General features: G+C 40.5%; 1 protein-coding gene and 2 long non-coding RNA genes across 3 annotated transcripts; all 3 read left to right on the top strand.

Moving 5' to 3' along the window:
* The first annotated feature begins 11,104 nt into the window (after positions 1 to 11,104).
* LOC143902157 (uncharacterized) lies at positions 11,105 to 12,299 on the top strand. The gene is made up of 3 exons (XR_013258274.1): positions 11,105 to 11,146; positions 11,221 to 11,873; positions 12,096 to 12,299. It is a non-coding gene; the product is annotated as an uncharacterized LOC143902157 (long non-coding RNA).
* Positions 12,300 to 22,375: 10,076 nt separating this feature from the next.
* LOC143902156 (uncharacterized) lies at positions 22,376 to 54,783 on the top strand. The gene is made up of 8 exons (XR_013258273.1): positions 22,376 to 23,422; positions 25,024 to 26,533; positions 26,717 to 26,816; positions 26,882 to 26,959; positions 27,160 to 27,341; positions 38,149 to 38,227; positions 39,399 to 39,589; positions 54,304 to 54,783. It is a non-coding gene; the product is annotated as an uncharacterized LOC143902156 (long non-coding RNA).
* A 971-nt stretch (positions 54,784 to 55,754) lies between these two features.
* LOC143902151 (uncharacterized) lies at positions 55,755 to 60,992 on the top strand. The gene is made up of 8 exons (XM_077414853.1): positions 55,755 to 55,826; positions 55,907 to 56,221; positions 56,316 to 56,378; positions 56,616 to 56,796; positions 57,767 to 57,870; positions 58,114 to 58,327; positions 59,118 to 59,258; positions 59,929 to 60,992. Exons 1-8 carry the CDS (start codon positions 55,776 to 55,778, stop codon positions 60,069 to 60,071), a joined length of 1,212 nt encoding a protein of 403 aa, XP_077270979.1. The 5' UTR covers positions 55,755 to 55,775; the 3' UTR covers positions 60,072 to 60,992.
* The last annotated feature ends 11,097 nt before the right edge of the window (positions 60,993 to 72,089 follow it).

The following is a 72,089-nucleotide window of genomic DNA, read 5'->3' as shown; positions in this document are numbered from 1 at the left end:
CAGAAGGTTTCAAATTTAGCCTTCCGATGGACGGACTTATTTACAAAACGGTTATCACCGATGGAGATAGTAACGTATATCACTCCATCATTAATAATAAACCGTACCAGGAACAGATGATAACGGTGAAAAAAATAGAATGCACTAATCATCTACTGCGTAATCTTTGTAAAAAACTGAAAGCCGTTGCTGAAACGACTCAGCCAAAAAGAATGCATGGTTTTATTGACATGCGAAAAGTTGTAGACAATAGCGTTTTAAAAATACGGAGAGAAGTGTTGCGACTAGCTTCTGAACGACAAAAACAAGACCAACCTCATCATTGTAAGGCTTAGGAACTACAGAAAGACATATTAAATATTGTTAGTCACATATTTGGTGAACATAAACGATGTGAGGAACGCGGTCAAAAGTGCGAAATTGACGGAAATAAAAATTACGTACCACGTTTGAAACTGCATGGTCTATATGAAAGAATAGAAAATGCTTTTATTTATCTCGGTGCTTATTCTGACAGCTTGCTCTTAAATTTAACCAATAATCCTGCAGAATTGTTTAATTCGATAATCTGCAAAGAAATTGGTGGAAAACGCATTCATTTTGGCAAACGAGGTTCGTACAATGCTAGAATTACGGGAGCAGTTCTGCAACATAATACGCAGCAAGTCCTCACGGAAGTTTATAAAGGCATGTCTAAAACTGTTCCTCCTACTGTCAAACAACTTGAAGAGCAACGACAAAAAAAAATTGCGAGAACCAGAGAATCTCGACAAAAGGATGGCAAACAAAAGAAATTTAAACGAGAATCAGGAACAGATAAATATTATGGCCCACAATCGCAAAAGCCAGATCTTCCATCTGATGTATTTGAACAAAATCGACAAAGGCATATGGAAAACTTGTTCGAGTATGGGAAAAATTGGGAACAAACTGAACGCGATACGAGACAACAAAGTGATTCCGAGCTGTGGTGTTCATTGAGACGTGTCATGTTGACAGCGTCCAATTTTGGAATGGTTTGTCGCATGAGAGCAACAACGTCTTGTGTAACAACAGTGAAGAATATTTTATATTCTTCGCCTGTTGATACCGCCGCCATGGCATATGGTCGCGTTCACGAACCAATAGCAAAAAAAGTTTTAGCCGCAAAACTTAACAAAGACATCAAACCTTGCGGCTTATTTATTGATCGCAAATATCCATTACTGGGTGCTTCTCCTGATAGACTCATTGATGACAATGGCTTAGTGGAGATTAAATGTCCTCATTCGGCCGAACATTTAGCAATAGAAAAAGCCATTAAAACATTACCCGCCTTGAAAAACATCTTTGATGCAAAAGACCCAGGTAAATTAAATGAAAATCATCGGTTCTTTTATCAAATTCAAGGCCAATTAAACATAACGCAACGACAGTATTGCATTTTTGCCATATGGACACCGAAAAGCATGAAAATAGTGCACGTAGATAGAGACAATGCTTTTTGGGACAAGCATATGCTGCCTTGTCTAATACGCTTCTATAACGAATGCATGCTTCCGGAAATCTTGGACAGTCGCCACAACAGGCACATGGAAATAAGGGATCCGAGTTATATTAAAGAAGCACAGAAAGCAAGTAAAAAATTAAGTAGTCGAAAAACTATTGAGCAAAATGCAGTAAAGAGCGAAAATATCATTAATGAAATTAACGAAACGTTAAAATGTGACATTTCGCCGATGAAAACAGCAATTACCACTGCTATGATTGCTCAAGAGGATGATGATTGTACATATATTGGTACAAGCTACAAGCGAGATATAACCGAAGAGGATAAGGCAAGACAAATGATAAATTTAAATGAAGTTATTATACCTATTTCTATTGTGAGACAAAATGTCTTGTCCGGAGACGAACTAACGGACGAATCAATAGATGAATTTTTACGCATTGTGAGACAAAGTACTCTTTTTGAAACGCAAAGTGTACAGTATCAAGGATTGCCTGATTATATTGACGCTAGTAAGAGCGATTTAAACTTACAAATAATTGGAGGAAAAAATCAATACTTTGCAGAGGGAATTCAACACTGGCAATGTATATTTTGTGATGGCACTAAACTGTTCGTATATGACAGTATACCTGGCTGTACATACGACAGATTGGTGCTCAAGGAAAGAGAATATATAAAGCGTCGATATCCAAAAATAAGGCAAAATGATATTATTTTTGAGAAAGTCGATGCACAACCAGACGGTACAAGTTGCGGAATTTACGCCGCAGCTTTTGCCACAACTGTAGCCTTAGGAGGCAATCCTTGTGATGAAAAATATTCCAAGGACGTAAAGTGCATGAGACAACACTTTATGAAAATTGTAGAGGGAGATGAACTGTTGCCTTTCACAAGATAAAAACATACGATTTAATATTATTTAGAAAGTTACGTACACTGTAATAATATTTAAAAAGATATTTGAATATCAAAAACATTTGGGTAAAAAAGTAAAAATAAAATAAAAATAAATGTCAGAAGCGTCTATTCGGACGGTACTGATTATAATAAAAATCAGATTCGTTTATTCTGACGGTACTGACAAAATTAATGCCAGAAGCGTCTGTTGTGACGTTATTGATTTTTACAAATGTATCATTTGTAAATAAAAATCGGAGAGACGAAAAAAAGATATTGGTTGCGTTCTCACGGAAATGGGCGTTGGAGGGGCCCATTTTATATTCTTATAATATTTAAAATCACAATTTATAAATATACATAGATATGTATTTGTAAGAAATAAGTTTGTACATATATATATATATATATATATATATATATATATGTATGTATGTATGTATATGTAAAACATATAATTATTGTGTAGCACGTAATGCAATAATTAATATCTCGCGTCGCGGGGCAGAGCGACACTTTTTTCTGCCAGATTCTTTCGTTTCATGCAAAAACGCGTCGAATGAACCTAAGTTCATCGTTTTTTGTGCTGCTGTAGCTAAACTGAAGAATTACCTAAATAATTTATTTCAAACAAATAATTTGTAAAATAAGTAATTTATCTAAGATTATTGTTTATTATTGAAAAATTCGTGATTATTTTCTATTAATTATTAATTTTGAAATAAGTAGTAATTAATTTTTTACAAAATACTTATTATTTTTACAATAAAAAATTTATTTCTATTTTTTAATAAAAATTAATTTATTTCTTTCACGTAACTAATCTCATTTTTTTTTTTGAAAAGACAAAAGAGAGAAAAGGGAGAGAGCCGAGAAGAAGAAAAGAAGCCTATGGAGAAGAGCGACAGTAAAGGCAGAAAGAAAGATCAGTGATCCTGACGAATAGGAAGCTCTGGATAGATGGGAAGAAGGTGAAATGGGATGAGGAGAGAGGTACATGAAGGAGGATCTGAAGGCTTTTTACGAGAAAGAGATATTATTGAATATAAATATTATGAATGTTATTGAATTGTTGTAACTACTTTCTACAAATCCATATATTTTATTTTTGCATCGTATTATTGATTTTATTGTTAATAATACAAATATTATCAATGTATGTATATCCATATAAATATATATATACATATATATATATATATAAGCAATTCTTAATATTTTGTATGCACAACAATAAATAAATTACACTCGTACAAAAAAATAGGGAACACTTCATGAACCCTAAAAATTAGGCTATTTTCAAACTGCTGTAAGTCGGCGAAAAATTGTCGTAAAAAAAAAATTAAAAAAAGCATTTTGAAGCTTGAAGTTTCAACTTTAACGTACTTTCGGTAAATTTTTAAATTTTTTTTATTTTCTCTGTTGTACGCCTTAAAAAAGAACACATTGTTTTGTTCCTTAAAATTAACTTATGTTTGACTATTTAAAACTCAATTAAAAAATTTGTTTTCAAAAAATTCAATTAACGTTTCACAAACTACATAATTTTACGTACAAAATGTTTTTTTTTAAATTTTCCTACGATTTTTTTTGACTGATTTACACGACTTTGAAGCAAACCCTGTATTTTTGAGAAAAAATGACGTAACTTGATGAAAAATCATCGTAGAACAAACAAAAAAAAAAGCATTTTAAAGCTCAAAATGTCAGCTTTAACGTGGTATCGGTGACTATAAAAATTTTTTCTGTCTTCCTTGTTTGGTGCTAAAATTAAAAATGTTGATTTATTCCTTAAAATTACACATATTTAACACTCTGCAGTTTGATAAAAAAATTTTTTTCATAAAATTCAATACAAATACCACAAACTGTAACATTTTACCTACAAAATGCTTGTTTTTAAATCTTCCTACGATTTTTTTTTACCGATTTACACAATGTTGAAGTTAACTCTTTTTTTCTTGAAAAAATGACATTTACCGCCGACATTAGCATTAACCAATGTGCACCACGTGGAGGTTGTCGGTCGGATTTTGCACATCGTGTGTGTGTGTGTGTGTGTGTGTGTGTGCGTGTGTGTGTGCGTGTGCGTGTGCGTGTGCGTGTGCGTGTGCGTGTGCGTGTGCGTGTGCGTGCGCGTGCGCGTGCGCGTGCGCGTGCGCGTGCGTGTGCGTGCGTGCGTGCGTGTGTGTGTGTGTGTGTGTGTGTGTGTGTGTGTGTGTGTGTGTGTGTGTGTGTGTGTATGTGTGTCACAGCAGAGATAAGGACTCCGCAGCTCGTCATTTCTGCAGTATTTAAATGACTCCAAACCCTTTCTGCTGTGTGTGTGTGTACGTGCGAGCGCGTGCCTTTAAAATTGTGTGTTACCTCCTCTTTGATTGATTACTGCTTGCAATCGCTCTCGCATGTTTATGCACCTTTCAATTGCGCTTTGTGGAACTTCGCGCCAAATTTGCCTAAGCGCTTCTCCCAATTGGTTGAGATTATACGGCTGCTCCTCTCGACGCCTTAAGTGTCGCCCTATTTCGTAACAAATGTGTTCAATAGGATTTAAATCCGGACTATTGGCGGGATGTGGTAATAATGCAATATTATGCTCTTCGAAAAAGCGCCGAGTTACGTTGGCCGTGTGAGGACGAGCGTTGTCTTGCATAAACACAAAATTTCGGTGTATTTGACGCAAAGGCAAAATGTGAGGTCAAAGAATGTCACTCACATAACGCGCACTTGTCATCGCAGGAGGTGGTAAAATCACTAAATCGGTTCGGCTTCTCACGGAAATGCATCCCCACACCATCACGGAACCGCCGTTATGAGCTCGTACTGGCATAACGCAACGGCGATTGTAACGTTTATTTCGCCGACGCCAAGTACGTACACGACTATCATTGCCGTAGAGACAGAAACGCGATTCGTCGGAAAAATACACATTTCTCCATTGCCTCACGGTCCAGTTTATGTGATTCTGCGAAAATTGCAGACGAGCACGACGATGCGTTAATGTAAGTATTGGCACTCGCGCACGAGAATGAGAAGCAAGACCAACTTCTCTCAAACGATTACGAATAGTTTCTTCGCTAATGTTGCGTAAGAGAATAATTTCATTGCGAATATTCCTTGCGGTAATCGTTCGTCTTTGTAAAACTTGACGAACAATATGACGATCTTGTCGGATCGTAGTTATTCGAGGACGACCACTGTCTTCACGTCTCGCATAATGTCCAGTTTCTTGATATCTGGCCCAAGTTCTACTCACTACGGAAACGGATACGTCAACACGTTGCGCTACGTACCGCATGGAAAAACCTTCTTCCAGAAGTGCAATTATCCGTGCAACTTCTATTGCCGGTAAATGTCTACGCATCATTTCGAAAATTTTCTTTCGCTTGTTACGCTGCGAGACTTATCAAAATTTTGTTCTGTTTTTTACACTACAAAAATCGGCTGTGTACTGTGCTTATAAACTTTTTGTACGCATATCTCTAAAAATCAACGTCTTGCTGCAAACTTCGCGCCGTATGCAATCACGTGACTCGTGACAGAATCCCGCCAATATTTAAATCCCAAATGTGTTTAATGGGGAACACATTTTGCCTTTGCGTCAAATACACCGAAATTTTGTGTTTATGCAAGACAACGCTCGTCCTCACACGGCCAACGTAACTCGGCGCTTTTTCGAAGAGCATAATATTGCATTATTGCCACATCCCGCCAATAGTCCGGATTTAAATCCTATTGAACACATTTGGGACGAAATAGGGCGACGATTAAGACATCGCGAGGAGCAGCCGTATAATCTCAACCAATTGGGAGAAGCGCTTAGGCAAATTTGGCGCGAAGTTCCACAAAGCGCAATTGAAAGGTGCATAAACATGCGAGAGCGATTGCAAGCAGTAATCAATCAAAGAGGAGGTAACACACAATTTTAAAGGCACGCGCTCGCACGTACACACACACACAGCAGAAAGGGTTTGGAGTCATTTAAATACTGCAGAAATGACGAGCTGCGGAGTCCTTATCTCTGCTGTGACACACACGCACGCACGCACGCACGCACGCACGCACGCACGCACGCACGCACGCACGCACGCACGCACGCACGCACGCACGCACGCACGCACGCACGCACGCACGCACGCACGCACGCACGCACACACGCACGCACGCACGCACGCACGCACGCACGCACGCACGCACGCACGCACGCACGCACGCACGCACGCACGCACGCACGCACGCACGCACGCACGCACGCACGCACGCACGCACGCACGCACGCACGCACGCACGCACGCACGCACGCACGCACGCACGCACGCACGCACGCACGCACGCACGCACGCACGCACGCACGCACGCACGCACGCACGCACGCACGCACGCACGCACGCACGCACGCACGCACGCACGCACGCACGCACGCACGCACGCACGCACGCACGCACGCACGCACGCACGCACGCACGCACGCACGCACGCACGCACGCACGCACGCACGCACGCACGCACGCACGCACGCACGCACGCACGCACGCACGCACGCACGCACGCACGCACGCACGCACGCACGCACGCACGCACGCACGCACGCACGCACGCACGCACGCACGCACGCACGCACGCACGCACGCACGCACGCACGCACGCACGCACGCACGCACGCACGCACGCACGCACGCACGCACGCACGCACGCACGCACGCACGCACGCACGCACGCACGCACGCACGCACGCACGCACGCACGCACGCACGCACGCACGCACGCACGCACGCACGCACGCACGCACGCACGCACGCACGCACGCACGCACGCACGCACGCACGCACGCACGCACGCACGCACGCACGCACGCACGCACGCACGCACGCACGCACGCACGCACGCACGCACGCACGCACGCACGCACGCACGCACGCACGCACGCACGCACGCACGCACGCACGCACGCACGCACGCACGCACGCACGCACGCACGCACGCACGCACGCACGCACGCACGCACGCACGCACAATGTGCAAAATCCGACCGACAACCTCCACGTGGTGCACATTGGTTAATGCTAATGTCGGCGGTAAATGTCATTTTTCAAGAAAAAAAGGGTTAACTTCAACATTGTGTAAATCGGTAAAAAAAAATCGTAGGAAGATTAAAAAAAAAGCATTTTGTAGGTAAAATGTTACAGTTTGTGGTATTTGTATTGAATTTTATGAAAAAAATTTTTTATCAAACTGCAGAGTGTTAAATATGTGTAATTTTAAAGAATAAATCAACATTTTTAATTTTAGCACCAAACAAGGAAGACAGAAAAAATTTTTATAGTCACCGATACCACGTTAAAGCTGACATTTTGAGCTTTAAAATGCTTTTTTTTGTTTGTTCTACGATGATTTTTCATCAAGTTACGTCATTTTTTCTCAAAAATACAGGGTTTGTTTCAAAGTCGTGTAAATCAGTCAAAAAAAATCGTAAAAAAATTTTAAAAAAAGCATTTTGTAGGTAAAATTATGTAGTTTGTGAGACGTTAATTGAATTTTTTGAAAACAAATTTTTTAATTGAGTTTCAAGTAGTCAAACATAAGTTAATTTTAAGGAACAAAACAATGTGTTCTTTTTTAAAGCGTACAACAGAAAAAATAAAAAAATTTTTAAAATTCACCAAAAGTACGTTAAAGTTGAAACTTCAAGCTTCAAAATGCTTTTTTTAATTTTTTTTTACGACAATTTTTCGCCGACTTACAGCAGTTTGAAAATAGCCTAATTTTTAGGGTTCATGAAGTGTTCCCTATTTTTTTTGTACGAGTGTAAATAAGAAATAGCTTGATCGAAATATGTTGATATTTATTGTAATATAATTACTTATTTCTGAAAATAAATATTATTTCTATGAGAGTCGTAAATATTATTTTTATTTCTCAAGATATTGTTTGTACGTGTGGTGTATGTGTGTGTGTGTATGTGTGTATGTGTGTGTATGTGTGTGTGTATGTGTGTGTGTGATAGATTTCTTTCTATAGACGGCATAAAAAAATCAAATAATATTATGAGCACAAAAAAATATACACGAAGAATTTATTTTGAGAATCAGAAATATTAAAAAAACGCGACAAAGTTTTTTTCCCTCCGGATGAAATTCCAACGTGCGCTTCTAAGGTCAACGCGCATTCTTTGCTAAACTAATGAATTCATACACGTTTTGCTGCCAGATTTTTATTGACGTGATACAGACGGGTGTGCATCTGAGCCTCAATAAAGCGCGAGTTTAATCGTAAATCAATTATGCGAAAGATCTTAGATCTTATATTCGTCAATAAAGTTATAAAATCTGCAAACAATGCAAAAATTTGCGCATAGTCCCTCGTGATCGAATATAAATGCATCGCGTCGCTTCGCTAATGATCGGATAAAAACTTTCTCGAAAACGCAACAAAATATTTGCTCCACGAAATAAGCTCGCACAAATCGCATGTGACAAAACTGAAATTTAGCAATTATATGTAAAATCAAAAGTTATAAATTAGTTTTTTGTTTTGAACAAGAGAAGTTGAGACACGTAGCGATAAAATTGAATGAATTCCCAACACGATAAAGATAAGTTTAATAATTTTCTTCTACGGCTTTCGTTTCTTTTTTAAGAAATAAAGATGTTAAAAAAAATCAATATAAAGTAATATGTAACAAAAGTTTCTCTTGGTGTAAATTTTCAAAAGGAGGAAAGCAAGTTTGAAAGAATAATATGATAAATCAACATTCTCTGAATACATATTAGAAACCATTTCAGTTTTTCCCTACGCGTTGTGGGAAATATGACGGCTCCGTATAATTGTTAATTACCGCGAGACATATGCTAACGAACCGTCGTAAGCAAATTCCTCGAAACGTTCGCTACAAAAGAAAACGAAAACAATTTTGGGACAAAAACGGAAGCGTTCGTTTGATCGTCATCGTCGTCATCGTCTTCGTTTCCGAAAAGATGTACGTACTCCACTAAGTAAGATAAATCATAATTATTCTTGATATCAGCATTTGCGGCATCCTAAAGTCCCGCTGGATAAAAACTAGATACTTCTAGCATCCGAGTTTGATTTAGTCGGGCAACGTGAATAACACAGTTTCACGTTTGCTCGTCTCTGTGAAAAAAAACGCGACGATTACCTTTTTCCTTTCTTTTCAAGTCCTATGTATACTTGTAAACTTATAAATGTATAAAAACAATTAGACATTAACAGAATACAATTTCTTTATGATTCTCAAAATAATCTTTTTAGATTTCTAAGCACAAGGAAAGACATCTCTTTTGCTTATGTATTATTTGACAAATCATGCAATGATACCCTTCATAGAGTGCAGTAACGGCTGTCGCATACTGGCAATGGAAACGAAGACGAGGGCGAAAACAGATAAAAGATTGAAGCGCACTCGGAAGGGAAATGAAAACACCGCGAGCTTCCTCTTCTCGACGGTCCTTCGACTTTATTCGCGAGGCAACGATACTTTACGCAAATATCCAGTATTGTGTATACAATCATAATTAGCTAATCATCCGTCGACGAAACATATCGCTCGCGAACAGCCACTTCGGCGTAAACTGCACGTTATGCGCGTTCTCGCGTATCTCAATCATTATGACAAGCAAATATATATGAAAAAAAAACATTCTTTTTGAAACAGAAATTGAAATTAAAAAAGACATCTTTTGCGAGATTGCTATTATATGCTTGAAAAATACATATGATATAAAAGCATAAAATAAAAAAAATATGCAAAATTATTCTTATTGTTAGTACAAAGTAATTGGAGCATGATCATGGAGACGTCCCATGTCCGTGATATCGTCATCGTGGACGAGGCCTGGAGCCCACAGAAAAAATAATTAAAATAATTTGTATGAGCGTATGCATATGTATGTGCGATTGCGTATGCGTGTGCGTGTGTATGTATATCTATGTTGAATCGCAGTACTGGTTTTATGTAATATTATTTACTTTCGACAATAACAATAAAAAAATAATACATATATCATAATATATTTCATTTATATATATATTTTCGTTTATATTTCCCAACATTTTATCAACGAAATATAATAAATAGAGTTTCTTGTCCTAAATAACATTACCGTTTTTCGAGCGAGAGAGAAAGAGAAAGAGAGAGAGAGAGAGATATGATATGATATGATTTATTTATGCCCAAGCATAGGCTAAAGGGCAAATACAGAATAATACAAATAACAAAATTATACATGCTCTCTCTAGCACATGTGAGTTCACAAAGCATGATAAGTGAGACATAATCAAACATAACAGCGCAACTTAAGTAAGCGCGCAACTTAAAATAAAAATATGTACATTATACTAAAACTAACTTACTACTAACGCAACTAAGAACTAGCGCAACTTAAATCTAACAGAATAACGCAACGTAAACAAAAATACTAGAAGAAAAAGAATACCAAAGAAATACAAAAATAGGAAGTACGCAAAAACCAAAGAAGGAAAGAAGGAAGGAACAAAGACACGTCACTCCGATTCAGTTAAAAGCAAAAACATGCGAAGTAAGCTCTTAAATGATGTGAGAGACGAAGCTGATGTAACTGAGTTAGGAAGAGAATGCCAGAAGTAAATGGAAGAAAGCTGAAAAGAATTTCTGTAGGTGACGGTTCTATGAGCAGGAATGTGGAAAGTTAGAGTAGATGATGAAGCGAGCCGGTTAGACTTCCTTAGAGTAGGATCAGGGGAGGTAAAAAGTTCACGCAGGTAAAATGGTGAGCTCATATGCAGGATACGATATATCTGGCATCCAAGAAAGTAGTATCGTCTGTTTTCAACAGAAAGCCACTTCAACCTACGTCTATATGGGGTGATATGTTCATCACACTTAAGGTCATAGATAAACCGAATACAACAATTGACAAGTCTCTGTAACTTGGTATTTAGTTCCTTGGTCAAACCATGGTATACGAGGCAACAGTAATCAATATGCGGCAAAATCAAGGTTGTAACGAGCTTAATCCTGAGATTGGTGGAAAGAGAGTTTTTGTTATATTTAAAATTGTATAGCGCATGATGGACCTTCTGCGAAACCAACGAAATATGCTTCGTCCAGGATAAGTTGGACATGAAGATGACACCCAAATTCCGTACCTCACTCACAAATAGTAAAGGCGTATTGTTTACAACAATAGGTGGTATACTGCCAAGATCAATGTCATTCACATATGCTTGACTGCCAAATATGATGACCTTAGATTTGGCAGGATTTAGCTTAAGTCCGTACATATTAGCATAATCAAAAATAGCATTAGCATCCTTAGTGATTAATTCTAGAGCCTGAAGAATATTAGCAGGTGAACACAAACGATAAATCTGAATATCATCAGCGAAAATCATATGAAACACATAACGTAAAATTTTATATATATCGTTAATATACAAAGAAAACAGCAGAGGACCAAGCACCGAACCCTGAGGGACACCAGAAGAAGTAAATATCCAGTCGGAAAGATTGCCAGCGTCGTCTATGACCGCCTGAGAACGGCCAGTTAGATAAGAGAAAATCCAGTTTAGAACGGCATCTGAGAAACCGATCTCTTTAAGTTTGATAAGCAATAGTAAATGGGGAACGGTGTCGAATGCTTTGCTAAAATCAAAAAGTATCATAATAGTGATAAGCCCTTCATCAATCCCCTGTTTTATATCATTACAGATACGTAGAAGTGCTGACTGCGTGTTATACCCCGGGCGATATGCAGACTGTCTTGGATTTAAGATGTCATGTTTATTTAGATAGTCAACAATCTGTGAAGCAACTATCCTCTCTAATAGTTTAGACAGTTCCGGTAAATTCGCTATTGGTCTTGTATCCGACGGGGATAGTGGTGTACGAATTTTAGAGAGTGGGCGAATATATGCTCTCTTCCACTCAGACGGAAACAGAGATGCATCTAGCGATCGATTAAACAAAGAAGTGATGCATGTCGAGATAACGGGCCATGAGATACGCAGAACATAAAGCGGAATGCCATCGGAACCAGAGGCATAAGAGTGAGTAGATTCAGAAGTAATAAGCTTAGAAACAGATCGAGGTTAGATAGAGGAAAAAACGAACTCTGGATAAGATGGACGATTAACTGAAGCAATAGCAGCGATGAAGTCAGAATATAAGCATGGAGAATGAGCATTGGAAACCGAAGCATAGTATAGGTTGAGCTGATTCGGTGTGAAGAAGTGTAGAGGAGAAGTAAGAGACGACTTGACAAGTCCAAGTCGAGCCAGTTCTCTCCACAGTTTTGCTGAATTCGTAATCTTAGCAAGAGAATTGTAATGAAATTCGCTCTTGGCTCGCTTGATGTGAGAATTTAGCTGATTACCGAAAAGTCTGTAAGTAGCATAGCTTAAAAGACATTTAGAGCGTTAGCACGTTTATATAGCTGATTGCGAGTGTGTAATCGAGCAACCAAATCCGCCGTAAGCCATTGAACCGGGGGCTTATTGACAACAAACACACGTGTGGGAGCGAATGCGTCTAGTGCCGCCAACAAATTACGAGACAGCACCCCGCAGAATCCGTCAACATCAGCGATGTCAGACAATGCATCAATCTCGGCCCGCACGTCGCCAGCAATAGATTCAAGATGTTCAACGAACCGAGAACAATCGATACGTTTGTAGTTTCGCCGAGAAATAAAGCGGTCAGAATTAGGATTAGCTATAAGTGACATAGACAACTCTAAGAGATCGTGGCCGGCAATGAAGGGACTCTGAGACTTGGTAAATGATAAAACCTTATCAAGCTCATCTACGACCAAAACGTCCAACCATGAGTCTGAGGTCGCTGTATGATGAGTCGGTTCGGATCTGACTATGTGTAACGATAAGCTAGATACAAGCTCACGCAAGTAATTCGCCTCAAAATTGGTCGATGATAGATCGCAGTTTAAGTCCCCTCCAATAATTATGTTTTTATACAGATGCGAGTATCTATTTAGTGACTCAACGAAGTCATGCAGGAGGAAACCTCTAGGTCTTCTATAAATGGACGCAAATAGTACAGATTCATCATTTGGCAAACGTAATTCAATAAGAAGATATTCAGGCGCATTATCACAAAGATTACTGGAGATAGCTAAGATTTTGACTTTGTGCAATTTATGTATATAGCACGCCACCCCTCCGCCCATTCGTCCCACTCTGTCATGACGTATTAAAAAATAATCATCTAGAGCCACCAGCTCATCTGATACACTCGCATTGAGCCACGTTTCGGAAACAGAAATAATGTGGTGAAGACTAGTGCTGAAATGCAGCCTGATGAAGTCTATATGTCCCCGAAGAAAATTCGCATTAAACTGAGCTATTCGAAACGACGTAAAATTGCGTATTGAATTATGCCGACCTATGGAAGACAAGGGGCACGCAGGTTGGACAAGTCAGACGAGCTTAGTAAGATCAGTGTCCGAGTTAATATTAATCACCGGCTCACCATCTGTACGCCTAACATGTATCTGGCCGTCCCTAACCCAGACATACTTGTATGACTTGTCCTTCGCAATGCGTTTCACCTGTTGCATCAAATTAAAAGTGCTTTTTGGCAACAGCTTATTTACATATACGTTACGATGTGAGCTGCCACCACACACATCGCTCTGTCTGATAGGAGAGGTTAGGAACATCCAATGCCGCAAAAACATTTTTTGCAATCTCAGATGGAGTTGCAGACAAAGTAGAAGGCAAACCTGATACGATCAACTCGCCACCGCTCTGAGTCACCTGAGTCGACCAAGCAGACCTCAAGTCTCGGACCTCGCGAACTAGATTAGCATTTTCTTGCTCCAGTTTGATAATGCGTTGACTGTTCTGAGAAACAGTATCGTTAAGACGATCTAAGAGACTTAGCTTGACGCTAATTTCTTCATTGGTACGCTGTTGACTATCAATAAATGCAGAGATTTTCGCATCCGTACTCTTGATCTGCTCGATCAGGCCGCGCAAAAGAGAGTCAGTGGACTCATGCCTTATGTCCTGCGTACACGCAATGGAGAGAGAGAGAGAGAGAGAGAGAGAGAGAGAGAGAGAGAGAGAGAGAGAGAGAGAGAGAGAGAGAGAGAGAGAGAGAGAGAGAGAGAGAGAGAGAGAGAGAGAGAGAGAGAGAGAGAGAGAGAGAGAGAGAGAGAGAGAGAGGAATAAATGGGTGCATGCAAATTACATACTGTTACGCTCGCCGGGCGTTAGCCACTCTCTCGCTCTTGCACACACTCGCGACGCGCACTCCGGCACTCACTCAATAAATAAGGCTCGTTATTATATAAAAAGGAACTCGTTTAATGTAGATTCGTTTGTACACGGAGCTCGGGTTAACACGTCCGATCGTGACGGACACCCGGAGCGTAATCTGACAGTCGTAATTATCAATAACACAGCCGTCGCTAAGGACGATTTGCGACTTCTCGCTACGGGGCGACCCGCATGAGCGCACGGAACGGGCGTACAGCACGGGCGTAACACTACCCCCCCCCTCTTCCAAGATTGTCGCCCGGACAATCCGAGAGGGTAGTTTCCTGCAGTACAGCTTTATCGTGAGCCCCAGGGCACCGAACAGTTAACTTGTCCTCCTCGGGCTGTTGCCCCGAGTTACCGGACCCTGTCCCTCTTGGTCCCCGGTAGCTGCACACCAGACTTCGTCCGAACCTGTTCTGGGGAGAGCTGGCCAGGCTCCCCCCTCTCCGACGGCCTCAAGACGACTCCGAAAGCTCCGCTTCCCCGGTGCTCTCCCTCCGCCGCCGGCCTCCCGCGTCGTCGTCTCGCTAAATCTTCGGACAAGGGGGGGGGGAAACTCGCGTGGACCCAACGCCTTTACAGGCTTCCCAAGTCCCTGCCTCAGCATTTGCTCAACGTCCTACGGGAAAACCACAGCTCAAAAACCGTGGGCGAGGCAGTCTTCCTTAAAACAGAACTTTCCCAAGAAGAAGTCTTCGGCCGATGTTCTGCCACAGTACTTCCTCAACTCCTTACGTACTCCGACTTCCTCTAGGGAAAAACAAACATTGCGCACAGTAAAAGAGAACAAAATATTAAATAACAAATCTAAACCAAAACTCATTATCTTATTCAGTATTTATCAATTCAGAATACATCAAGAATTCCAGTCATTGTTACAAATTTTCTCCCGGGCTCCGATCTACTCTAACCCTTCAACCCAATTTCCTTTCAGCATAAATAGCTAATCTATCCGAATGAACAACTTTATTCTTATGTCGAGATGATTTCCGAATACAGTATACAACATCACTAAGCTTCTTTATTATGAAGAAGGGACCTTCCCAATTGCTCTGCAATTTTGGAGCATTTCCTTTAACTCTTCGGGGATTATATAACCAGACTCTCTGCCCCTCCTGAAAAAGAACTTTCCTAACTCCACGATCGTATCGACCCTTCATTCGAGAAGATTTCATATTCATCTGCTTTCGTGCGGCTGAATGAATTTCTTCCAATTTCCCTTTCAAATTCCTGACAAAATTTCCAACCAGAGGAGGCTCCTCTCCAAGAGACTTCGAAGGACTCCCCCGCAAGAGATCTGAAGGTAACCTGAGATCACGAGCGAAATATAATTCCGCAGGGGAAACTCCAGTTGTCTCATGTTTTGCGGATCTATATGCCAGGAGAAACATAGGGATCCATTGATCTCAATCTTTTTGATTCTCAGAGACATATTTCGCCAGATAATTGGTTATAGTTTGATGCTGACGTTCCACTTGCCCGTCTGACTGTGGATGTAAAGCAGTAGTCCTGGTCTTCCTTATGTCAAATAGTCTCATCAACTCTGCAAAAAGCTTCGACTCAAAATTTTTCCCTTGGTCGGTATGAACCTCCAAAGGCACTCCATGTCTGGAAACAAACTGGCTTACGAAAATCTCCGCAACCGTCTTTGCTCTCATATTTCTTAATGGAAAAGCTTCCACCCATTTCGTGAAACAATCTACTACGACGAGAAGAAATCTGTTTCCGGATTTTGTTACCGGAAGAGAGCCTAGGATATCCATCTGAACTCTTTCTAACGGAGTTCCAACGTTATAAACTTGTAGAGGAGATTTTCCCTTCCCCGGGGGACCTTTTCTGGCAACACAGACTTTACATGTCTTGCACCAATCCTCTACGTCCTGCTTACAAGTAGCCCAAAAATAGCGTTTCCGAACCTTCTCCAAAGTCTTATTTACCCCAAAATGTCCTCCTGATGGAGAGTCATGCATTTCCTCTAAAATCCCTTTGACTAGTCTCCGAAGAACAATAAGCTGAAGAAAACTGGATTTAAGATTCGGAGCTTCCCACTTTCTGTAAAGTATTCCCTCTTTCAGGACTAAAGCATCTCAGTATGCCCAATAGACCTGAGCAGAAACGTCTTCCGCAGCAATCTCAGTGCGAGAAGGGCGAACCCCAGCTTCTTTTCCACGAAGTATGATCGAGATGCTCGGATCTACTCTCTGCTCTTCTCGCCACTCTTTCAAATTTTCCGCCTCTAAAACGATGCGAGCGACTTCCTTTTCCGAACTTTCAGAACTTCTTCTCTCCACTTTAGCACAATATCCACAGCCAAACGACTCGCAAGTCCGTCTTGACAATCCGTCAGCGTTTTTATGAGAAAGCCCTTTCCTGTAAGAAACAACAAATTGATATTGCTGGAGTCTCTCCAGCCAACGAGCCAATCTTTAAAAGACATAAGCCGTCGTAGAAAAACGTGATCCGTGCGGATCAAAAACTCACGTCCCAAAAGGTAATGGCGAAAAAATTTAATTGATTCTACAATCGCCAAAAGTTCTCGCCGAGTTACACAATAATTTCGCTTGGCTTTATTAATAACACGACTAAAATATGCAATGACCTTCTCCTCCCCCTCCTGTTTTTGTGATAAAACCGCGCCAATTCCAATATTGGAGGCATCAGTGTCGAGAATAAATTTGCTCTCCTCTTTCGGAAAAGAAAGCACTAGAAGAGAGGACAGTACCCGCTTTAATTCATCAAAAGAGTTCTGATGAACCTTGTTTCAGATAAACTTAACCTGGTTCCCCGTTAATTCGTAAAGGGGTTTAGCAATCGAAGAAAATCCTTTTATAAATTTACGATAGTACGAACAAAATCCGAGAAAACTTCGCAATAAAATTCTCGTGTGAGGAACCGGCCATCTCTCTACGGCAGCAACCTTTTCGGGGTCTGAAGAAATACCCTCTGCCGAAATTACATGCCCCAAATACTTTACTTTCTTTCCGAATAAAACACATTTCTTAGGATTTATCTTTAAATTTACTTCCTGTAACCGCAAAAGTACTTTTCCCAGATTTTCTAACATCTCCGCAAAACTTTTTCCAAAATCTATTATATCATCCAAATAGACTAAGCAAATTTTAGATAGTAAATCTTGCAAAACTTTCTCCATGAGGCGTTTAAAGGTTGCAGGGGCGTTACACAAACCAAAAGGCATTACCGTAAATTGCCAGAGCCCTCTACCGAACGAGAAAGCCGTTTTCTCTCTATCCTCGGGTCGAATTTTTATCTGCCAATACCCACTTTTTAGATCTAATGTACAAAACCAAGCGTTACCTGATAGCTGTTCAAATATGTCATCAATTCTGAGGAGGGGATGTGAATCTTTTTCCGTTATTGCGTTCACCATTCAAAAAATCACACAAAATCTAATTGTTCCATCTTTCTTTATTACTAAAACCACAGGAGAAACCCAAGGGCTTTTTGATTCTTTAATTACTCCACAAGCTTTCATTTCCTCCATAACTTTTTCCACCTCCCCTCTCATTTGAAAAGGAATTCGTCGAGGTACCTGTTTTATGGGGAGAGAGTCTTTCACATTTATAACATGTTGAATAACATTACAGTTTCCCGCAACAATGTTTTCGGAAAATACATTTTGAAATTTCACAAGAAATTCGGCAAAAAGTTCCTTCTCAGTCAAATTAAGATTCTGAGAATTATTTTCGAAGAGTTCTTTCAAGGAAACAGGGACTTTATTAGAAACATCCTTAATTCGAGCTAATTGCGTTTCCGATTTTGAAATTCTGAAAGCAGTATCAAAGATTTCTTCTAAGTTCACGATTTTAAGAAAATCTACTCCTAGGATACAATCATCATTAATATCAGCTACTAGCAAAGGAATTACCACAGAATGATTTCTTATTTCTACCTTAGCTTCCACTTTAAATTCAATAAAAACTTTTTCACCAGTAGGATATCTTAAATTTATTTCCTCCAATGGAAGCTTTTCCTTTCCTACCTTCACGAATTTCTTACTAAGAATGGACACATCGGAGCCCGTATCAACCTTGAAAGAACACTTTCTTCCGTCAACTTTCCCATCATAACAAAAATAATAACAACTCGACTTAATTCTATTTCTTTTTAAAACGGTTTTATTATTTTCGTTGAACACAACATTTTCATAAATAAAATTCGGGGTATTAATAACACGAGCCAAACCTCCCCCGCTAAGTTTGACTAAGCCGCGTTTCCCTTTTCTTCAGGACATTCAGAACGGAAATGTCCGGATTTTCCACATGTCCAACATTCCCCCCGGCTGGCGCCAAATTTGCTGCTACGACCATTCCCTTATTGAAAATTCCCTTTTTGGAAGTTCTTCTTCCCCTCCTCTTTCTGCTCCTTATCGCCCTCTCCCTTCCCATGATTCGCGTCCTCCTTCAGTCCCTCTTTCGGAGTGTTTCGATTAAATTTCTCGCGGGCGAAACCCTCTCCTTGAATAATTTTCAATGCCTTCGCCCTTTCAACCGCCTGATATAAAGAGGTTATCCCCTCCATTTGTAACGTCCGCCGGATAAAATGGTCCGAAACGGCCGTCACAAACTGCGAACAGGCAATCTTTTCGCGATTTTCAAGGGGGCACTCGGGGTATGCGAGGCGCGACAATCTTTCGATATCAGAGCCGGGAGCGGCCAGATCTTTCCCGAATCTTTGTCTGCGGTTTGTGAGGGCAGAATAATAGTTTTGCGTCAAACGCCCCTCGCCGAAACGCAATTCGAGCTTCGATTTTAGTTCCAAAAAATTAAGACACTCAATGTCTTGTATCGTTTCGAGAATCGTGCGCGCCTTCCCTCTCAAGCTCGAAGCCAGCGCGACGGTTTTCGTCGCGTCGTCCCAGAAATTCGCTCGCGCAATCAAGTTAAATTGTGAAAAATATTCTTGAAGGGGAACCGTCCCGTCGTAAGTATCGGGCTTTAATTTGTAACCGAGCCCGACGTTTGTTCCTATGGCGGCGTCTCCCGCAGTTCGATTCGCGACATTGGACACGTATGTACTCCCCACTCTCGGATTCCCGACATAATCACACGCAGCACTCGCGGTCGTGTTTCTCTCGATCGGGCGTGCATCATTATCACTCGCGACGTCCGCGACCGTGTTTCTTTCGATCGGGCGTACGCCTCTCTCACTCGCGCCGCCCGCGATCGCGCTCCCCTCGCGCGCGACCCGCGTCCCTTCGGCGTTCGCGCTTCGCGTCCCCATGTCCCCGCACGCTCTAATTAAGGAAGGACTTAGCTGGGAAACGTTGGCGTTCGTCCCTCGGAGTCGACGGAGCTCCTCCTCCTGTCGGCGGATCGTTGCCGCATTCTCTTCGTCCCTTCGGGCCTGCTCCTGAAGACGTGCCACCGCAGCGTCGCGTTCCTTCAGCCGAGCCTCCATATCGTTGCGAAAACGCTGTTGCTCCTCCTGTTCTAGCCGCCGCTCCTGGCGCAACTTTTGAAGTTCCGAGTAGACGGCTTCGAAAGCGCTCGTCTCTGCCACCGTCACCCCCGCATCCAGCGGATGGGTCGCGCCCGCCTCCGTTCCTGCCGACGTCGCGGCCTGCGAACGGGTCCTCGGCGGAGTGTGCGTGGTCGTCATCCTGTTCGAGACACTGCGCTTGTCGCGTTTTGATCCCGGACGAGCCCCCAAAATGTTACGCTCGCCGGGCGTTAACCACTCTCTCGTTCTTGCACACACTCGCGACGCGCACTCCGGCTCTCACTCAATAAATAAGGCTCGTTATTATATAAAAAAAAGGAACTTGTTTAATGTAGATTCGTTTGTACACGGAGCTCGGGTTAACACGTCCGATCGTGACGGACACCCGGAGCGTAATCTGACAGTCGTAATTATCAATAACACAGCCGTCGCTAAGGACGATTCGCGACTTCTTGCTACGGGGCGACCCGCATGAGCGCACGGAACGGGCGTACAGCACGGGCGTAACAATACATAGGAGAGAAAAGAATAATACGAGAGATATCTGTCCTTGTCTAACGAGGCATCTATACGACATATATCTGTCAAAGTTCGTTCTTTGAAACGGCTTTATAAATCGCAAAATTTTTTTACAGGAGTAAAGTATAGGTACTAATGAAGAGTTGTTCTTTCCATGTGCTCCCTAAATTACATAACAGTTACAAACTGGTTTACTGGGATTATGTTATAATAATTAAGATTTTTATTCAGTTTTGTTATCTATACTGTTCATCAGCTGCCGTTACCCTCTACTCTGATGCTAAGACTGAGGTATATTTTTCTATATAAAAACAGAATAAAATTAGTTATATATAAATCAATACTATATATTTAATATTTATTGCATTTGTGTTATAAAAGTTATTATTTTACCCCATCAAGAATGGATAGATCCTTTGAAAGAGTTTTACATCATTCATTTACATTACAAGAAAAAAATTATTAGAGATGCAAGAGATGCAGTAAATTGCCAAGTCTAATAAGTACCCGCGTCAATACATACATACTATGTATACTAATTCACATTCTCAATTATGCTACTGTTATTATTTGTCATCAGACAATTATAAACATACACATAATAATTAGATACATATTATATATATATTATATACGCACATGTGTGCATAAGAATATATATAATTTATAAAAAGCGGGTGCTTATCAGCCTTGATACGTTACTGCCTTCTGCTACAGACGGCCAGAAAGCATTTTCATTTTCAGGCCGTATTGCTAAAGAATCCAGGCGTTGCCGCGTTTATAGCATATGTCTCTCTACCGTGCGTCCGTGTGAGCAATTCAGTGGTGTGTGTACGTGTACGGACATACACCACTTCATAAAATCTGAAATAAGTTGGTAACACTGAAACCGGAGTTTCGCGTTTTCACCACGCGAGGTATCCAATATCAGTTCGGCCTTTGCTTTAGTTGACAGAGTTGACATTACCGACGTCGAGGAAGTTCGGCCTTAGCTTTAGCATCACCTTAAGTAATATCTTAAGATACTAATACGGCTCTGTGATTGGTTAATGGTGATTGCTGAGCGCTATGATATGCGTTAGAATATGAAAGGAAGCAAGCAGAAAATGTAAAACGGAAGACAAAGGAAAAAGAAACTAAAAAGCGTTTACCGTAAAAAAAATTTTAAAGATGTATATTTGTTGTTTTTGTATAAATATCGTTATAAAAAATTATTCTCTGTATAGGAACCCTGCCAAAAATGACCGATTAAATCCGATTAAAAATTTTGAATCCGCATGAATCTGGATTCTTGATCCGGAAATCACGGATTTATAACGATTACACCGATCAAAACCGATTGAAACAGATTGGTATTCAACAATGTAATTTCAATCGGTTCCTATCGGTTTGAATCGTTACACACAGAAAATTTTTCTGGAAAATACCAGTATACACGAACAAAGTAAATACCATACTAATCTTGCACGGCTAAAATATAGTCATAATATGCAAAAAATTTCAAGAAAATATAGGAAATTTAGAAAGCAAAGAATAAAAATATGGCTGATGGACAGAAAACGAGATGTCTGTTGCAGTCATGGCAAAAACACAAGTTGCTGTTATAGGCTGTGGCGGTCAGCTGTCTGCCACGAGCGAACTTGAGAACGCTGTAGAAACCCTGCCGAGCTACCCTACCCTGTTGCAAAAGACCGATAGAAACTTTTAGACAGCGATAGAAATTCTATCAGATTCTATCTGGTTTATCAGTACAACAAAATTGAGACTTTGACAATTGATTTGGATTTATCGGAATCTATGAGCACGCGGTCACTATGAGGATAATCTGTTACGGAATGTATCCGATTCTATTGTTTTCATGTGCATGATGGATTATATTAAGATTTACGAATGTGCGATTTATTGGATTCAAACAGCATCGACACACTGATCGACAGCTGTGTATACTTATATGCAGTTATCGATTTTATTTGAATATTTTTCTATACGTATTTACATATGTTGTAAATTGATAGGTTTTGAACATACTTGACTGTTTGGAAGCGAATGCGCATTAATACGAAAAGTCCACAATTTGTTTCCATCAGATCTTAGTGGCAAAAGCTTATCCATAATGAAAGTACATTTATATCGTCTTATGAGTAAATACAGATATGTAAAGGACTAATTTTTTATAAAAGTGAATCTGGCAATCCAAGGACAAAAACACACAGTTTTCTGATAGAAATTTACTCTTTTAATATGAATCAAACAGATTTTCCAGATAGGTCTGCAGCAATTGGCATTTACTAGTTGATATTTAATGTGGCATTGCAGACACAATATAAAATATTTATAAGATTCTATCGGGATTTTCAAATTTTGAGATTTTTAAGTATGACGTTGGATATATCAGTCATTTCTGATACGTTTATAATATACCTTTAGATGTTATTAAAAGCATTTGCTGAAACGAATTTTGACTTTAACATATCATTTTGTAACAAATTGTTCTTATTAGATTTTATATGCATTCTCTAAGTATACTATTCATTGTATTCAATAGGATGATCTAATGATTTCTTTTTATTGGAATCTATGAGATAATTCCGATTGAGTGAAAAGATATCTTGTCTTGTGTTTATTGGTTTTTCTCATAATTATCTACTTGATAAGATGCTAAAGAGCAATGTATTTCGAACGAATTCAGCGCTTGTGCTCATAATCTTAATCGATTGCTATTGGTTGCTATATGGCAGTATTCGTATTTGCAAAAGTACTTTCTATCTGCATGAATCGGTGAGTATCCAAACATACGCTAGTCTGTTTTTATGTGCTGTTGCTAAGCAATATTTTATTTATTAGACTGTCGGATTTTTTACGTATGTCGTCCGGTGAGAAAAAAAATATATTCAGTTGAAGTTTGAAGCGCAGTTTCTCAGGAAAAAGTAAAATAAGTGCGTGTGTGAGGTGCGCGTATTGTGTGTGACTCCACGGTGGGCTACCGCACGGCCGGCGAAGTTTGCGGCACTTTGGCGCCGACGGAATCGCGATTTGTCGTCGTCGCTGCGAAATTAGAAAAAGGTAAGCATCTTTTTACATATCATTATTTGCTTTCTCTACTTTCTCTCTCGCGCGCGCGCACGATCTCGCGCTCTGTAGTTTTTCTTGCTCTCTCGCTTTCTTGCTCTATCGTCGTCTCACTCTCACGTGTACGCAAACATTATCCTCAATTGCGAACAGATATCGTCAGACTCCGATACGGACAGATAGAAACAGATAGGTTCGTACTTAAAGAATTTGAAAAACTGGTGTCATCTTTTTATATTACGAGTCATTAAAATTAAGAAAATTTAATATAAGATTGCTTTCTTAACTTAGGTTTTCTCATAGAAAATGCTTTGCGTGTACGAAAACATTATCCGCAATTGCGAATAGATACCATCAGCATCCGATGCGGACAGATAGAAACAGATAGGTACTGATTGAGCATCCGATGCGGACAGATAGAAACAGATAGGTACTGATTGAGAGGTAAAAGAAAATATGTTGTGTAAGATAGGATCCTATCTGTATAGAAATTGCATATTAGTTTCGATCGTGCCGGGCGGCGCGGGCGCGGCGGGCTACCATGACCGGTGACGTTTGCGGCACTTTGGCGCTGACGGGACCGCGATTCGTCGTCATCGTCGTCGCTGCGAAACGGCGACACGGCAAGCCGCCCGCCGCGCGCGTCATACCCGGTCGACGGCGGGACTGAAGGGGTTAAGAGGAAGCCTGTCATACCGACGAAATGTAGCGATATGAGCGGACATGCTAAAAAAAAGGATCGCGAAATGCCAATTAAATCTAAACGCGACAATCTCAACACGATACGTCGTACCGATCAAACGGAGAATACATTCCACACGCAGGGACGGAAAAATTTGCGTTTAAATAGATTCTATATTTTTACGTATTTTTACGTGAATTTTTCTAATTTAGCTTACAATATACACGTATATTTGTTTTTTTTTCCTTTTGACACTCCGTTGAAATTGTTTCTCTCCATGTTTCCGTCTCGAACCGTGTTTTATTATACAATGACATTACATCATTGAAGTAGAATGTTCAATGATATCTGCTCGTTACCAAAAATAAAGTTTTACAAACAATTGTTAATTAGCATAATTTCTCAAATTTCCAAGAATTAAAATTATGAATATATTATTTAAAAAAAACTTTCTAGTAACATATTTATTGCATGTATGTACTAATTAAAAAGTGAAACTTACCGAAAAGAGAGCGTAATATATTTCGTAATTGAAGTTAGGCAAACTCAGCTCAAAAGTTTTAAACGCTATCAAGTTTTCCGAAGATCCTGAGACTCTAGATTAATCCTAGACTCCGAATTCGCAAAGGCGGTCGCGCTTGTCGCGTCGCGCGAGAGGTCTGACCGCTCTTGACCCTCGAGGCTTGAATCGGGACTCACCTTGCCGCGACGAATGATCGTGTCGCGCTATCCCGCCAAGTCTGTCCGCTCTCGCCTAATTGCCAAGGCTATCACCGACGGGAGTCCGAGTACCAAGGCGACGAACCGAGCAAGGACGAAGGACGGAGTTTTTTCACTTTTAGTCCAAGAGGGAAAACGCCGAGAGACGCGCCGCCTCCTTCGCGTATATGCAATGAATTGTTACTTACTTATAGTAAATATTTTGTTGATTCAAGACAATCAGATTTTGCCTCAAGATCTACATTTCTTAAATCAAATAAATATTAACCAAATTATGTTTATATTTTAAAAAATATAAATAAAATATATAAATATAAACAAAAATACAAATATAAAAATATAAATATAAAGATAAAGATGAATATATAAATATAAAAATATAAATCAAAATTTTAATTTAAAAAAAATTAACAGTTAGGTAAAACAGATACGCATAAATAATTTATTTTACATAACAGGTTATAGTTTATATTTCTTATCAGTCATTATTATTATAAAATCTCTCTTTGATAAAAAGAAAATGTCACAGTATTCTTTGATTAATGAAATTGACACTTACATTGACACTTTTGTTATCAACTTCACATTTTACAATTGGCGCCCTGAAAAGCGCAGCGTTGCCATATTGTTCTAAAAATGAAAAATTTCTAAATACACATAATATTTTCACTTTTTTTATAATTAAACATAATAATCAATTATAACTTGATTTTATATAAGTTTAATGCAATATACAAGAGTTTGCTGAGGCCCTGCTTAAGCGCCTACAAAAATACGCTCCTCCGTGAAAGGAATACCTTAATTTATCGATTAATTGTTATATATGTATATGGGATTTATGTATATAACCATTTTTTTCATCTTAAATGACAGTTGATACACCTTGTAAAACAAAGGATGAAATGATGTCGAAGGATGAAAGCGACAGTATTCCATTATTGGAGTTAGATGATATTAGTCCTATTAAATTGAACACAAATACCGACGAAAATAAACAGCCAAGTCCATCGATGCTCTTTACAAAAATTACACCATCTCTAAAGAAGGGACTGATGATGAGACAATCTTGACTTGCATCTTATACAGTAGAGAATAATGAAAAGATGATGTCCTCAAGTATAGATAAACATAAGGCAGCTAATATATTGCAAAGTGATGAAGATGAAGTGATAGAAGCCAGTCCTATGCAAAGATGTGTTGCATCTAAAGTAAAAAATTGTTTAAAACTCAAGAGGAAAATTCCTGTAAAACGTTTGGATTTTTCATTATGTCAAATGGAAAATAAATTAAAAGATAAAGTTAACATAAGTTCTAAGAAAGGACATCTAAGAAAGGACATTTCAGAGCATCAGCTTAACATGCGATGTAAAGCTGACAGAGCAAAATTAAACGGCTGGGATTGCTGGGAATGCAGAGAAGTAAGAACAATATTAACAATATAGTTATGGGATATAAATAAATAAATATAAATAAATAAATAAATATAAATAAAAAATATAAATATAAATAAAATAAATATAAATATAAATAAAATAAATATAAATATAAATAAGTAAATATATTTTTCTCATAAAAAAGTAATTATAATATTTCATTTTTAGTATTATAAAAGTTTGTCATTATCGAAAGAAGAAGAACAAAAACGAAAGAATCAATGCTCGCGACATTGATACAAATATGAGCGGCCAAATACACCAGACGGTATAATATTTTATTTTATTATCATTTTTTATGTTACACATAATATAAATAATAAATTTTTTAAGGTTTTTGGAATCCGGAGTTTCCTGAGACAGACAGTATTGACTGACTATTTGGTTTTTAAAGCTTCATTGCGACTCATGGTACAGAAACATTGACTAGATTGTTTTCACTGGGTACATTAAATATAGACATTTTTATTTTTATCCTACTTATCTAAGCGTATATTCACCATAGAGGCTTTTTTTTGCAATACACTTTAATTTTAATTACACCTTTTAATTAGTTGCGTTTGATTCTAAATATCAAAGCAAACTATGTTTCTCTTCTATTTCTTTTCTAGACGGGGGATCGAAGGCTTCTGATATTACTAATAAACTTATATATGATCGCAAAGGATAACTTACGTACCATTCTCTACGGTGGAAAAAGAAGGCTTCCAAAAATTCATGCAAACCGTCTCACGATTGTACAAAATCCCTTGTAGGAAAACAATAACGGCTCTTATGATTTGACTTGATTCAAGTAAATGATTTTGTTTAATAGTACTAAAGAAATATTTATTTGAATCAAGTTACAATTTTTCTTTGGAGCAAATAAATATTTCCTAAAAAATAAAAAATCATGAATTGAAATGCAATGAATTGTTACTTACTTATAGTAAATATTTCGTTGATTCAAGATAATCAGATCTTGCCTCAAGATCTGCATTTCTTAAATAAATAAATATTAACCTAAAGAAAATAAATATTTACTTGAGAATACAAAACCATTTCGATGTATGAATTACAATTCAGTGAATTGTTACTTATTTATAGTAAATATTTCGTTGATTCAAGACAATCAGATCTTGCCTCAAGATCTGCATTTCTTAAATCAAATAAATATTAACCAAAGTATATTTATATTTTCCATAAATTTTCAATAAATTTTCTATAAAATCTATATATTTTGGTCATATACGTCTATACGTTTAAGACTTAAATTGAAAACGAACTTGATTTCGGTAAATGATAAACTTCTGAACTTTACATAAATATTATCATAAAAATTAAATTGTAGTTACGGACATTCTTGCTTCCGGCGACAGTATATTGATAATTTTAAAATGCTAACACTTTGATTTAAGCAAAAATGATCTTAGATTAAGTAAATATTTTTTAATTTTGAACGAATGGTTTCTGTGGTCATTAAATATTTGTTTACTGATCACAAAGAAATATATCTTTGATTTGAGCAAATATTTTCTTAGAAAAAGTAAATATTTGTTAAACATATTTATCGATATTAAAGTAATGTATTTTTTGGTTTGAAGTAAATATTTTCTGATACCAAGCTAACGATTTCTGTCATTTAAGTAAACATTTGTTAAACATATTTTTTGATACTAAGTAATTTATTTTCTGGATAAAAGTGAATATTTTCTAATTTCAAAGTAATGGTATCTTTGTACTCAAGTACATAGTACATACTCAAGTACATAATTATTTACCAATTATAAAGAAATATACTCTTTGTTTTCAAACACCAACGCTTTGATTCACGTTAACATTCTCTCAGATCAAGTAAATGATTTTGTAGTTAAATTTTTCAAAAACCAAAGTTATTATTTTATTTATTCAAAATAATATTTATTTTCATCAAGTAAATATATATGCCTAAAATATTTAATTATATACAGATATTTTCATAGATGAATTGCTTGAATCAAAAAAATATTTATTAAAACAATATATATTTCGTTATTGTGTGTGTGTGAAAGTAAATATTTGTTTGTTTTTAGTATCCCAGTATTACTAAATTGGTGTTCTTGATATTTTCTTGGAAGTAAAAAAATTTGTTAGATTTTAATAAATAATTATTTAATTTAAGTAAATAAATTTCAAGATAATATATTTAAATATATTTACATAATATATATTACTTAATAAATCATATATTTACTTAAATCAAGTAAACTTTTTTTTCGGTGTGTCTTGTGACGTGACAAAAGTCGCGTCTCTTACCCCAGATGGGAGCTCGGCCGAGGGAGGCGTCAGGGATGGTGCCTCCGCCCGAGGCGGGCGGAGAGCGAGCCTTTAGGTTAGGATTAAGACCTTTTGCGAGCGTTACAGGTCGAGGGAGTGCGGAGCAGATGGCCAGGGTCACGACGAGTGTAACGGCTTATGCCGCGTCGAGGGACTTACGGCTGGACAACCAGGAGCTTCCGAGGGCGTACGATCGGCGGGCGGGTCACGCTGGGGCCCACAGCCGGCAGATCAGATGACCTGTCAAGGCGTCACGGATGGCACGAGAGCACTGCAGCCCGGATACGGGGGACGCCCCGACGAAGGTCCCCGTTAAGGAACGGGGCCACCACCGCTGAGTACCGCTCCCGGTCGACGAGCCATGGCCCGTCCAGCCTGGCCGTCGAGGAACCGGGCGATGAGACGCGGCCTGGACAGCCGGTCTCAAATAGGCGGACTTCAAAACTACCGCCGGCGGATGGGCGCAGTGACGAGGGGCGCTCGCGAAGGGCGCGACGATCGCCTAGAGGGATCGCTGGCAGGCCAGGGCGCAGCACCGATCAGGCTAGGGAAACCGGCGCGCGCGGGCGCGCGCGGGCCCTGCGTGGTCCCGCCGGATCAAGGAAACGCCACTGTCGAGCGAGCCGCCATCCCGGCAACATCCAGCCCTAAGAGCGAGTGACGAGCCGCCGGAACGAGACGAATTTGTAAGGCCACTGCTCAGCCTTCCTCGAAGTAAGATCGCGAGAATACCTAGGCCCTCCCGGGAGTCGCGTTGTGCCGCGGTAAAGTATGAAATCGGCTGTAATTAAAGAATATCGAGTGCCATACCGCGGGAGGGCCCGTGCGACGAAGTGATCGCGAGTGCCCGCCTCGGGGATGAAAACGTACGGCCGCCGACAGTCAGCGTACATGTAATTTCGTTGTGATATCGTTTCGTGTACTTCGTTGCGTATGATTTCGTTGTGAGTAATTTCGTTCGCGTAATTTCGTTGCGGGTGATTTCGTCGCGTGGAATTTCATGAACGCCGTTGGCTTAACCGTGCCGTAGTTTTGAGAAGTGGCTCTCGCGCGTGAGAGAGCCTCGTAGTTATCGTTGCCGGTTAAGTTCATGCCATTTGTAAGTAGCTATACGTGCGTTTCATCGGGATTAATGGCCCACGGTTGTGTCGAGTTAACGGGTGGGGCCATTCGTGCGTTTCGAGGGGAGAGAAGATCCCCGGCGTTGTCGCGGTAGACCGTAGGGAAATTGCGTAATTGTTAAGGGAGATTGCGTTGGTTAATTGTTAGCACCTCGCGTTTGACCGTTCGGGTGGAATTCGCTGCAACTTATGTCGGGGAATACTCTTGTGCGAATTCAATCGGGATTGCCGTGCAGCTCAGCGACGGAATGAGTATCGCGCTCGTGGGATGACACGTGGCGTGTGCTCGAATTCTGCTTGTTCGCCGTGGAACTCGCTATCGTCCACTTGTTATCTGCCTTAACCGAAATATAATTTAATGTTTTATGTATTTGAGTGTGATGATTGCGCTACGCTCCCTCTCCTATTCCATCCGCGGTTGATCAAAGAAGCCCACGCCTGAGAAATACTGCGATCTCGTGAATCGTGGTGCGAGGAATCGCACCTGGCGCCCAACATAACATCTCTAAAATACTCAGTCGAGCTACCATCGGGGTTTCGGAGAGCAGTATCGCGAATATTGATAGAGATTATAGTGAAGAAAGCGACGGCGCGCTCCTCCACGGCCGGCGAGACCGTGAGGACATCGTCGTCGTCGTCATAAATTTTGGCGCCCAACGTGGGGCCTCTCGCCCGAAAATTACCAATTAACGAAAATCGGGAGAGAGAGCGTGCGCAAGTGAATTTGTTTTGTGCAATCATTATATTTATGTGTTTCCCTATGATTTATGTGATTCTCTTGTGTTAGTTATATGTTCGATCGGATTTTCGAATTATTATTTCGTGGCCCTGGAATTTTGGTGCCATGAATGCGGTGTGTAGTGCCGAGTGAAGGCCGCTTCGCTCGACTTTGTTTTGGTTCGCACACGGCCGGTATTCGGGAACTTGAGTTTTTCAGTCGAATTCCTGCCTGTTTACGATTTCGGGGACTGTGTTGATTCGATTTCGGTTAAGTTTCGCGAAAGTAAATACCGTTCGATAATATTGCGACTGGCATACCTCTTCGTCCAAATAATAAGCTAGGAGAATAATAACGTACTTGGTAATTCCGCGTATTGGGAAAAGGAAAAAGGCCTTGCTGGTGTCTTCGGTTTCGCGTTCGGTGGACGTCATAAGGGGAGGCGAATAGGACTCCTATGCGGGAGGACGACTTGCTGGAATCGCCTCTTCGGTGGATCAACCGCCTAACGAAAGAACAAGCGGTGCGACATTTAGAAGATCGGGGGTTGGACACGGCCGGAATTTTGCCAACTTTACGCGCGCGTTTAGCTAGATTTGAGGAAAAGTCGATTCGGAAAAAAATGAACGACCAACCGACTCCACCCCCACCCCCGCCGGCCATCGAAATACAATCCGCTAGTCCTCAGGGGGACCAGGGGGCGACCCCGAGGGACAAGGCGACGGGAAGGGAGGACCCCTTCGTGAGTCTGGGGGCGTACAATTTTCCGCCTGACCCCCACAAAACATGGGGGGAAACTTATCAGCGGGCACCCCCGCCGCGAATAGAGTACCCGCCGCGCCATGATAGAGGAAATACGCGCGGATCCGCGGCCGAGGCTTATAATATAATGAGAAAGTGGAACCTCCACTTCTCCGGACAACGCGGTAGCGACGCGGAAGCATTTTTGTTACGGATTAAGGAAGCCCGCTCCATTATTCACGTAGATGACGCCGAACTATTTAAGTGCTTGCCCCTATTCCTTTCGGGTACCGCGCTATATTGGGTAAGATTGGAAAGCGAAAATTGGCGGGATTGGCGGGATTTCGAACACGCGTGGCGAAGTCGATTTGGCGACCCGGACTATTTAACGACCCTTCGGGAAGAGATACAGCGACGAACGCAGGGAGAACACGAGCCGGCGGTCGAATATTTGACCTGCTTACGGTCTTTGTTCACGCGAATGAGCCCTCCGTGGTCCCTCCCGGAGCAGCTCACATTAGCCCACCGGAACTTATTGCCGCGGCTACAGTTCGCGATTCGACGGTGGGAGTTTAGCGATTTTCACACGTTGGAGGATTTGGCTACGCGGACGGAACGAACCCTCCTCGCGGACAAAATGTATAGACCCCCCTTGTTACCGGAACAGTCACTTTTTCCGGACTTAGCGTACCACGCGCCGAAGGGGAAACCGCGATCCCCGAATACCGTTGCCGCGGGGGAGGCCGTGGCTCAGGGAGACCCAAGTAGAGGGGAGGCCTGGAGCGCCGCAGCGTCCACCGACGCCACCATACCGAGATCGGTTCCCGATGATTCCAACTTAAAATGTTGGAACTGCGATCAGACGGGCCATCGGGCTAGGACCTGCAGGGCGGCTCGACGGCAACATTGCTACCGGTGCGGGAACCCGGGGTTTACGACGCGGACATGCCCTAGGTGTTCGGGAAACGCGAAAGGGGGTCAGTAGGACGGGTCCCTACGCCCCCAATTATCGAGAACGAGGCCCGGACCGCGAATACCCCGGAAGAAAAACTCTCGTACGTGACGCTCGATCCCGACGAATTCCCCCCGCTGAAGTATATTACAATCCGGATAGGCGGCCGGCCCCTGTTAGCGTTGGTGGACTCGGGCTCGAACATGACGCTCCTCGGTCGCGAGGGGATGCAAATAGTAAAAAGTTTAGGCGTCCCAACCACGCGAGAGGGGGGCGCAACAATCCGAATGGCAAACGGACAAATAGCCCCGATTCAAAAAGAAGCCTCGCTTTCTATCCATCTAAAGGATCGGAGTCGGAAGATCTCGGTAGGCATATTGCCGGATTTGGCCGTGCCGTGTATCGTGGGGATGGACTTCTTGACAAAATTCGGTATCGCGCTAGACTTCGGAAAAGGGGAGTGGCATTTTGCGGATAGGCATCGTGTCCGCTACCAGTTTCAATTGAAAGAAACGGACCCCCGCGTTTGTGGGCTCGCGGAGCTAACTAAAGATCAGGAAAAACATCTGAAAAATTTTTTACGGAAAATAGTAGCACCATCGGGAGACCCCGGTCTGACCAACCTAACCGAACATAAAATAGAAGTAGGAGATCATCCGCCGCTAAAGCAACGCTGCTACTTAGTCTCGCCAAAGGTGCAAGAAGCAATCCGCGCAGAGGTAGATAAAATGTTAGCAGCCGGAATAATTGAGCCGTCAGTAAGTCAATGGTCGAACCCAATCGTGATGGTGAAGAAATCGAATGGCAAGTACCGGTTTTGCCTGGATTTCCGCGGAGTTAATAAGATATCTAAAAAGGACGCGTACCCGATACCACCAATGGACGGGATACTCAATAAGTTACGTTCGGCAAAATATATTTCTACAATCGACCTTAGCCAGGCTTACTTTCAGATTCCGTTGAATAAAGATAGCCGAGAGATTACCGCGTTTAGCGTCCCGGGAAAAGGCTTATATCATTTCGTCCGAATGCCATACGGATTAACGGGTGCCCCCGCGACGTTCCAGCGACTATTAGATAGTTTAATAGGCCCGGAAATGGAGCCTTTCGTTTTCGCGTACCTAGACGATATAATTATCGCGACGGAGACTTTCGAGGAACACCTCGAATGGCTAAAACGAGTGCTAGAGAAAATTAAAGCTGCGGGATTAACGATTAATATGGATAAATGCGAGTTCTGTAGATCTCAGGTTAAGTATTTAGGCTTCGTGGTGGAGGCGGGAGGCGTATCGGTGGACCCAGAAAAGACGCGCCCCGTGCTAGAGTACCCGGCGCCTCGAACACTGAGACAATTGCGTAGATTTCTCGGGATGTCATCGTGGTATCGGAAGTTTATACCGGAGTTCGCGACGCTAAGTGAGCCCTTGACCCGCCTTTTGAAGAAAGGCAGGCGCTGGGAGTGGGGGGATGAACAAGTTCATGCATTTAATAGCATTAGGAGTAGCTTAATGGCGGCCCCCGTCCTGGCATGCCCAGATTTTAAAGAACCTTTCGTGTTACAAACCGACGCGAGCTCGGTTGGGTTGGGGGCGGTCTTGACTCAGAACCTAGAGGGGGAAGAACGCGTAATAGCCTATGCCAGTCGCGTGTTGTCGGACCCGGAAAAGCGGTACTCGGTGACTGAACAAGAGTGCCTGGCCGTGGTGTGGGCCATTCAGAAGTTTAGGCCGTATTTAGAGGGTTACAAGTTCACCGTAGTTACGGATCATAGTAGCTTGCGGTGGCTCCACAACTTGAAAAATCCCACGGGTCGTTTGGCCCGATGGGCGTTAGAATTATTAGAGTATGATTACACAGTGGAGTACCGCAAGGGAGCCCTACACCACGTGCCCGATGCCTTGTCGCGAATGTACGAAAGCGCGGAAGGTGGAAGAGTAAACGCCGCCATCGAGATCGAGGAGTGTGAGGGTACAAGTGACGAGTGGTATCGCAGGCGGTATGGGGAGGTAGCGACTGACCCGAAGCGGTTTGCTCACTGGAAAATAGTTGATCGGCAGCTATACTTTTTGCGACCGCGACCGGTGATTTCGGACATAGTTGAGGATTTGGACCGGTGGAAGCTGGTATTGCCGAGAGAATTACGCGCCGAGGCCCTTCGCGAATCCCACGACGCGCCGCAGGCCGGTCATTTGGGAGTCGAAAAGACATATCAGCGTCTCGCCGTGTCGTACTATTGGCCAAATATGTTTCGCGAGGTCACTCGGTACATTCGGACGTGCGACACATGTCAGAGGACGAAGGTCGAGCAAGCTAGTCCCGCGGGGTGGATGGGCCGCCGCGTTATAGAAGGGCCGTGGACTTCGATCGCCGCGGACATAGTGGGGCCCTTGCCTCGCAGCAAGGCCGGCTACCAGTACCTTCTGGTGATCCAAGATTTATTCACAAGATGGATCGAGTTGAAGCCTTTGCGAGCGGCTACCGGCCCGAAAATTAAAGAGGCGTTGGAGGATCTTATCGTGTCGCGGTGGGGTACGCCGAAGATCCTCCTCACGGATAATGGAACTGAGTTCGTGAATCGCGTGATGAAGGGTTTCGCTGAGGAGCATGGCATCACACACGCCACGGTGCCGCCGTACCACCCGCAGGCCAACCCCGTGGAGAGGGTCAATAGGACCCTGAAAACAATGATCGTGTCGTTTATTGAGAGGGATCATCGGGAGTGGGATAAATACCTTCCACAGTTTCGTTTTGCTTATAATACGGCGGCGCATTCGTCGTTGGGAGCGTCACCGGCGTTCGTGAATTTGGGACGTGAGCTAGGTGCCGCCGAACTTGTTGCGTGACCAGGGGGAGGACGTGACTCAGGTGGAGCCGCGGGACCCGGCGGAGTGGTCCCAGCGGATGATCGAATTAAGGGCCGTTCGAGAATGGGTGGCGGAGAATATGGACCAGGCGAACCAGAGGCAGGCCGCGCATTATAATCTGCGTAGGCGACCGCGAAGATTCCGAGTCGGGGACTTAGTATTAAGGCGGCAGCACGTGCTGTCGTCAGCCGCACAGAATATCGCGGGAAAACTGGCGCCGAAATTCCAGGGACCCCTACGAGTGAAACGGGTGATCTCTCCGGTGGTGTACGAGTTGACACAGCTGGACGGGTCAACCGTAGGGAAAGTGCATGTTAAGGATGTGAAACCGTACTACCCCCCTAACACCGAACCTACGTGTGGTAATTGAGCGTGTGCATGTCGAACCCTTCCGCCTCCTTCCTGTTCCCTGAGAAGGAAATTCGCGTGGAGGTTGGAACGGGGCGAGATGAACGGGGTGGGACGTAGTTGAGGAAATTTGGAGGGGAACAAAGTCGGGAAACAATGGTGCGGTGAATTGGTCGGTTAAATTTGGGGAAAGATTGGGAAGTAATTCGGAGATTTTCGTTTCGGGTGATTTTCGTGTACTATTGAGTAACGTTGGAAGGGAAGACGCATTGACTGATCGGGGTCGGACGGAGCAAAGCCGTCACCGACGGAGTGAGGTCTCATGAGGGAAATGAATGGGGTATATCAGAAGGCTTGAGCGGTGGTCTCCGGCGGACCGGGGCGGACGTCCCCCTCGGCACTCGTCTGGGAGCGGGGAGTTGTGACGTGACAAAAGTCGCGTTCCTTACCCCAGATGGGAGCTCGGCCGAGGGAGGCGTCAGGGATGGTGCCTCCGCCCGAGGCGGGCGGAGAGCGAGCCTTTAGGTTAGGATTAAGACCTTTTGCGAGCGTTACAGGTCGAGGGAGTGCGGAGCAGATGGCCAGGGTCACGACGAGTGTAACGGCTTATGCCGCGTCGAGGGACTTACGGCTGGACAACCAGGAGCTTCCGAGGGCGTACGATCGGCGGGCGGGTCACGCTGGGGCCCACAGCCGGCAGATCAGATGACCTGTCAAGGCGTCACGGATGGCACGAGAGCACTGCAGCCCGGATACGGGGGACGCCCCGACGAAGGTCCCCGTTAAGGAACGGGGCCACCACCGCTGAGTACCGCTCCCGGTCGACGAGCCATGGCCCGTCCAGCCTGGCCGTCGAGGAACCGGGCGATGAGACGCGGCCTGGACAGCCGGTCTCAAATAGGCGGACTTCAAAACTACCGCCGGCGGATGGGCGCAGTGACGAGGGGCGCTCGCGAAGGGCGCGACGATCGCCTAGAGGGATCGCTGGCAGGCCAGGGCGCAGCACCGATCAGGCTAGGGAAACCGGCGCGCGCGGGCGCGCGCGGGCCCTGCGTGGTCCCGCCGGATCAAGGAAACGCCACTGTCGAGCGAGCCGCCATCCCGGCAACATCCAGCCCTAAGAGCGAGTGACGAGCCGCCGGAACGAGACGAATTTGTAAGGCCACTGCTCAGCCTTCCTCGAAGTAAGATCGCGAGAATACCTAGGCCCTCCCGGGAGTCGCGTTGTGCCGCGGTAAAGTATGAAATCGGCTGTAATTAAAGAATATCGAGCTGCCATACCGCGGGAGGGCCCGTGCGACGAAGTGATCGCGAGTGCCCGCCTCGGGGATGAAAACGTACGGCCGCCGACAGTCAGCGTACATGTAATTTCGTTGTGATATCGTTTCGTGTACTTCGTTGCGTATGATTTCGTTGTGAGTAATTTCGTTCGCGTAATTTCGTTGCGGGTGATTTCGTCGCGTGGAATTTCATGAACGCCGTTGGCTTAACCGTGCCGTAGTTTTGAGAAGTGGCTCTCGCGCGTGAGAGAGCCTCGTAGTTATCGTTGCCGGTTAAGTTCATGCCATTTGTAAGTAGCTATACGTGCGTTTCATCGGGATTAATGGCCCACGGTTGTGTCGAGTTAACGGGTGGGGCCATTCGTGCGTTTCGAGGGGAGAGAAGATCCCCAGCGTTGTCGCGGTAGACCGTAGGGAAATTGCGTAATTGTTTAAGGAGATTGCGTTGGTTATTGGTTAGCATCTCGCGTTTGACCGTCCGGGTGGAATTCGCTGCAACTTATGTCGGGGAATACTCTTGTGCGAATTCAATCGGGATTGCCGTGCAGCTCAGCGACGGAATGAGTATCGCGCTCGTGGGGTGACACGTGGCGTGTGCTCGAATTCTGCTTGTTCGCCGTGGAACTCGCTATCGTCCACTTGTTATCTGCCTTAACCGAAATATAATTTAATGTTTTATGTATTTGAGTGTGATGATTGCGCTACGCTCCCTCTCCTATTCCATCCGCGGTTGATCAAAGAAGCCCACGCCTGAGAAATACTGCGATCTCGTGAATCGTGGTGCGAGGAATCGCACCTGGCGCCCAACATAACACCTCTAAAATACTCAGTCGAGCTACCATCGGGGTTTCGGAGAGCAGTGTCGCGAATATTAGTAGAGATTATAGTGAAGAAAGCGACGGCGCGCTCCTCCACGGCCGGCGAGACCGTGAGGACATCGTCGTCGTCGTCATAGTCTATTGCCTAGCATTGTGCAAGGGGCTTAACAATTAATATGGCCATACGCGCATACTTTGGTGACGTAAACTTTATACATAAAAAATTGTGCGTGAGCAAACAATCCATGCGCGAACAAACTGCGAATTACTCGCATTTAGTTTATTTATCGTGCAAAAATCTCATACATTATCAGGCCTAATTCTAACACTTAGCACAATCCACTATTACTATTTGCATTTTATTTTGTTAATTACATTATTTTCAGTAATGTTTTGTTATATAAAATACACTGGAGAGTCGGCATATAAAATCATCGAGAGTGACAAAATACATAATTTTCAGACTCCTGTAAAAAAAGAAAAATTATATAAAGTCAAGTGTGGCAATAAATACCGGGAGGCAGCCATAGCTTTCGTTGAAGGTAAAGTATATGTCTTTAGCCACTAACGTAACCACTCCCTTCCCCCTTATTTGCGCAAATCTGTGATAATCTATATCTATACTATTATTATAAAGAGGCAGAGTTTGTCGGTTTGATTGTATGTCCTCGATGATCTCGGAAACTAATGGACCGAATTTTTACCAAACGTATCTGAAATAGGGGTAGAATTTCCCGGGGAGTGCTATAGGGTGTATAGTTTTTCGTTACCGATCTTCTGAAAACCGGTTTTTCTAATTTCTTCAATTTTTCGGGAAATAATTGACCGAATCTTAAAGAATTGTATATAAAACAGGGGTAGAATTTCCTAATAAAAAGGTTACCGATTTCTGTCTAAAAAAATCTACGTAATTGTTCTGATTTTTGCAAATTTTAAGATATTGAGTTAATTTTTTTTATGGATAGAATATTATTTATATTGAATTTCGAGAATCGGTGAAAGGGTTGCCGATTTTTGCTTAAAAAGTGTGTAAGTTATACATGTCATTTGTCATCTTATATAGAGTATCATTAAAAGAAGGTTGTTTTGAATTTGGCAAGGATCGGTGGAGGGGGTTACCGATTTCTGCTTGAAAAGTGTATAAGTTATACATGTAATTTTATATAAAGTATCATTAAAGGAAGGTATAAAGTGTATAATTTTTTGTTACTGATCTTTTTGGAAACCGGTATCAGAAGTTTTTCAAATTTTTCGGGAAGTAATTGATCAAATTTTAAAGAATTGTATATAAAACAGGGGTAGAATTTCCCGGGGAGTGCTATAAACTTTGTAGTTTTTTGTTACCGATCATTTTGGAAACAAGTATCTTTTTGTAAATCGGTTACAAAATTTTTCCAATTTTTTAGGATATAATTGAGTAAATCTTAAAGAATTGTATACGACGGAATTGAACTTCAGTTAATAAAAAAAGTAATATTTTTTAATTTATAGCATTTTAGAGAGAGAGAGAGAGAGAGAGAGAGAGAGAGAGAGAGAGAGAGAGAGAGAGAGAGAGAGAGGGAGAGAGAGGGAGGGAGGGAGAGGGAGGGAAGGAGGGAGAGGGAGAGGGAGGGAGGGAGAGAGAGAGGGAGGGAGAGAGACTATTTGAGTGTCTTATTACATATGTCCTCTGGGGCGAAGCCCGGGTAACCAGCTAGTTAATTATATTTACAGAAACGTTAGAGGATTTGCAACGGAGAATAGAAAAAGAGAGGCCGAAAGTTTTGCCATCGTCACTTTTATTCTCTGCATCTGAAATAACCGACGAGGACGAAAAAATTAAAAAGCAAAAACAGAAGGTTATTGACAAAAACCAATTGTTAAAAGAAAAGTTAACTGCTCTAAAAGCTTGTACAGAAACGGAGGTAAGTACATTCTCACAAATACGTGTATAAATTTATTTTTGATTATGCACCCAGATAGCCAAATGCAAAATTAGCTCCTTCTAATAATATTATATTTTTTTAAACCGGTTGCGTAGTTTTTTGTTATATTTTTGAAAATGATAATCGTAGAGTAATAAATAAGTTGTCATTTGATAGCTTATATAGTCTCATTTTCCCTCTAAAGTCTCTAAAGTCTCTAAAAGGGGTTACCGATTTTTATCTTAACAAATCTCCATGATTGCTATAATTTTTGTTATATCTTCGGAACTAATAATTGAGTAATAAATAAGGTGTCATTCGATAGCTTATAGAGTCCTATTTTCTTTCTAAAGTCTCTAAGGTTAGGTTAGGTGAAAGGGTGTGGTCATCTAGTGAAAGTCTCTAAAGTCTTCAAAAAGAGTTACCGATTTATATTTATATTTATTGTAGCTATAAAGGATTTCTTTTTTTTTAAATTTTTAAATTTGTTGAAAAATGTTTATTTTCGCTGCAATTTCCGCAAATTTTGAGATATTGAGATGAATTTTTTTTTATTTTAATAACCAATTTTCTTAAGTATATTAAATTTTCAATGAGTCAGAGAGACCTTATTAAAGTACCGGTATTGAATTTGGCGTCAATCGTTGAATGAGTTACCGATTTATGTCTTTAAAAAAGTGAAGTTACACATGTAATTTTATACAGAATAACATTAAGGAGGTTGGTTAGTTCTCCGTGTGGGGAGGCAGCGCGCGGCAGGGAAAAAGCATATAGGTTAGATTTTCGTCGCGTGAAATAAACGAATTTTAGCAAATAAATATGTGGAATGCATTTAATTGCTGTTTCTTAAGGTTTAAAAAGAGTTGTTTGTACAATTGAAACCCAAATACGTTATTATCCACATTGAAATGTGGAAATAATAAATGTGGTCCTGTTTTATTTTTACAATTTCTTGATAACTATAAAGACAAGTCATTTCAGTCTTCGAGAAAGTTCTTACTAAATATGTAAAGAGTTATTTGCACCTATTTTCACTAAATTCTTATCATTTTTAATATGCTTTCGAGAGTTACATTACAGGTTAGGTAACATTTTTGCTGTGTCGCCCGTGTATAAAAGAGAGACAAGAGTATAACTTCAATAATTAATTACTCGACAATTATGCAGACAATTGTTTTCAACTTTGGCATGGACGACAGATTTCCATAGACAAATATTCTCCACAAATTTGAACTAATTCTTATCAAATTGATTTGACTAACCACCCTCCTTACAAAAAAATTGGCATTTACTTTGGCGAGAATCGGGAAAGGGGTTACCGATTTTTATAGAATTCGTTTATATTTGAAATTTTGTAATATTTTTTTTTAACTATACAGAATGTAATTAAACTGGCGATAAATATTTTAATGATAAATGCTTTGTAACATTTTAAGACAAAAATTTTAATATAAAAATGCCGAGATTATAATAGTTTTTAAACACTCAAAAAAGCGTTTTGCAAGTGTAGAATATTGTTTGCCACATATAGAATTTATAACAGCAACATTCTAGTAATATCTTCTGGAAAATTTAGGTCCCATTACCAAATGTTTATCACTGCATTGGATAAATATGAGTTTCGATACTATAATACAGCTAGAACGATCTTTGTGAGAAATATAGCTGCCGATTATATTTTTGTAGCTGCAACTAAATTAATTGTATACTTTTTTAACGTACCTATCCAATGGCTGCGTTTTAGCTGAAAAAGCAGCTTTGCAATTATAAGATTCTTTAATATGATTAATTTATACATTTAACACGTAACACAAAACACAAAACAACTTCACAATTAGAATACGTGCTAATAAATCAGTCTCGGGCGTGGATCGGCATCTCGCCGTTATCCACCGTCGTCGTCTCCGCCACCCAGCCGTCGAGTTTTCCCTCGAACGAAGGCTGTGTTCCGATATTCACTGCAATGCACTGCCAGTACTGGCAGTATGTATCGTGATGAGATGCGTTACTTATTTTCAAAATTGGAGTTTTTCTGGTTAATACGATTTTTTTTGTTTAATTTTTATATAGTTTTTTTGGTTAAAATGGTGACATAAGAATTTGTCAACGTTTTTCAATTTTAATTTTCCTTTTTCCCAGATCAACTCCCACTAAATCGAAGTAAATCCCTCATGTGCCCGATATATTTGTTCAGGCGTCTTCCGTTCAGGATATGTCCGCCCCCTACCCCGCTCAGAGCCTGGCTTATGACTGGCGTCTGTGCGTATACAATATTTTTTCGAAATAAAGCCACCGATGAAAAAATTTGCGAAGATTGTCTACTCGGTAAATACCAACCGGTTAGACAGGAATTCGAAGGCGTACTGTGGCATTTCGTGCAGTACGGACCGCGAACAGATTTCCAAACGTGTGCAGACTGTAATAAAACACTAGTCGATTATTGCCCGGCAAGCGAGTGCTCTGAGTGTACGATCATCGAAGATGTTTTCGAAACATACATCCTGAATGAACAAGCAGAATACCATAATTCTGACCGCCCCATAAGAATCCTAATTGACCAGATCCTCTGGTGATCGGAATCCGAGCCGCAAATAACCCCTGTCGCAAATATGTCAGTCTCAGAGTGTAGGGGAAACCGGGGCTAAGCCGACAGCGGGGCGAACTTGACACTAGGCTTTTTGCCAATTTAAATCTATCGTAGAAACTTGCCTTTGCTACTGTAAATGCGTCTTTATGTCTTTATGTCTTTATGCGTCTTTACTCCATTCTACCTCCTCGATTCGATCGAAAATGCTCTGGATATTTTTGGAACGGTAAATAGGTACACTCTGAGACTGACATATCTGTAATCAGTTTGACGAGTTGTTTCGTTTGGTACTTACTTTGCCATTTGCCTATGGATACTTGTTCTCTTTTGATTAAATTTTTAAAAAACGTTTTCTCTAAATTGATATTTTTTAAATTGTGCCGGTCTTCTTGCAAGGTAGCGATACAATTGTGGATTTATTATTGCGGTTATTTTATGTTATTCCAATTATGATTACCGTCAGTTATTGACATTACGAGTTGCTATGTTTTGTTATGTGTAAATATGATTAATTATACGAAGTTGTAATTACATTTATGTACATTATGTAGTCTACAAAGAATAAGATATATATTTGTAAATTTGCAAGTGTATTTAATCATACTTCATACTATTATATAAAACCCGACTGTTTGTCTGTCTGTCTGTCCGTCCGTTTTCCCACGAACTACTCATTCGTTAGTGGACCGAATTTTTACCAAAAGTATATGAAACAGGGGTAGAATTTATGATATAAACTGATTTTCCTACTCAGAAAAATGCGAAGTATTCTCGCTATTTGTAGAATAAATTTCAATCTATACTTTTCTTTTATATGATTCACGCTTGTTGAAGTATAAAAAATTGTAATTTGTACATGTAAAATGTGTATAATGTATGTGAGGTACTTGAGACGAATTGAATACCTGACATTTGCGAAATATAGTTTCGTCTGTCAGATTCTCCGTCCAAATTTCTATTAGATTTGTTAACAGAACTTTCCACGACTCGTTTTCCTTTGTAAAACAGATCATGTGATCTTTTTCGTTTAAATTTAATATTATTTTTCTGGTTAATAATGGTAATTGGTTGTTTAACAACTGCAAATAATTTCTGCTTAATATGATTTTTCTGGTTCATTTTTAATGTAATTTTTTCGGTTAATAATGGTGATTGGTTGAATGTTCCACGAGTGAGAATATTTTGTTTTTTTCAAAGTAAATATGTATTCACATGTAGCACATATCACAATAGCGTAAGTAACATACACACATACATCTGAATATAAAATCTGAAGTTACTTAATTTGATATTGAAGTAGAATGCTGGTTACTAATTAGTAACTTAATTGTTTGGCGCTCACCAAACTGTAGTTAGATGCATGTATTGTTTAGTCTCATTACTCGTTGTACATAATATTCTTGCGTACCTAGTCTTAAGTATTTCGGTGACTCGCGCGAAACGTCGGCGGATCGCGATCAACGCGGAATCGATAATCGCGCGACTCACCAATCGGTGCTGCCCTCGCTCACCCCACGAGGGCACCCGCCAGAAGAACAAGCACTCGCTCGCGACACTGTTCCAGCGCCGCGAGCCCTCAGCACTCATCGTTACGACGTCTGATCGTTACGACGTCTCGGAGCACGGAGAGATTAACGAAGCACAGATAGAGTATCGGAGCAGAGAGACTTGTGCTAATATTCGGAGTCGCGAGATCATCCGCTCGCTCCCGAATAGTGCGGTCGCCCACTTTCTCGGCTTGTCTGTGTGCTGCCTTTACTTGCTTCCTCCTGCTTGCTTGCTGCCTGCCTTAAATTACTGCTGCCTGCCTCGCTTTCGCCTTGCTTGCTGCCCTGCCTGCGTTGCTGCACGAGCCCGATCGCGACCGAGACGAGACCGCCAGGAGTCGACGGCACAACGAACGGTGAGTCGCATTTGTTTAACTTAATTTTCGCTTTGGGGAGACTTTACACATCCCCCCTGGTCCTTCGAGCTTCGCTTTATCGCAAATCCGGGTACGGCTCTACCGCCCCCCGAGCATCTGGTCCTTCGAGCCGGATTATCATATCAACGCGATTAGTCTATTACCGCCGACCTTTCGCGTGTCCTTTCATTGTTTTAAGTCACCGAATCTTGTGTTCTGTAACGCGTGGTGCAATAGTGCGTGACCTTGCGGGTCTCGCAGGATCTCCCGTTTCGCAACGCTCGCTTCGCGAAGGGAATTCTCGCGTAGCATCGCGCAAACGGCCATCAGCCACCAATCTACGAGAATTCGCTGAATCCTTATTCTCGCATTAACGAGGTGCAATAACGCTCGGCGTGCCGACGACTCGTGTCTCGCGCGGTATCTCTCGTGCAACGCTCGCTTCGCAACGGGAATACGCGCGCGAACTTCGTTCGTCATAGCTCGAGCCGCAGCCGTTAGTCGCCTTAAAATCGATTCCGCGCTCGACGCGGTAATTAGTCGCCATCTAATTGACTTAATCGTAACCGAAATATTCGGTCGAATATTCGAGTATTCCGGGCCAGCGATACTTTCGCGCATAGAGACAACGGCCGTGGCCTTCGATCACGGGCCGGTCTCGTGCGCATTGTTTTTCTGTATATTCTCGGGCATCGCTCGTGTTTTCGTCGTTGCGAGGTGACATACAGCCCGACCCAACACTTGTATTATCCCGACATTCGTGATCCGTGCGAGAGTACCATCGTTCGTGAATATTATTGTCGCCGATCGAGAATATTTGCCTTTCGAATTTCTGCGACGCGTGTCCTGACGTCCGCGAGTCGGATCGCATCATTGTTTATCGCGCTAATCCGACGGCTGGTAGTCTCCGCGTTCAACTCGAGGAATATTACCGAGAATATTCCCTCGGGACTTTGCGCGAGCATCGAACGGAGCCGTCCGTTATCCCTCACCTTGACGACCTGACTTTCGTGTTTATATTCGCCGGGTTTCGATATTGTTGGTTCGAGTTGCCGTCGCCTCCGATTACCTATTCGCCGTTTTCCCTTTGCTCTTAGCTTCGTCTGTCGGTGGTGGACAACCCCTTTGTTACATCATGTCGAAGACCGCATATGCTCGTCGCGAAGTATGCAATTGGCGTATGCAAGAAATACACGACCTCTCCCTACAAGCCGCGACCGACGCGGCAATCCGAGCGACCTTCCTCGCGCGCTACTCGAGCGTAGCGAAGATCGCGGACGATTTTGAGGCCTTCCACCTGAAGGTCATACAAGAAGCGGCGGATTTCGAGGTCGAGGACGGAATCCGAGCCAGTTTCGACAAGATGCATTACGCCGTAAAGAGTCGATATCACCGTGAAACGGGCGCGCCATTCGCAGGCGCGCCGGCACAGCCCTCGGGTCCGGCCTCGGTGGTCAAGTTACCTAAGATCCCGCTGCCGCAGTTTTCCGGCGACCTTACGTTGTGGCCTTCCTTCATCGCGTTGTTCAACGCGGCGATACATAACCAGCAGATTTCCGCGATAGAGAAATACCAGTATCTGCTGGCTTCACTCAAAGGGGAACCACTCAACGTGGTGAAGAACCTGCCGTTTTCCGACGAGTACTATCTGATCGCTTACGACTCGCTGGTCGATCGATACCGGAATAAGAGAAGGTTAGCGGACCATCACTTGAATTCGATAATCGAGGCAAAGCCATTGAAGGCGGAGACGGCCGAGGCTCTTCACCACTTATTAGATACGTTTACCGAGAACACGCGCGCGCTCGCATTGATGAAGTTCCCTACCGATTCATGGGACTTTATTCTACTGAAGTTTTTGTTAGACAAGCTTCCTCGTTCCCTTCGGGAAAAGTTCGAGTCGGCTCACCGGGCTGAGGAGATACCGCGATATACACAACTCACGAAATTTCTAGCGGAGCATTGTCAGGTTCTCGAGGCCGTCGCGGGCCCGTCCTCCAAACCCAAGTCCACACCGGTCTCTTCGTTCGTGACTAACGCGGCCGGTTGCCCCGTCTGTAAGGAGTCTCACTACGTGTCGAAGTGCTCCCAGTTTTTAAAACTCTCGCCGAGGGAGAGGCAGGCTAAGGCTCGCGACTTGAGATTGTGCCTCAACTGCCTGCGCTCGGGGCATGGCATGAAAGACTGTCCGTCCGCGTGGGCATGTCGGTCCTGCGGCACAAAGCATCATACGCTTCTGCATTACGAGCAGAGCTCTAATACTACCCCTAAACCCGAACCCATTAGCGCGACTCCTGCCGAACCGGACGCCGTACCCGCTCCTCAGTCGGAGGATGCGCCGATTGTAACAATGACTAGCCTGGCCAATAGAATCGTCCTCCTGTCCACCGTACGAGCCGAGGCGATAGACGCGCGTGGCAATGCGTTCCCCGTACGCATATTGCTGGACAGCGCGAGTCAGGCCAACTTTATTACCGAGGGCTGCCTCCGGAAGGGCGGCTTTCGTCGCACCAAACACAGTGCAACCGTGTTGGCGATAAACGAAGCCAGGGCGGCAACGACGAGGGGCCTCACCTCCCTCGTGATCCGCGCGCGCGGTCGCGATGACACCCGGTTCTCGATAGAGGCTACGGTTCTCTCGCGCATAACCTCGCCGCTGCCTAATGACAAGGTGGAGGTCCAGCCGTGGAAACACTTGAAGGGATTGCCGCTCGCGGATCCCGAATATTTCGTGCCCGGCGGTGTTGACATCCTCCTGGGGGCGGACTCGTTTGTGTCGGTGCTACGGGAGGGCCGTCGTAAGGGGGAAAGGGGAGAACCCGACGCCTTCAACTCAGTCTTCGGATGGGTTCTGACGGGCGCGGTATCCCCATCAGTCCAAGCAGCGCCCCTGAGGTCATTCGCGACTACGCTCGAGTCGATCGCGACATCGGTGGGTCGCTTTTGGCAATTGGAGGAGGTGCCGGAGGACACTTCTTGTTCGGACGAGGATCGACGCTGCAAGGAAATCTTCGCCAAGACCACATATCGTGACCTCTCGGGTCGTTTCGTGGTCTCGTACCCGTTCGCGTCGGATCCTCCTACATTCGTCGGCTCGCGCTCCATTGCGGTTAGTCGTCTCCGCGCACTAGAACGTCGATTTAAATCTGATCCGGAGTTCAGAGCTGGTTACAATAGTTTCATGCGGGACTATCTCGATAGCGGACACATGGAGGTAATTCGCAATCCATTCCCGTCGGATGGCCACATTTATTATCTACCGCACCACGGTGTGTATAAACTCGATAGCACTACCACTAAGTTGCGGGTAGTGTTCAACGCGTCCTCGCGAGGCCCGGACGGTCTGTCGATCAACGACACCCTGCTCAGCGGTCCGAAGCTGCAGCAGGACCTGCTCGCCATCCTGCTTCGGTTCCGCGCCGAAGCGATCGCTCTAACCGCGGACGTGAAGCAGATGTTTCGCCAGATTTGGATAAGCCCGGAGCAATGCAACTACCAACGTATCGTCTGGCGCTTCTCGGAGTCGGACCCCATCCTCGATTATCTACTCAAAACAGTTACATTCGGCTTTAGCGCCTCCCCGTTCTTGGCGATCTATTGTTTGCTCCAGTTAGCTCATCAATATCGCGAGAAATATCCTCTAGCGTTCACAGCCCTACTCGAGGCGCTGTATGTGGATGACGTCGTGACAAGCGTTCGGACGGTGGAACAGGCTCGCGCACTCCGCGACCAATTGCTATCGCTTCTCCGAAGCGCCGGCTTCGAACTTCGAAAGTGGTCGAGCAGCCATCCTGCCGCGCTGGAGGGCCTCGACCCGCAGTTATGTAGCCAATCAATGTTAGATTTCGAGTCAAGCGAGGATCAATCTCAGAAGATATTGGGCCTTCGGTGGCACTCACAATCTGACAGTTTCGGGTTTCAAGTCAACGCGTTGGATCGTGAGTGCACCAAACGCACTATACTGTCGGAAGTAGCGCGCATATTCGACCCCCTGGGTTTTCTGGCCCCACTCACCTTTACGGCGAAGTGCTTAATTCAGCGTCTGTGGACCCTCAAAATAGATTGGGATGATGAGCCTCCGATGGACATTCGTCGCAGTTGGAGTCGTTTCCAGACGGAGCTCGGCGTGTTATCTTCCCTTCGCGTTCCTCGCGCGTTTAACGCGTGCCATGTAGATCGCTGCGAACTCCACGGGTTCTGCGATGCCAGCGAGCTGGGGTACGGAGCCGTGATTTATCTGCGAATCGTTACGCGCGACGGCGTCGGGGTCCGATTACTGTGCGCCAAGTCTAAGGTCGCCCCGCTTCGCCCCCTCACCATTCCCCGTCTGGAGCTCTGCGCGGCTCTGCTCTTGTCTAAATTAATCGCGTACGTCCGGCGCACCCTCCGCGGACACCTTGACATTGACGACGAGTATGCTTGGACGGATTCCGAGGTCGCCCGGGCCTGGATCCGCTCAGCACCACAACGGTGGAAGACCTTCGTTAGAAATCGCGTTGCCCTCATTCAGGACAACGTGCCGGTATCAGCTTGGGGTCACGTCGACACGGAGTCCAATCCGGCGGATCACTGCTCCCGCGGGCTTTATCCTCGCGATCTGGTGGCCTGTTCGATGTGGTGGGCAGGCCCTGAGTGGCTTGTTCGCTTCGAACCCCGAGTTGAGCCGTCCCACGATTCGGAAACCCCTCCGATCGAGGAGGAGAAAATCGTATCGCTCGTGACGCTCGAGCCGCCTGACGCGGTACATTCATTGCTCGAAAGATTCTCATCAATCGAGAAAATTGGTCGAATTATAGCATACATTCTCAGGTTTGTACATCACTCCCGTGCAAAATCTGCTCCTACGACTTTGGCCATAGATCAGCTCGAACTGCATTCCGCGTTACTACTCGTTGTGAAGAGTGTACAGGCGGATGCTTTCCGCGATGAGATCGATCGTCTTCAAAGCGGGAGAAGGCTCCCCAAGCCCTTTCGCAAACTCGCTCCCTTCCTTGATCCGGTGGGTATTCTCAGGGTGGGCGGCAGGCTTGCAAAATCCGGATTGACATTCGAGAACAAGCACCCTGCCTTACTGCCCTGTAAACATAGACTCACAGATCTCGTTATCGAACACGTGCACCGCACGAACATGCACCCTGGTCGGCGCACGCTGCAATACCTGCTCACGCAACATTATTGGGTCCTCGGGGTGCATCGCGCTATACAGCGCGTACTCTCGAGATGTCATCAATGTTTCCGCGTAAGGCCACACACTTCTCAGCCCCTCATGGCGGAACTACCGGCCGATAGGGTCCGACAGGCCAAGCCATTTTCGATCAGCGGCGTGGACTTCGCGGGACCGTTCAACATAGTCACGCGACGAGCCCGGGGGGTCTCCTCCGTCAAAGTGTACGCGTGCCTTTTCGTATGCTTTTCGGTTAAGGCGGTGCACCTGGAAGCCGCCTTCTCGTTGTCCACCGACTCCTTCCTCGCTGCGCTGCGACGCTTTGTGGCCCGACGCGGACGCTGCTCGCTCCTCTACAGCGACTGCGGAACGAATTTTGTAGGGGCCGCACGGGAACTAGAAGGCCGCATGGGCCTCGCAGCGGAGCGAGAGAAGATCAAGTGGTCCTTTAATCCTCCCTCCGCGCCCCACTTCGGGGGCCTCTGGGAGGCGGGAGTCAAGACCTTTAAAACCCACCTGCGGCGGACCGTGGGTGATCAAGTCCTCTCAATAGAGGAATTCACGACGGTCCTCGCGCAGGTCGAGGCCGTCCTGAATTCCAGACCCCTCTGCCCGATGAGCACCGACCCTGCCGACCTCGAAGTCCTATCACCGGGTCACTTCCTCACGATGGAACCGCTCGTCTCCGTTCCCACTCAAGACGTGACCCCGTTACCGATGAATCGGCTGAGTCGGTGGCAACTCGTCCAACGAATACACCAAGACTTTTGGAGGCGCTGGCATCAGGAGTATCTCCACACCCTGCAACAGCGTCCCAAATGTTGGACCTCAGTCAACCCGCTCGGTGTCGGTGCGTTAGTCCTCATCAAGGACGCCAACATGCCTCCTCTGCGTTGGAGGCGAGGACGAGTGGAGGCGCTGCATCCGGGCGGCGACGGCGTCCCGCGTGTCGCCACGGTGCGGGTGGCGGACGGCACTATCACGCGTCCCCTAGTGAAGCTGTGCCCCCTACCGATGGGCCCTGCTCCACAGGCGACCGATTCAAATTGAAATAAAATACAACTCGTTGTATTTTAATGGGCGGTATGTTTGGCGCTCACCAAACTGTAGTTAGATGCATGTATTGTTTAGTCTCATTACTCGTTGTACATAATATTCTTGCGTACCTAGTCTTAAGTATTTCGGTGACTCGCGCGAAACGTCGGCGGATCGCGATCAACGCGGAATCGATAATCGCGCGACTCACCAATCGGTGCTGCCCTCGCTCACCCCACGAGGGCACCCGCCAGAAGAACAAGCACTCGCTCGCGACACTGTTCCAGCGCCGCGAGCCCTCAGCACTCATCGTTACGACGTCTGATCGTTACGACGTCTCGGAGCACGGAGAGATTAACGAAGCACAGATAGAGTATCGGAGCAGAGAGACTTGTGCTAATATTCGGAGTCGCGAGATCATCCGCTCGCTCCCGAATAGTGCGGTCGCCCACTTTCTCGGCTTGTCTGTGTGCTGCCTTTACTTGCTTCCTCCTGCTTGCTTGCTGCCTGCCTTAAATTACTGCTGCCTGCCTCGCTTTCGCCTTGCTTGCTGCCCTGCCTGCGTTGCTGCACGAGCCCGATCGCGACCGAGACGAGACCGCCAGGAGTCGACGGCACAACGAACGGTGAGTCGCATTTGTTTAACTTAATTTTCGCTTTGGGGAGACTTTACACATCCCCCCTGGTCCTTCGAGCTTCGCTTTATCGCAAATCCGGGTACGGCTCTACCGCCCCCCGAGCATTAATATTTTACTATATTATGTTCAAAGTTTTCTTATTCCTGTTTAGCTTTTATTTTATTTTATTTTTCGGGATTTTAATTTATTTTAACTGGCAAACTAACTATTTTAACTGGAAAGACAGTTTTTCAGATAAAACGTCAGATGGAGAGTTTCCTCCAATTATGTCATTATGTGTTGATACAGTTATTTTTTTTTTAAATTAAGTTTTTCATCCGATTTTATATGCGCAAATATTATATTTGTATCGATACTTTGTTCTATATGTAATCAATATGTCACACTTGGTTATCTGGGCACATATTACTACTATTGATACAGAACATCTATTAATGTCACTTTATTCTTCTAGAAAATATTGTTTCGATAAGTAAAAGTGATTAGTTAAATGTATTTTCGCGATGGATCCGACAAAAAACAAGAAAGTTTATAAGCTTATTCTTTCATCATCATATGAGTCTACACAAGTTTGCAAGAGAACACGTGATAGATGGCGTAATAAAGCCAAAAAGGCAAAAAGAGAAAGTAATGTCGTGTTGAATGCGTCAGGTGACGAAGAAAGTAATGTCCCCCATGAAAATGTTTCAAGCTGTCAACCGGGAACGTCAAATTCTGCAGATAATTTCATTTTTCCTGCTGTGTCGGAGAATGAAGTACCAACCATTGGTTTTCCACTGAACGAGGGACATGATTTCTTTTTCGACACATTGTCGAATGCTTCTACTGACGATCGTAATTATATGTTACTGGACGAGAATCTAAACGAAGATTCCATTGAACAAATAGCCGATAACCTATCTTCGAGCGAAAGCCAATCCGAAAATAATGAAAGTGAATCGACTTCAGCAGATGAAGACGATTCCTAAGACGGATCCCAGGACGAATCCCAAGATGAATCCAATCTGCATTTCAATATCGATAAGATGCATGGTACCACCGTGATGTTTCCCGAATCTCATCTTACGGTATCGGATGTATTGCTAATGATAGAAACATATGCAGTGACAAAAAATCTCACGCGCCAAAATCAAGATGACTTGATAGATCTCGTTAAGATTGTAGCTGGTCCTGATTTTGAATGCTGGAATGCAACTCATTATGCAAGAGGAAAAGTTTTTAATCCACCTCGCGATAAAATGACATTACATTTCTATTGCGAAACTAAGAATTGCTACCAACTGATAGCCTCGAAAAGTTTGGCTGAAAAAATGTGCCGTGTGCGAACTGAATGTGTATCTTGTAAGAAGCAGTATACACTTTCGTCAGAAAGTTCGAATCAATTTCTGTCTATTGATGTAAAATATCAACTGAAGATGATGCTGAGTGATGCAAGTATGCAATCAGATTTATTGGAAACCATTGAATCAATAAAACAAACACCAAATGATGGATTAATACGCGAAATATATGACAGTCGTCTGTACCAGAAAGTCCAACAACTCTTACCGGGAGCTTTAACTTATAATGTAAACACAGATGGCGCTCCAATGTTTAAGAGTTCAAGTCGTAGCTTCTGGCCAATTCAACTTCACATTAATGAATTGAGTCCTCGCGTTCGATTTCGTAACGTCATACTTGGTGGACTATTTGTAACTTCCAAAGAGCCGAAGCCTGAATTCATGAAGATGTATTTATCAATTTTCATCGATCAGGCTAAAGATCTAATGAATAATGGAGTAAATTTTACACATCGATTGACCGGAAAGAAAATTAACTATAAATTTTACTGTCTTCTACTATGCATGGACTCAGTAGCTCGTCCAGTTGTACAGTTTCGCGTACAGTTCAACGGACATTACGGATGTAGTTGGTGCTATGCGTATGGATTTTATGATGGTAGTGCAATGCGATATCCAATGTGTCGCATCGATCCAAAATTAAGATCACACGAAAGTCACTTACAAGACGTTGACAAGGTTGAAAGAATTTATCGCGCCGGCTTAACGATAAACGGTGTAAAAGGTCGATCGGAACTGCTGCGGATGAATCATTTTAATTGCGTTTGGGGTCTCCCCATAGATTACATGCACGGTGTATTACTAGGTGTGACCAAACAATTATGGAGCATATGGACTACAGCCTCAAGGAATTGTTATTTAAAGCCAAGTGATAGAGAGGAAATAAATAACCGTCGATCAAAAATTAAGCGACCGCATGAAATTCAGAGACTGGTAAGGCCGATAAAAGATGCACCAAAGTGGAAAGCATCGGAATGGGAATCTTGGCTGTTATTTGACAGTGTACCATGCCTACAAGGGATACTCAACGACGAATGTTTTGAATCTTATATTTTGTTTGTTCGAAGCGTTAACACCCTACTGAAAAGCGAGATCAGCGAAGCAGAGCTTCGAAAATGCGAATGTGATCTGCTTCAATTTGTGGGAGAGTGTGAAATTCTGTATGGAGAGGAAGTAATGACATTCAATCTGCATTCAATGCTGCACCTATGTGAATCGGTTAGACAAAGTGGGCTGCTATGGGCAAGTTCAACATTTCCTTTTGAAAATGGAATTTTTTATTTCAAACGCCACATCAATGCGCCTCACGGTGTAAGCCATCAAATTGCAAATTTAGTATTAAAAAAACAATTTATTAAATCAAATATCAACGATGCTTCAACGGTGCCTGCTTGTCGTAATTACTGTCATAATTTATTTAAACCAAATCGTCTGGTAAACTGCGTGAAAAGTGATAATGGTGTGACACTGATCGGTACAGGCCGACACGACAAAAAGATTCAAACAGTGATGATGAATCACCTAGATGGAGTACAGATACCGGTTAAAGTATTTAATCGATGTATTTACAAGGAAATCGTGTTGCGCAGTACCTCATACATTCGTCCACAAAAAACAGATGATACTGTAGTACAAATAAAATCAAAGAAAATAATTAAAATTCACAGCTTTGTACTTGTCAACAATACATGTTACCTATACGGTCGTGAAATGTTAATAACTCCGTGGATGTTTAAGGGAAGAGTACAATTGAACCATTTGTTTGAAGTACAAGACACAGAAGGGGATGTACTAGTTGTTAACGCCGAAAATGTTCAATGCAAAGTAATACACTTTTCTACCGGAATCAAAGACTACATCGCCTTCTTTCCCAAAAATTTGGAAATGTAGAAGATCAATTCCTGTACATTAAAGCGCTTTGTAAAAATAATTTTTGAATGATTTTTTTATGTACTTTGAAGTCGTGTTGAATAAAACAAGGTCCGTTATTTTTAACAATACAATAATGGATTTAATTTTGCATACACACAAAAACAATCTTTGGCAGGCAACAATGGAAAATGAAAACAAAAAAGATGGAAGTAAAGAAAAGGAAAGTTTATGTTTTGAAAGAGACACAGAAGAGAAACGAGAGCAAATAAACAGTCACAAAAAAACATCACAACAGCAAGGTGATTTGTTAAAAAAGAGAGAGAGGCATAGAGAAGAAGATAATGAAGAAGAAAAAGAAAATAAGGTCAGTTACATTAATACAATTTTTAATAATTGTGCAGCGTTTAAGGGGGAAACCTGGTTTAGGAGGCTTAAAAATGCATGACTTTTAGAAAAAAATTTTCAGCTATAATAAAACCAATCACTTCCAAATTTTAAGGGCGTTTTTATTACTTATTTCAACTGAATAAAATAATTTTTTTATTAAAAAATATTGACATCTTTGTTTTAAAAATGGAGTCATGTTGGTAGTGCCAAGCCGTGCAGTTGTTCCACTGTGTACACTCTAGCGATTGTAATTTTTGTTTGAAACCAATAAATCATCAATTTTTTTCTTTAATTTTATGTAATTACCTTCTAGTTAAACCAAAAAAATTAAAAAAAAGCAAAAATTGAATAATTTATATGACTTGGAAAGAAAGTTACGATTTTCACAAAAAAAATTTCGACGTTTTCTTCCAATAAAATTAATCTAATTTAACTTTTTTCAAAAACATTTTAGTTTAACTAATAGAGGTACTAATTTATAAAACAAGCCCAGAAACAGTTCAATCGATTTATTAGATTTTTCTCTATCGTGTACACAAACTAAAAAAAAATGTTTTTACTAATAAAGAGTGGGAATGTAAAAAAATAGTGATAATTGAAAAAAATGTAAAAATGCTCTCACCTCATAACCATATTTTCTAATATAAACAGTTGTATAGGTTATATGTACGAAATGAAATGTTCCCACTCTTCAGAATACGTGCACAAACAATAATGTACCGTTGAAACTGAGATTGAAAGCCTGTAAAAAATATGTGGGCTTCGAAGAAATTGTGTAAAATATTTTCCACAAAAATATACACGCAGGCTGATGTTATTTCGTTAGACAAAGACAGATAGAGGAAAAACAAAATTAGAAATGTTGACATTAAAGTTTGCGGAACAGATGTATATTTGCTCCACGCATGACTTTCTCGAGGCTGTAACTCGAAAAGTACTTTGAATTTTGGCCTAAAATAGGATATTCTCAGATAGTGCTACTATCGATTAAGACAACTTCTTGAAATTCGATTTTTTAGACCCTATAAACCAGGTTTTTCCCCTTAAGATATCAACCTGAAATTGAGCACATAACGTATATTCCAGAAAGGTGATAAAAGAATAAAAGTTTTAAAAGATAGTAAAATTAAAAAAAAGTTGAAGGAGGGCATAGCGCAACTGAATCAATCGGAGGTACGTTAGAACCGTAACAAATTGTAAAAACTTCATTAGACGAGAATTTATACTATCGCTGCAAATATTCTCTTCATTTACAACTTTATGTTAACTTTTCAGATATCTTTATCAGATGACATCTCAAAAGATTCTAAAGTGAGTAGCAAATTGTAATTGTTATCATCTTATTGTTAGTTCAAACAGGACCTGCTTTCATCAAATCATGTTTTCTGTAGATTTCGGACAGTGTTGCGACACCCCATACAGCGTCTCCGATAAAAAGCGTCGAACTGTCGTCAAATAATTCGTTTACGACAGATGAATACCCGGAAGAATTTCAAGTTTTAAAGTCCCCTTTGGTTGAGGTTTCCTTGGATAGTTCATTAATGCTACCTCCGAACAGTGAATCTCAAACAAAAGATGCGACTCCGCCGAATGAGGCATCAAATTTTGATAAATTGGTCCCTCCTCCGTCGGAGCCGGAGCCGGAATCTGCCGGGCTTTCAAGCATGACTCACTCAGGTTCATCGAATTCGAATAATAATAACAAGGTGTGAAGGCAGAATTACTATCTATTTTTATCTACTGTGAAGTTATTAAGTCACAATTTGCAATGTCCTTTAAAAAAATCTATTATATCCTCAGCATGCAAAACATTCTAAAAAGAAGAAATCGCATTTTACAAAAAAGCACGCCCGTAAAACAAATGTAAGTGAATGCAACTGAGAAGAAACCCTTGAAATTGGAGAAACTTGCTACTGTTTTATCATAACACATTTTCCACCATCATAAAACTTCTTAATAAAGCGGAAAGTTATGAGGAAGCAATATGCAAATATCTGAGTTGGTGCAGGTGTTTCTTTTTTCATTTGTGTCTTATTCTGAATACTGTTAGATGAGGATAAAAATGTATATATCAAAAATAAAAAAATATCGTATTTATAGGATAAATCGCGCTCAAAGAAGATAGAAAAAGTGGATATTGCTGATTGCCTGCAAAAGCTAAATGAAAAAGTTGAAAAATTAACAAATAAATTTGAAGAATCGGAACAGTCACGTACAAAATTTGAAGCATCAATATTGAAATCCCTCAGCACGATAGAGAGCAACTGGAAGCAGCTACAGAGTAAGTATTTTTTGTTACCTGATAATGGTGAATATTCCAGTCTCTATCCATGCTATTAAAGAAAAATATATTACTAAAAATATATGGATAACAATGGCTTTGAGAGTCTCGAACACGATTGTTAATGCGTGTTAATAAAAATACTTTAATTTTGTGATAATGTCATTAAAAATATCATTAAAAAAGTATTTGTAATTGTGAAAAAACTTCCAATCATAATATTTTTGTCGTTAAAGATATTAAACGTCCTGATTTATCAGGTCAATAAAAGTAGTTTACTTCCAAAATTGTGAAACAAAATTTTTTGTACATGACTCCGTGTTATTACATAATAAATATGTATAAAAGTAGGGGAGACCGGGGCTAAACCGCCAACGGGGTTGAACCGCCAAATCAAATATCTCGGAACCTGGTATATTGTGCGAACTCGCTATTAACATTGTAAACGCTGCTTATGGTATTCATGTGACCAACGGAGTTTCGGCAGGTTACCTGCCGTGTTATGATTTTCACGAGGGCAAACGTGTTTTCGTGGTGAAAAGTGAAATTATCTGCGCGTGGAAATTTTGTAATATCTGCAATAATATTTGCTTTCCAAATCTTGAGGTATGTGATTATAAATGCATGCTGATTATAAAGAGTAATGCATGCTGAACACGAATCCAGTGTAGATTTCTATTATTTCATGGGCAATCAAACCTGAAACTGATTTATCCCGGGGGGGGGGGGGTGGCAGTTCAACCCCGGCATTTTTGAGATTTCTATTTTTCCACCGTTGTCGTTTTTGGTCTATACCAGTTAAACAAAGCAACATAGATAAAAATTTCCTATACAAATTTTGTAGTTAAAGGTTTACTCTTTACAGTGGTGTACCACATTTAACTAAAATTATTTATTTTGTTGTTAAAAATTGGCACCGAAAAAAAACTGGCGGTTTAACTCCGGCCTCCCCTAATTTCAAAAATTACAGGTGCTCGTACAGCAGCAGGTGACAATAACAAAAACGTACATCTTGATGACATTAATAAACCTCCGCTCCCGGGATTTATCCGTAAAGATGGCAATGAAGAAAAGGTAAGCCAAAGTATATTGAATTAACAGTTTGGTTGGATAATGTAGTTAGGCTGCAAATGTTATTTCCGCATTAACATGTGGTTTACATTCGCTTCTCTTCAAAATGCCGACGCATTTTTGCAAAAAAAGAATATTCTGAAACTGCTATCTTTCGCATGCTCTTAACTTCCGGCTGCTTCATGTCAGCCTATAAAAAGAAGTTTATTACATGGTGTTTTAAAGAATTTATTTTGAAAATAACAGGTACACTGTGGCCAGAATATTTGGATTTGTAAGATGACTTATGACAATGCCGTCTTTAATGCACGTTCAGACGGGATGTTCGTAAAAAATATGGCTCTCGCTATTTTTAGGGATAAGAAACTGAAAGAATCGAGCGTAACAGGTGCACCATCCAATCGCACCAAGAGTGATCCGAAGCCCTCGCTGAATCCCACAAAGGCACTTGCTGTTCGCGGTAAGTATCCATTTTTATATTGCATTAATAATCAAGTTAATTTAATCGTTCATCTCTATGTGACATCGGCTTAGGGGAGCACTTTTTATTGACTTGTAGTCTTAAAAATTAATGATGCCACGAAACTTTTGTGGAAGCAATAAAAGAAAAGTTGCCAAATGTTTGGAAACAAATTACTTTTTTAATTAATATATTTACACGGGTTTTTTATATTTATTTATATATTTACACGGACGTTTAAAATATTGGATTACTATCTTTTTCTAAAAAGGAGATGTGAAGTTTATTGTTGTCGCTTTTCCGCGATGCCGATTGGTTCTCTTGCTGCGCTTACTTCATTTGCAGCTGTCATTGTATATTTTGACAGTTGTGTATAATAGGGTTAATAGTGAAATGTTAAAGATAAATAGCACGCGCGTAGCGCGCGTATGTAGTGTCTAGTGTATTTAAATAACGTGTAGAAAAGTTATTTTTTTAAACACCACCGAACAACCACTCTCGTGTGATTTCCATAGCGCTATTTTTATTTCGTACTCACGCGATCACGTATTTTTTAGCCTTTTCCTAGGGTGACCTGCATGTAGGTCACACCCCAAATTGTTAATCCAATGTTTTAAAAGGCATATATTTTTCTTAAAAAATTTTAAACAGATTGATGCACTTCGTAAAATTTAGCGTTTACCCCAAGATATGTACCCCCCAAAAAATAATTTAATTATACTTTTTGTTACTGTGTGTCGGTTGGTGTTCCATATGATATAACCTTCATAGAAGTAAATATATTTTACAGATATATTCAGGTACTTTTTGGAGTCATATCGTCGCTATGATAAGGACAAGATTGAAGAGTTGGTAGGGGATTACCAAACGTTTATAAGACAAAAAATCTCTGACATGAACAGAGTCACCAAACGCGTCGTGAAAACGACAAGTAAGTTAATAGATTTATAATTTTTTGTAGACAACAATAGGACGAGCTAACCACGACTTACTTCCAAGTCATGATTTAAGCCTATTCTACAATTGCATAAACGTAGGGTTGTAGGATTAGGAGTAGTGGTGTAGTAGTGGAGTAGTAGTGGAGTAGTAGTGGAGTAGGAGTAGTAGGATGTTGTACAACGGATCAATCTACAATAGAGTAAAAATACCGTTATAAACTTGATTACAGCAACCTGCAAACAGAGTGCAGTTTTTTGTTCCAAACTTGGAGCAGTACTTTCTTCGATAAAAACGGTAAAAACAAAAAACACTACAATAAAAAAAGAATTTCCAACTTGAGATCTTGAGAGTTGTTTTCACGTGTATTTCGATAAAAAGAATGATGGCGGCGTGGTCACGTGAATAACAGCACTCTGGTTAGTTGGCTCATATGTTTACATCTGGCGTAGTCGTGAAAGAAGAAGTTCAACCATCTTCCACAACACGCTCTACAACCGGAAGTACCGCTTTACAACCACGCCTTACAAAACTCTTACAACTATTTACGACCACGTTTATGCAATTGTAGAATAGCCTTTATTTCCAGTAAAAATTTAGTTTGATAAAAATTTAAAATTTGGAAACAATATAAAAAGTAAGTTAAAGGCTTATGTGTGTTGTAGACAAAAAAGGACCAAAAAATAAGAGCGCACCTCCAGATAACTGTGACAAAAATCGTAGCAACAGCAACAGCAGCAGCAGCAGCAGCAACAGCAGCAGTAGCAGTTCTAGCAGTGACAACAGCGATGACAACAGCGATGACTGATTTGTCATTTTCCCCTTTTTCCCTTTTTTCACGTTACATTTCTTTTTTTTTACCGATAATATATCGTACTCACATTTCTTTACTGCTGTGTACTCGGACTTGCCGCTATCATCGGTTACGCTTCTTTATAAGATTTGTGTTTCATTATTATTTCGCTGAACTAATCGAACTTTGTGAGTCGGGTCGAGTCAGCAAATCGAATACGCTATAAGTGATTTTCGTATAAAAATTATTAAATGTATTTGACAATTTAACAATTTATTTATCACGATAGAATAAATAGATATTACAAAATCATTAAACAGTAATGCATATTTATTTAAAAATTATTATAATATTGTTAAAAATTATAAGTATTAATTTTAATATATTTATTTGATGTAAAAACTGTTTATAATTAGAAAGTAATTATTTTTTAATTTTTAAAATATCGATCATTTTGTTTATTTCTATAACGTATTTTTTACTTGGTTTCACGTTTATAACGTTTGTTTACAACGATTGAAAACATTCTCGTCCTAAAGTAACTGCATCGGAAAAATCAAATGTAAACTGATACAAACTAGAGTGAGGTTTTCACAAAACAAAAATGCATATACCGATAGGTGCAGATAAAAAAATTATTTGCAAATACGGATAAATCGTCGAATGACTATTTTTCGACCCGAGAATCCATATAGCGACCGATTGAAGGCAGTCTCATCTATAAAAGTGGCTACATTTGAAAAATCCAATGTAAACTAATACTTAATTAACCCGTATTTACTGATACAAACTAGAGTGAGGTTTTCACAAAGCACAAATGCATACCGATAGGTGCAGATAAAAAATTGTTTGTAAATACGGATAAATCGTCGAATGACTAATTTTCGACCCGAGAATCCATATAGCGACCGATTGAAGGCAGTCTCATCTATGAAAGTGGCTACATTTGAAAAATCCAATGTAAACTAATACTTAATTAACCCGTATTTACTGATACAAACTAGAGTGAGGTTTTCACAAAGCACAAATGCATACCGATAGGTGCAGATAAAAAATTGTTTGTAAATACGGATAAATCGTCGAATGACTAATTTTCGACCCGAGAATCCATATAGCGACCGATTGAAGGCAGTTTCATCTAGAAAAGTGACTGCATTGGAAAAATCCGATGTAAACAGACACTTATTTAACCGTATTTACTGATAAGAATCGAATTTGTATTGAGGTCGAACTTTTCACAATACGAATATGTGCATATAAAAAGTACTTTGCAGATACGGATTCACGCTCTTTGAACCAAAGATACTTTTTAAATATGACAGTCCATATACAGAATGATTGCTGCCGAAATCTGATTAAAACATATACGTTCCTCTATAATCTCTATATATTGATCGTGTTGTAAGTCCTGATAAAATCCTAGCTTGTAAGTGCAAGTTTATTCCGATTGAGTTCAATAAAAAATTTAAATTTTAAGGTATGTGCAATTGCTGATTAAAAACAATCAAATCATTAAAATTATTTGCAATTGCAGATAAAAGACGACCAAAGTTTGAAGAATAGCTGCAATCTCAGATTGACCTGCGTCGAGTTTCTTTGGAGTTCTATCTGTTTGTATGAGTTGTAATAGATACACATAAAATTTGATTGAATCAACAAATTCCAAAAATCATCAATTCTATCAGAAGTTATGAGAGATTCCAAGGACAAAAACACATTATTTTCAGATAGAATATATTTTTTTTATCAGTTTCTATCGGTTCTTTGCAACAGGGTAGATATAGGGGTCGATGTTGAATCTTAATCACGCGAGAATATACCGGCGATGCGCCGCGTAGCGGGCGCAAGCCGAACCCTTTCGCCGCGCGAGCCCGCGTTGCCGCTCGCGCCGCGCGCCTTCCGTCGTCTATAAACATATCAGTATAGGATTTTTTTTACTTTTCTCATATTTCCTTGTTAGTATGGCAAACTTATTTACCTTTAGGTTACAATTAAGATGTATCTGATCAAACTATTACTTTTCTTTGTCATATATTAATTTCCGGTTGAATACGCGTATATTCTACCGGTGTGATGTAAATCTAGTACATTTTATTATGAGTATTCTACATTATTCGAGAAAAATTTTCTGCGTGTATGATATTTCATAACGATTATACCGATTGGAAACGATTGAAACGGATTCGTACTCAAAGATGTAATTTCACTCGTTTTCTATCGGTTTGAATCAGTCTAAATTGTTATGATTTCGTGAACTCCAAAATCATGAAATTATAATGATTTAAACGGATTGACTGAGACCGATTCAAACTGATAAAATCCGTGAATTCCGGATATATAAACAGGATTATTTACTACTTTATTATAATTCCATTCTTTGTACTACAAATTTATTACAATGTGCAGTATTTATTTAACCTTTCGAAAACACACCTTTTTTTCATTTACGGAGAATCTGACTCTACACACACTTTGATCGTCCACCATTTTAAATTGACGAGTGCAATCAGCTTTAAAAAATTCCCAGATGTACTTGAAAAATTGTTAAATCAATTAATATAAATAAAAAGTGCCATTGAAATTATTTACATATTTTAAAAAATTAAAAAAAATTTTTTTTTTTTTTTAAATTTTTTAAAATGTGTAAATAATTTTAAGGGCACTTTTTATTTATATCAATTAATTTAACAATTTTTCAAGTACATCTGGGAATTTTTTAAAGCTGATCGCACTTGTCAATTTAAAATGGTGGACGATCAAAATGTGTGTAGAGTCAGATTAACAGTGTTCTTTAAAAAAAAAAGTTTTTTACAAAAAAAATTTAATTTTTTTGTTTAATATTTTTGGTTAAAAATTTTTTTGGCAAAAAAAAGAAAAAAAGAGTCAAATTAACCCTGTGTGTTCTTGAAGGGTTAAATAAAAACATTTTACAATTTTGCAAATATGGAATTCATGACTTTACCAAAAGGAAATCCTGTAGTAAGAACTCTATTACGTAAAAATGATGTGTTATATACAATTTTAATGATTAAAGCGGATTTAATCCAATTCACATAGCTACTTTCACTACCCAATTTAAATGAATTAAGCGCAGATACGATTGAAACCGATTAAGTATTAGAATTTAGATGAATCCGGAAATATCGCATTAAATCCGATTTCGGTGTTGTATTAAAATTTCACGATTGATGCGGATTCAATACGATTCATGTGGTCATTTTATTTACCCGATTAAAATGAATTAAGATTAATACAATTGAAACCGATTCAGTCGGATTCAGATGAATCCGGAAATATCGCATTAAATCCGATTTTGGTGTTGTATTAAAATTTTACGATTGATGCGGATTCAACACGATTCATGTGCTTACTTTATTCACCCAATTAAAATGGATGTGCATTAATACGATTGAAACTGATAACGACGGATTTAGATTAATCCGGAAATGCCGAATTAAAAACGATTCCGATTGATTTGTTATTAGAACCAATTCACTTCCAATCGGGCATCCGATTAACCGGATTGAAAACGCATTCATTCCGATTTAATTTCACCAAATTTAATACGGAACCAATCGGATTTGATCGGTCATTTTTAGCAGGGAAGCGAAAGCAGAATGAAAAAAAAGAGGATGAACAAAATTTACAGCAGAAGAAAAATTAAAAAGAAAATAAATGTTAAAATGTTAATGCTACAAAAATAAAAAAATATTTATTAATTTTAAATTAAATTAATAAAATTTTATTGAAAAAATATATCTTTCTTTAAATAATTTAGTATACAAGATCTTGAATATATCGTATTCATTAATTCAATTTGACACATTAATCTGAAGCATGCTATGTGTGGCATGCTTCATATTAATGTGTCAAATTGCGAGGGTTTGTTTCGCAATTGACATTAACGTTATTAAGAGAAAGACGTGAGATTTAAAATTTATTGAGATAGAGAGAGAGAGAGAGAGAGAGAGAGAGAGAGTGTGTAGAAGACAAATTTGAGGAAGACGTTAGGAAAAGACAAAGTAAGTAGAAAAGTTAGTGGAGAGATCTTTAAATAATAATCGTAAGAATAATAGCATAAATTACGTTATTTAGAATGCGTTTGAGGGTAAATTTCTTATTGGTTAGGTAAGTGGAATATTATACATTTTTAAAGAATAATGCTGCATTCGTAAACGTTACCCGGGTACACACGGGTATACTCCCTTCTCCTTCTAACTCATTGAGATAGAAAGAGAAGGGAGTATACCCATGTGTACCCGGGTTCTTCTCTTTCTATCTCAATAAGTTAGAAGGAGAAGGGAGTATACTCGTGTGCACTCAGGAGACGTTTCCGAACGCAGCCTAAGAGATTAGTAAAGTAATAGTTGGAACGTATATGTGTGAGAGTGAGAGTATACTTGTGTGCACTCAGGAGACGTTTCCGAACACAGCCTAAGAGATTAGTAAAGTAATAGTTGGAACGTAAATGTGTGAGAGTGAGAGATTGTACATAGACACATATATTTTAGGAAAAGATGAATAAGATGTGAAGAAAATCCAACAGAATTAGGATAGTAAATTATGTATATAATTCAGTGTTTCTTATTTTAATCTAATACAGTTTTCTGTTTTTCACAAAAATTTAGGTAATCGAATTATATTTGAAGAAGAAAAGTTAAACTATTCTCGACTAGAAAAGTGAGAGAAAGATAATCTTTGAAAGTTGAATTATTCGAGGAACTGTAGCGTCTTAGTAAAAAGAAGAGGAAAAGAAAGAGCTTGCTGAGTGGTAAAGTTATAGAGTATAAGCTATTTAGTGTATTCTCTCTCTCTCTCTCTCTCTCTCTCTCTCTCTCTCTCTTTTTTACATGATATTAAATATATATAAATGTTTCATTAAAAAAAGGAAACATTTACAAAAATAAAAAAAAAATCACAAAACAAAAGTCTACATTATAGTGAACGATTATATAGTCATTTTAAGAAGCAACAATTTTTATAAATAAATAAATAAATAAATAAATAAATAAATGAATAAATAAATAAATAGATAAATAAATAAATAAATAAAAATTATGGCTTCATTGTGTATAGGGTGTAACGGGCCAGCGTTCAATATCATAAAAAATAAATGAGTAATTCATTATTAAAAAAATTATATATAAATATATATACATTATATGTAATTATATGTGAAAGATGTATAAAATAAAATTATATATGGGTTTATATATCATTATATATAAGCATATATAATTCTAAAAATAACTAGATATGAACAATAGATCATATATGCACTCATGTATAGATCCATATATGAGTGCATATATGATCTTTTTTTTTTTTTTTTTTTTAAATTATGTATGTTTATAGACAAAATTTAAAAAAAAACAATAGATCATATATGCACTCATATATGGATTCATATAAGATTCATATAAAAGTATATGTAACAATATAGAATTATATAATATTATTATATATGTTCATTTCTAATTATATATAATTATGTATAATTACATATGATCATATAGAGACTAAATTCATATATAAAGAAGCATTGTTTATTTTAAAGTCAAAAACAGATATCGTTTTTGATAAAACAACGTAGACTAACGTATACAAGTATAGAATTAATAATTGAAAAATTTAATAACATAAAATAAATTGTGAATGGTTTAATAAAGGAGTCCACGAAGAGGAGTAGAATCGAGTAAGGAACGCAATGTCATCTACCAAAGAATCACAGGAATATATGAAACGAATAAAGGACGCTCAAGAGGAAGAGATGCCAACAACAAGTTCTGATAGAAATGAGAAGAAGTCTGCAATATCATCTTCGGAAAGATCATGACAATGTAGGGAACGAATAAGTAAAGCTGAAGAAGACGCGTTGCGAACATCTTCAATGAGAAATCTGGAAATGCCCGAGGCAAAATCATCTACCGAAAGGTCAAGAAAATGTAGGAAACGGAAAAAGAAAGCGCATCTAGAATATAATGAAGAACTAGAGCAAGGTCCACGAGAAGAACATAGGCTTGAGATGTCGTCTACGAAAAGATCACGACAATGTAAGGAACGAAAGAAGAAAGCGGAAGAGGACGCATCACAAACATCATCATTAAGAAATCTGGAAATGACAGCTAAGTCATCTACCGAAAGATCCAGAGAATGTAGGAAACGAAAAAAGAAAGCGCAGCAGGAATTTACTGAAGAACAAGAGCAAGGTCCACGAAAAGACCAGAGGCCTGAGATATTTTGACAGATTTATATGAATGCATCTAAGGTTTTTAAAAATAATTTTCTGAAGAACGAGTTTGGATACGTGTGTGATGTTTGTGATCGATTATGGTATAAACAAGATTTAACTAAAGTAGCTCAAAGTCACATAGATGTTCTAAAAAGAGATTTTGATAATGAGATTGAGTGTTTCAAGGACTTTGGAATCTGTTCAACTTGTAGACAATCGCTTACCAAAGGAGAAATTCCAAGTCTAAGCAAAACAAATGGTTATAAATATCCTGAACATCTAAAGAATTTGCCTTCATTGGATCCCATTACTGAGCGTCTGATTTCTCCAAGACTACCTTTTATGCAAATAAGAAGATTACGATATGAAAGTGGATCATATAAAATAATAGGACAGGTAATTAACGTACCGGTGGAGGTAGATAACATGGTAAAACAATTACCACGCCAATTAGATGATGATTATTCATTCAATGTAAGTATTAAGAAACATATTATACATAAAACATTGTATCTGAGTGGCCTTGTGAAGAAGCGAGTTGTTAAGGAATGGCTACGCTACATGGTGACAACGCCTCTGTATAAATTAAATAAAATAGAGTATATTGAACGAGATATGAACAATGTCGATGATGGACAGCGACCAAGTACAAGTTGTTCAAGAGACAACCAACAAGATGATAATGTAATTAAGACGATTGAAAGTGACAATGATAAAGAATTGTTTTTGGGACAACAACACACGATGCTTTGGAACGAAAGTAAATACTTGGATATAGCACCCGGGCAAAATAAAAAACCTTTAAGCATCGTCTTTGACTCGTATGCAGAAGAATTATATTTCCCGGGAATATACTACGGACATCCACGAGTCTTTAAAGAAGGCATCAGAGTAACTCCGTTCAAAATAGCAACAAGTGAGATTAGACGTAAAGATCGACGCGGAGTAACATCACAGCATATTCTTTATATGGCTGCAAAGATAATGCGTTTGAGAGTTACCGAAGGACTCTATTCTACTTTCAAAGTAAACGCCACTGCTGAGAATATTACTCGACGTATGATAGAAGATAAAACGTATCTGGATGAATGTGTGGAAAAGAATATAGCCTTTTTGAAGTTTATTCCAAACTCTATGCAATATTGGAATTCACGGAAGAAAGATTTGTTTGCGATGATAAGACAACTTGGGAAACCTACAATGTTTCTAACGATGAGTGCAAACAAGATACGCTGGCCACACCTCCTAAAGACATTATACAGACTAAGTAGAGAAGGAAACAGGCAAGAACTTACAGATCCAATGAACGAATTACGAGCATTACAGAGGACCAGCTTAGTAAATAAAGATCCAGTAATATGCTGCATTTATTTTAACAAAATTGTCGAGGTAATTATGAGAATTTTATCAGCAAAAAAATCATACAATTCCTTTGGAAAGTATAGAGTGATTGATAGATTTCTTTAAACGCATTGAGTTCCAAAATAGAGGTAGCCCACACGCGCATATATTGCTTTGGCTAGAAAATGACCCCAAAAAAGCAATTTCGGAGAATATGAACAAAACAATATTACTAATCAGAGATTTGTGCCCAGTATCGGTCACTGATTTACCAGAAACATACGCTAATCAAGTGCACAAGCACACGTTTACATGTTTTAAAAAAAAAAAAGACAATAAGTGTCAGTTTAATATACCCTACTGGCCTATGGTTCAAACTTGCGTCTTGATACCCATCACTAAAAACGATGGTCGCAGAGAAGATTTGAAAAAACGGGCATCTAAAATAAATGAAAAACTGAATAATAAAAGTTACGATACAATTGAAGAGTTTTTAGTTGATAATAATATGACAATGAAGTACTACTTAGATGTGATTCGAGTAAGTATACGAAGACCTACTGTTTTTTACAAAAGAAATATGAACGAATTGTGGACAAACACTTTCAATCCATGGATAGCAAGCATACTCAATTCAAATATGAACTTGCTATTTATTATTGATAAATACTCATGCGCAGCATATGTTGTTGAATATGTTAACAAAAGCAACAGAGGAGTAAATTATCTTCAAAGACAACTTGTGGAATTACAGGATGAAAATCCAGAACTAGATTTCATAGGATTAATGAGGAAAGTGTGTATCAATATGTTGAACACTGTTGAGATGTCTTGCCAAGAAGGAACTTGGTACTTGTTAAGACAACCCATGTCTGAGGCGAGTAGAGAGATAATCTTCATCCCAACCATGTGGGCTAGTGAACGTGTAAAAAGACATAAGAAGAAGAAACAGATGGACATGAAACAGATACCAAACGATTCAACAAATGTGTGGACTTTGAACGTGATACAAAAGTACGAACAAAGACCAACTCAAATAGAGGATGTATATTTGGCAGACTATGCAGCATGGTATACAATGAACAACAGAAACTATAAAAAGAGAAAATGGGCAAGAATCCTGCGTTACTGTAATTACGAGATGTCAGATAAAATGACGGAATATAAGCGCGAGATGGTTACGTTATTCATCCCATTTAGATGTGAACATATAGAAATCACTGATCGCATGAAGTACTTGCAGCTGTTCGATGAAAGAATTGAAACTATTAAAAGTAAGTTTGGTGAATATCAAAAAGTAGATATCAAAAAACACATAGAAAAATATAAAAGGCTTTGTGAAGATCTACAGAAGGAAAGAGAGGAAATAGACGCAAGGCAAGAACTAATTTTACAATTGATGGCGACAACCAGCGCTAATAATGATGATATAAATAGTATTGAGGTGGGAAACTTGACAGCAGTAGTTAGAATACGCAAAAACGTTATGACAGCAGAGGAGTTTTGTAAGAGAATGCGCAGAACAAATCAAGAACAACGAAATTTCCTTCTGACTTTGATGAATTCATTGCTAACCGCAGATAGAACTTTTCAAGTATTTTTTACAGGAGTGGCTAAAAGTGGTAAAACTTTTACACTAAACTTAGCAAAAGAAATAACAAATAGATTTGCACAAACTCAAAACATAAAAACAAATGCATACGTAGCATGTGCATCCACAGGAAAAGCTGCAGTGGCCATAGGAGGAACTACCCTACATGCAGCGTTTAAGATAGCAATTTCGAGAAGAACTAACCCAGGATTGGCAAGAGAGACTATACAGACTTATCAGAATGCATTCGCAGGAGTGAGAGTTGTAATTATTGACGAGGTAAGCATGATAGGCGCGATAGGAGATATTAGACAAGATAAACAGTAGAATGTGCGATATCACTGGCAATTTTGACGATCCTTTTGAAGGAATGAATGTGATTTTCTGTGGTGATCTTAGACAACTGCCACCAGTTAATGCAAGAGCCATTTACAAATCGTTAAGAAACTCAATAAATGGAGCATATCTTTGGCAATCGCTCCAATTTTATGAATTGACAAGAGTAATGCGACAAAGCGATTTAGTTTTTTCAACGATATTTAATAAAATAGGAAACGGAGAGGCATTGACGGAAAACGAGACAAAGTTAATAGAGAGTCATTTTAGAACTGTAGAGTGGTGTAACAAACATGTTTTTGGTGCAATACGCCTATTCCATCAAAATAGAGAAGTAGACAAATACAACGTCGAGTCAATAGATGAGTCGTACACTTGCGAATGCAAAGATTTAATACAGGGTTACTCTAGTGACAAAGAACTGATAAATGCAAAAACAAAGTTATATAAACTGAGTGTCACCGAGTGCGGAGGATTACCGTACATGTTGAAATTGAGTGTGGGAAAACCATACATGGTAAACTGTAACATAGACGTAGAAGATGGGATAGTAAATGGCGCAGTAGGAGAAATGAAATATTTGGAATACGAAGAGAAAGACGAATTAATCTTAAAGAGACTGTGGCTGGATTTCAATAAAAAAGAAATTGGTGCTAAATTAAGATCAAAATCCAGATCATTGGTAGAAAGCAGAGCAGGGGTATTGTTAAAAGCGTAGACTCCAATTTCAAAAAAACATGCAACCATCACTATTACCTTTAAAATCAAATGTAAACGAATTCAATTGATGTCTCCGGCTAGTGCCTTGACTATCCATAAGTCACAGAGAGGAACGTACAACGAAATTGTTTTTAACTATCATAAGAGTCAGGATCAACAGCTAGTTTATGTGGCTCTTTCAAGAGTAACATCTATCGAGAGCTTATTTCTAACTAACGTAAAAAATGATTTTAAATTTTATCACAGTAATGGTACCAATTCACCAAAAATAATTCATTTAAAAAACAAAATGCAACGTTTGCGGAAATATAAACTGAGAACTGTTTGCGAAGAAGCCAAATAATTTTTTTTAAAAGCAAACAATTCGTTAATGTGTTACAATGTACAAAGCCTGAGAGCACATCGTGCAGACTTGGAATCAGATAATATATTGTAGTACAGAATATCAATTTGTTATTTTTGAATGAAACATGGTTGAATGAAAAAGAAAAAGTAAATACCGAAGGATTTAAAAAGATAACACAGTACAAACGAAAAGATGTAAGAGCAGGAGGTGTTTGCATATACGAGAAAAACGGAGCTGGTACAAAAGCGACATCTTATATTATAAATAGAATGAAAGACGAATATGAGAGACAATTAAAAGATGTAGACGAATATGGTGATATATGCGCAGCTGAACCCATATTTGGCAAAAAGAAATGTTTAATGTTAGAAGTTTACATAAATTCAAATACCTCCATGGAAAACATGAAAAAATTCATACGTTTTAAATTACATACATACAAGACAAACGAAGGTAAAAAAAAACTTTAATGGAAAATGAGGGATATAAAGATATACCCATCATACTATCCGGAGACTTTAACTTGGACGTAATTAAGGATGAAAACGAAAAGTTCTTAGAGTTTATGACCAACGAGTTTGGAATGCATCTTACATCTGACAAATCAACAACAACACTGGGTGGCTCATGTATTGATATGGTGTTCACAAGACACATTGAAAATTTACAATGCAAAAGATATATCAGTTATTCCTCATATTATAAAACAATAATGATAATAACTGAATAACTGAATAGAATAATAAAACTGTAGCTTCGAATACAACAAAATAGGAAGGAAAGATGGTAGATTTATAAATACTGAAGAAGAAAAGACAATAATGGAAAGTAAAGGTAATATTAAAAAAAAGGCAAAGACAAGGATGGTAGATCGTAAGGATTGAGATGAAAAAATAAAGGTAAATAAACATAATTAATTATACAAATTTAAAAATAAAATAACTTTAAAAAAGAAAATTGGATACACCATACCTTCATGGCTGTGGAATGCTTATCAAAAGGTTTGTTTTATTAATTTTAAAATTTATTCGTGTATTATTATTTAAACAATAAAAAAATAATAAAAAATAAGAATTAAAAAATGAAGGAGTTTTTAGTATCTTATGCGATGTACCTCCATTGAATCCCACACATTCAGGAGTACGAACTCCAGGATGTCTTGTCCTTGTAAAAGAAAAAATCGGAAGGTAATTACCTTAGCAAGAATTAAAAGATTATCACTTTTAGAGAAGCGAAACGAAGATTTTCCCCTCCAACGAAAAAAAAAATAATAAATAAACAAAAAAAACAAGCACAGTAACAACTGTGCCGCAATTAACACGTAGAACTACGTCTATTAGAATAGAACATATATGGAAGAGGCATTGAACATCGAGTCTGTGTCCGACATCGTGCGAAAGAGAAACGTTAATTGTGCTAGAGAAAAAGGTAGTGAAGCCTAATCGTCCGCAATGCGCATACGCAGAT

The sequence above is a fragment of the Temnothorax americanus genome, unplaced genomic scaffold, assembly GCF_048541705.1.
Source record: "Temnothorax americanus isolate GAGA-0224 unplaced genomic scaffold, ASM4854170v1 Scaffold38, whole genome shotgun sequence".
In the NCBI taxonomy this organism is placed as follows: Eukaryota; Metazoa; Arthropoda; class Insecta; order Hymenoptera; family Formicidae; genus Temnothorax; species Temnothorax americanus.
This window is presented reverse-complemented; position numbering and strand designations above follow the sequence as displayed.

Excerpts from the sequence above, each read along its gene's own strand:
- LOC143902151 (XM_077414853.1), top strand. The coding sequence starts at position 55,776 with ATGTTAACTTTTCAGATATCTTTATCAGATGACATCTCAAAAGATTCT. Across the intron at positions 55,827-55,906 it reads ACATCTCAAAAGATTCTAAA|ATTTCGGACAGTGTTGCGAC; the intron begins GTGAGTAGCAAA and ends TGTTTTCTGTAG. Across the intron at positions 59,259-59,928 it reads ACGCGTCGTGAAAACGACAA|ACAAAAAAGGACCAAAAAAT; the intron begins GTAAGTTAATAG and ends TGTGTGTTGTAG.